Here is a 70,997-nt window from a genome sequence, read left to right as displayed (position 1 = left end):
ATACACTTATCAATTATTGATCTGTTGCTGTTTGTCAGATAGTTGCTTACATGTCACCAAATCACTTATTGTTAATGTTGAGGATGAATTGATTAACGATTCCCATACATAATTTCGAACCCATCTTTAATGCTATTTCTATCTTCTATTTTCAAGGAACTGTGATCAGGAGAAAGCCCTCCACAAGTGAACAACACTGACTATCTGATACCTGGTAATCAAATAAGGAGCCACAATGTGAGTTTTATTTAATTGTTTTCCTATAGAATTAGAAATATGATAAAATGTTGGTTGTCCTTACTTTTTTTCGATTAATTAAATGAATTAATAGGTTCATAGAAATTACAATACACTACAACAGTTACAGTTTACGACATCTCATTGACTACTCATCACTTATTCTGAAAAGACACTTTGGATTATATAATGACTCACTGACAGGGATGCACCTCTGTCTTTATCACAATATGTACATGTGTTTGACAAGATATACATGTTATGACATTTTTGCTCTGCAGGGCTCCTGTTGATGATGTTGTGGCATGGGGAGAGTCACTCGACCAACTCCTGGAGTGTAAAAGTAAGCTCACTTGTGAATTTATTGCTTTCATTCTTATGTCAAAATGTCGCTCTCAATTCTCCATCCTCTTTTCCCCACTCGCAAAACTCCGCTGCTCAACGCCGCGTATCATCTTCAATTGCCCTGGGGCTTCTTTCAGAGGATCAAGGATATATTCTGCCTTCAAGTTCATCAAATCCAATTGGAGATATATTTAAGGAGGATGACACTGGCAGAGATAAGAGACCTAATCTGAGCTGGCAGGGTAGATAGGGTGATTCCAGCCAGCTCTTATTCATTTATAAAGCTGGCACTCACTGATGGCTTTCACCTGTCCATATTCCCGGCCTCTATTTGAAAATCACTAAAGGGGCAGGTGGGTTATTTCTCTCTCTGCCGTCTCTCCTCTCTCATTACTTTCCTGAAATGAATTCAGCTGATCTGTAATATCTCAGCCTGTTGTCTCCTGCGTGAAGATTAACTGTCCTTCTGAAGATAAATGTTTCCTTCCATCGTAGTTGCTCCATTTCCCTTTAGAAGAAACGCAGCGACACATATGACAAATTAGTAAACAGTATAAAGAAATAAATAGCATGGCAGTTGCAAATTGATGGCATTCATATACCTTTACATCTCGAGTTATTGTAAAGAGTCGACTGTGTTATGATTGAAAGCTCAGATCTGGGCCAGGAGTGATTTATAGATGGAAACAAGCGGCCCCTGGACATATTTTGTTTCCTGTCAATTACTGTCAGAGCACCAGGAGGGATTTATGTAAAGCAGTTTTGTGTGTATAACACTGGTGATCCCAGTTAACTGTTTGTTTGTGCTCCCAGAAGACATGCTAAGTATTTTACACCTGCGTTAAAATCACATCTCAATGAAAACTCCCGTAAAAAATGACACAATTGATGATAAAAAGAAAAATATGTGTGCGCAATTATATGATGCAGAGGCAGTGCACTTAGGGATGCAGGGTTCGGTTTTGAAGTTAAAAGCGCCTCCAGACATCCATCACAATACCTGGCAGTTTGCTGCACCGTCTGTTTGTCTACCGACTTCATTGAGCTAACAAGGATAACGTTGTGATGAGACAATGGCTCAACCTTAAGCTAAGATTTTCTCCTCAAACATACATTTAGTTTAGTTTACATCTATTTTCACTTAATTTGACCTCCTCTATGCGCCCATGTGTGGTTGTATTTCTGCGGCGAGAAGAACATGAAAAAGACAGTTTTCAGTAATCAAGGTTTTCTTGAAACAAGAACAAAGCCAGGAATCTTACAGAGAGGAGGCAAAATGTAAAAAAACAAACATTATATATTAGTTGAATACAAGTGTTGAGCATGGATGTTCTTTAAGCTCTTGGATCAGTTTGTCTGATAACTCAACTTTTGTTCATCTTTCAGCTACATGTTATGGTCTTCATCATTGATGAATCATGATACAGGTGTTACATGATTACCTGACTCAGTTCCATTTGCTGATAGACTTTGAAATGTCATTGCATTTTATATGTGAGGTCAGACAAATCTATTAAGTAAGAGTTTTTTGCCACACAAAGTTTTGTTTTCAAGAATAATTGTAAATTCTACCCGGATATTATTAATGTGGTTCTACTTGAATGTTAAAACAAAACATGGTTTGTCCAAAGTAACATAATTCTTTATTTTCAACAAATGTGGAACTCACTTCTGACACCAAAATGAACTACAATAAAATATGCAACAAGCATACAATTGAAAGCAATATTCTGCTCACCAGGTCATCGTCCTCACGGTTTGCCAGACGTCTCGTAGATGTTATCATTTCTGCTGGCATATTTCAGCACAGCAACTTGTACAGTTCAGTAGATGTTAGACATTTCTCTGACAGCTGCCTCAGGCTCTCAATGTACCAGCGTCTGTTGCACTAGAACATTTTCTGATCTGATATGTGCATGACTGTCACGTCCTAACTTGAGCATGTTGCATTTTAATGAATTTAACTTCATGTCAAACAATTACCTCTTTATTTATTTGACTGTCAATGCTTTACATGTTCCTGGTCATCTCACACCAACGCACAGTTGTACTTTTCTGCTGATTTCAATGCAGTCCTCTTGCTCTTGGCGAAATTGTTGCAAATTAAACTTGCCCACCAATGGAGCAGGAAGCTTTATGTTAACAACAATTATGAAAATGAGGAAATCTCACAAACAAGTCTTCATGAACAGCTGCCGTTCATCTGACTTAAACAAGCAATAACAGAAAAGTTTACACAGTTACGAGAGTTTATTGAGCCTCACTTGGAACACTTGTATGAGAAACTAGCAGAAATAGATTTAGGAGAAGAGTACAAAAATGTTTTGGCATAAGGCCCAATGACAAGTTATCCATGTTTTTCTTTTTACAAAATGGAAATAATGACCACCGTTTAATACAATAGCTATGATGTGCAGAACTTGGGTAAAGATAGGGTATTATGCATTTTGGCATTTATGAATGAACATGAATGTTATCCCAAGCTTTAGGGAAAAACCTCATATGGTGCTATGGAAACCAGTTCCCCTTAGTATTTAATGGTTGTAATTACTGTATAGCTTATTTCCTGCTGGACCAGCTGTAATTAAAGAAAATAAAATAATGAATATGACTACCCAGGTTGTTCAAAACTTATTTTGTATTCATCTTCAGTTGAATGTTTAATAATGCAACTGTCCTGGTTTCATAGTGTTTGTGCTCTTCCTCTGCAGCAGGCCAGCTGGTGTTTGAGGACTTCTTGAGGACAGAATACAGCGAGGAGAACCTTTTATTTTGGCTGGCCTGTGAGGATTACAGGAAAACAACCAGTCAGACAGAAATTTCGACTGCTGCCAAAAGGATCTACACCGAGTTTGTCCAAGTTGATGCGCCTAGACAGGTACTGCTTTTCGTGAAAAGCGACATGAATCAAGTCAGACCTGTGTAACTCTAGATGAGCTTCCATGATGATGTCACTGCCATGCCTCCACATTTTCAGTCACATTTAATAATGCACTTTCTTTGTTTGTCAGTGCTACAACTTTTGTATTTGTTTATTTGAAGATGCAGTTAACTGTAACATTGTATTAAAAATAATCTCCAAACAGAAAGAAGTCATGAGTGAAATAAAAGTTGCTGTTTTCTGAACACAGATAAACATTGACTGTGTGACGAGAGAAAGCATCAGGGAAAATCTCTCCCAGCCGTGGCCAAATTGCTTCGACAGGGCGCAGAGACTGATATATGGTCTGATGGAAAACGACTGTTATCCTCGATTTCTAAAATCTGAAATGTACCAAGCTCTCCTGGAACAGGCTGAACAGCAATGAAAGGAACGTGAGGATAAAAGCTCGGCGGACGCCTCTCCGAATGATTGATTCTGCTCTCCAGGCGACGCATCTGTCAGAGGAAGCAGAAGTGAAAGCTGATGCAGAGCTGTGGCTCAGGGTTAAAATGTTTATAATTTGTGTGTATAAATAAGTCATTTGTACCATTACATTCATTTAAATCAAGAAATTATGAAAGAATAAACAATGTTTCCATGTCATGTAACCGAGTATCTATGAATGCATTAATGTATTAATACACTGGACAAGCACACATTACATTTCATTTAGCTGACGCTTTTATCCAAAGCGACTTACAATTACCAATTACAGGGACATTCTCCCTGGAGTAACTAAGGACTAAGTGCCTTACTCAAGGGCACACTAGTGGTGGTGTTCCTGGCGGGATTTGAACTCACAACCTTCCAATCTTCAGCCCACCTCACTATCCATTAGACCACCACTATCCCTGGACAATTTTTTTTAAATTGGATTTCAGTCCACTTCCTTTTCTATAAAAAATATTTGTATTAAGAAATCCTCAGATCTTTGATCAGAGACATTTTGAATTTTAATAGCTTCCATTTTTCCATCAATTAATAAATAAACAATTTTACACTGATTAAAATACTTAAACTACATTTATGCTGCATCAAAATCTGAACAGATATCATGATTGCAAGAGGAGTCTAACTCGTAAAATACATTTAAAAATATAGAAAAATTAATAACATATCTTGTTTCAAAAAATGTAATGGGAAATATAAGTATGAAGTATAAAACAAAACAGAAAGGTAAGTATTTATTGGTAATTACCCGCTCAATGATATCAGAGCCTGCCATTCCCTCCCTGTCCAGCAGTTGTCCCCAATGAGCTCTCTCCTCGTTGATTAGCCACACCTGCTCCACATTCCCTCGTTAGCTCTCCACAGTGCTGGCAGGCTGACCCAGGTGTTACTAATAACACTAACAATGGCTCCATTTGATTCAAGTGTCCCAGTAAACCATGACAGTGTGAAAGTGAGTCAGAATGCACAATCCCACGACCCTGAAACTGGAGCTGCAAAGTAAGCCACAGTATGTCTTCATTTTATCCTTTACAACTATAGGAAACACCTGTGTGTCTCCAACTGTGACATTTGTCAAACGTGTATTATGTGGATAAGGGCTTAATGTGTGTGTTTTTCCGGTCAACTTCTTCAGCTATTCTGAATGCCTTCTTTTAACAAAGCTTGCTGTTAACACATATTAAACTTTAATTTAACTCCTATAAAAACAGCTTTTAAGTGTGTAATAAAGTCAGTTATGTGCAAAATGAAGGGACTAAAGGGGTTTCAAGTTTTCGAGTTTTTAAGTGAATATGTTTAGTTCCATGGACAATATTCTTAAGTAGAGTGATAGTAAAAATGGCCTAAGGCTTTCTCAGATCAGCGTGATTTCTCATTTACAGTATATTGCAAAACCTATGGGGGTCAACAGTGATATTGTAGACGTCCCATAAGTGACTAAAAACATTAGAAAATGCATTTTGTTGGCTCACAAAGTGCAAACATCCGGTTACTGGGGTTATCAAGCAGCATATGATGCGATTAAGATCAATCAAAAATATTATCCCAACGTATTCTAACTTTACTTTTGCTACTTCCTGGTGTTCAGCATTGGACCACAACATTCTGTATGTATCTTGGAAATATTGGTTTTCTTAGATATATTTCCGTAAAATATAAAGCAACTTAGTTTAGCTTAGCGTAGTTTATAGTGTAAAGACTGGAAGATTGGTTATGCTACTTAGGTAAACATCTAATGGCTTAAACTCACATTGAATGGAAAGAAAGCGAGTAATATCATCTTTCTATTTAAATCTTGGCAAGAACTGAATAGGCAGTTTTCCCAAAATGTCAAACTAATCACTCTCACTATTTTAATAGGTGGAAGCATTCCAGTTCTACAGCATGTTGTTTTTATGAACGTATTGATCAGCATCCAGTCAGACATCTTAAACCAAACATCCAGGGTGACAGTATTCAAAATACTGTGAATTATGTTATTGTGACTGAGGCAAAGCCAAAATATGCGGTTTGATAAACAAAAAAAAAGGAAGCATGGTGTGTAATGTATTTATACATTCTCTCAATGGTTTGGGTAATATGGGAATTACTACTTGTATTTATGGTGTCCAAGTATTGTAAAGGCAAGAAAATCTTATCACAGACATGTAACGTTATTGCATTTATTTGGCACATTTTATTCTTGGACTATGCATGTCCTTGTATATGCTTTTGACCTTGTGTGTGCATGTTTCTTGCGTGTGCATGTTTCTTGCTAGCATATTGAAATCTCCCTATGTGCATCTGCTGACTCTAGCCCCTCATTGCCAGCGATTCTGCAGAGAACTAACCCCTGGCAGTCTGATTGGAGGTGTAGCATTATCTCATTCTATTTCTGCTCCTGCCGGACCCCAGAATGGGTTTAATACTGAGGATAGGATAGGAAATGTTCGCTGGGGACAAATAAAAGTGTCAAAGTATTTGAAGTACGGAGTTGGTAATGAGAAAAAGAAAGATTTGCAGAGAGGGGACAATGAGAAGAACAAAATGAACGAGGTGAGGGTGTTAGCAGAGGCAGGAAGGGAAGGAATAACTAAAGAAGGGAGTTAAGTCAGAGTGCAAACATTGCAGGAAAGGAGGAGGGGGATTAGAGGCAGGGAGTGATTGAAGCAGAAGGGGGAAGGATGGACGGACGGACGGACAGGGGGGAGTGACGGGGGGGAGTGATGGAGGGACTCAGCAGGTCAGCGTCATGTGAGCAGCAGAGGCTCAGATAATGCCCCAGGATTTCGGGCTCGGGGAGATGCAAGTGGCAGAGTTCACAGTGGGTGGGAGATAAAGCAGCGGAGTCTCTGCTGACGGCCACAAACTGTTATTTCTTCCCGACTGGGGAGGAGAATTTAACACCGCCTCAACACATTTCCTCCTCCTGTGGCAGACTTCAAGTGCTTTAATACTGGGCTTCAAAGGTATAGGAGTGATGAAACACCGTTTTTTCCACCCTACTAGTAGATCCACAGTGTTATTCTTCCAGTGTTTTAACACTATTGCTATGGATCTTTCGGTTTTTGTTAGGTTTGAGTCTAACATTTTCACAACCACCCAAATGTAGGCAATGTTTTACACATTGTTGCTGTTCGTCAGATCAACAGTTGCTAAGAAGCAAGGCCACAAGGCAAGGAAGAAGATTGCAAACTAGCAGACAAAGTATGTAAAGCGTGCAGCATTCATAATATTTGCATAAATAAATGGATATCTGAAAGTGTCATTGCAAATGTTTAATGAGGAGAAAAATAAGGCAGACTTAAAGGTTTCACAGAATTACTTCTGCTGAATTGTTTTGCTTACAAGAAAACTCTATAGGGCCCGATTGATAAGCCAACAGAAACATGTCTCTAAGTTAATTGTCATTTGTAAAGTTGGCAATTTTCTGGTTCCTGCCCTCAAATGTTATGATTTGCTTCTTTTATCTTTGTTGTACTGAATCAAATCTATTGTGGGTTCAGATCTTAAGGTTAAAAAAAAAACAGCAACTGACATGGGTTCTGGGTCATTTAATATATAACGAAGTTTTTACAACAATTTTGTTAAATGTTTTCAGTCGTTTATACAGTTTTAAATGACTAGTAGACTATGTAGCCTTAAGCCTTAACTGTGATTTTTAAAAGAGGTATAAGATATCTACAGTAACAAGGCCTTAAGAGTAGATCATATTTCAGGACCCTTATGGTATTCATACAATTAAATATATCACACACACCAGTGACACTGGTCTAATTTATTATTTTTTTACATTGTGCCTTACACTGACTCTGCAGTGCCCTCATTCACTCATTACATTGATTTAACTTTAAAAGTGTGAGTGTCTACATGACCCACTAGATGGAGACAAATGCCTGGTTTTAACAAATGTCCAGTAACGGCATCATTGGAAAAAGAAGCGACACAGGATGTTCAACTATAGCCATCAAACGGCTAAAAGATGTATTTGTTTTTTTTTTATATATATATATATATATAATATAATGTTCTCAATTAATATATATATATATATATATATATATATATATATATATATATATATATATATATATATATATATATATATATATATATATATATATATATATATATATATATATATATATATATATATATATATATATATATATATTAAACATGGTCTGTAATAGATATAATAATGGCATAGTAATTCAACTAATTATAAATATCATTTTTTATACATATTGGTCATTGTCATGATCTTAGTTTTCTGTGTCTGGTCTGTTTCCTTTTTAAGTGTGAAAAGTATTCTCATGTGTTATGTCTGTTTTTACTTATTTTCTTTGTGTGATTTCCCATATCCAGTCCACCTGCACTTTATCCCCTCATTAAGTCCTGGTTTTCTGTTTGTTTATTTGTAGATCTCTTTTGTCTTGGTTGGTTAACCCTGATAGTAACGTCTATCCTGAAAAAAAATGCTTGATGCCTGCAGTCTCCTGCTTTGGGTCTACCACAGCTTCACTGTGTGACAGTCAGTGCAGTGTGTTCAAGATTTCTGCTGACTGTGGCAGGCCAGTCAACCAGTCCACAGTTTGCAGTTTGACGCTTGAGCCAGGGACTTCTGTCTGAGTGAAGACCGAGGACGATATATTATAGGAACCTGTCAATCTGACTTCCCATGAATCTGCCCCGGCTTCACGTCCATCAGTTACTGAAAGCTGTTTCACTTCTACACAAAGTATTCTGCAGAAACACTTGTGACATTGATTCCTAACACTGCTAGGCTGTGGGTCAGCAGAGCAAAGTCAACCTGAGGGACAGCATGCCGAGAGAATCACTAAGGGAAAATAAATGAAAACCCATTTAAACCCACATTTTTCATCTTACAATCAGAAAAAAGAGAACAATTACAAAATGTTTTACAGAACTTCAAAGGGAAAATTCTGAAATGAACTGTAGTTATCACACAATAAATGTGGTGATAGTAGGTTTATACCAAGGTCCAGTGAACCACCTGATGTCAACAAAATACTTCAACAGCCATCCCCAGTCAGACCTGTTACCTGTAAGAAAAGAAAACCCTAAGGACTTCCTTTAGCATATGACTCATCTAAGGCTGTGATATTTTCTTACCAGAGACTTATTTCTGCACTACATTAGATTACTCAAAAAACAGCATTTAATTTATGCAAGAATGGTATTGTTAAATACAATTGTTTTGTTCAGTTAAAGGGGACCTATCATGCAAAATGCACCTTTATACATGAATATGTGTCCCCGGTGTTCCAGGGAACTCACCAAGTGTCAGAAAACACAACCCTCTCTATTTTCCTCCATACCCAAATCTCTAAAAAAGGGGCTGCAACGGATCTGATAATAACTGATCCAGATTTGAACACTGTCCTGACGTCAGGACGGTGGCGCTACGGCTATTGGGCCAACTCTCCACCTATCAGGGGAATGTGGGGTTGGGCCACGGCCGGCCATTGCCGCTCGAAAGCGCTGGAGACGCTGTAGTACATATGCCAGGCCTGTAAGTGGCGCTGTAGTCTGCCACAAAAGCAGCGAAGAAGACTTCCCGCCCATAGTTACCATGGTTACCCTTCTGTTTATTCTCCGCTGTTGCTTTTTTTCTCCCTCCCAGAGGCAAGCGTTTGCTCCCGCTGCAATGCAATCCCTCCCCGCCGAGGCAAGCACTATAATTCTCTTCGGTTAGTCCACCAGCAGATGACAAACACCCACCTCTCCGCCTCTTCCAAGGAACGAGGGGACCGTGCGGCAGAGTTTCAGTTTCTTTCGCCGGTCAAGATGTCCGTTAAAGTTTAAATCTTCCGGACAAAATTAGAAAAGTGCCGGTCAAAGGTCTTCTTTGTTATTTATTGAGCTTTAAAACAAATGAATAACGACTCTATATAATAAAACACGGAGGACGGAGATCTCTTTTTCTCCCCCTCTTCTGACAGCCCAGCAGCTGATCAGAGCACGTCTCCCCTCTCCTGCAGGGGGGCGTGGTCAGCAGAATCAGACCCGTAGACAGCAAACAGCACATAGAGCGAAATGAGGCATGGCTAAAATTCATGATCTGTTTGGTATTTTGAAAACAGAAACGTATAAATATACCTTATATAGGTATGGCCCTACAATATATCATTTAAATATAGCATGATAGGTCCACTTTAAGTAAAAATTTGATTCCTTGATTTAGACAAGAGTACTGTGAGTCCTTGTTTCCTCCCCTTCAGCTGGTCACTCACACGCACTTGTCACTCATAGATGAGATTTCCACCTATGCCCAGCGTGATGGTAAAGCTCAATTCAGGGATCATAGAGATTCAGGCATGACCACACAGGGTCAGACTGACACTGTAGCTAGTATTCGTCATGAAACCTCAACCAGATCAACAGAATCTGTGGGTTATGCCCTTCCTCCACCTTTCCTTGCTTGGGTAGCATGTTAATGCTTCACCCTGAGCATGATGGGATGTATAATTAACCCAGGAAACAAATTTGTTTTTTGATCATAAGCATTCATCTGGTTTACAGGAACCCTTTCCATAAGACAATCCCTCTCTTTAGAGAGAATACTACCTACAGTTTATCATGCTGCTTTTAAAAAAGCTTCCTGATGATACGATTGTGTTTGTGGGCTGACTAAGATAAGAAAAGTCTTGTCTCGTTTTGCCCGACTCACACACACAACCGTTGGTGCCAAATTTAGTTCAGTCTGCACTTGGTTTGATGAAAGATAAGTCTGTCACGTTAGACATTGAACTGCTCTGCCCAGACAAGCCAGTACAGACATAACAATTAAAATACAGTGTTCAGCACTCAGTTTGTGATCAGCCTGATGTTGTTATTTTATAACCATACTGTGTTTCAGTGGAGCTAAGATGTACACTACTGTGTTACCAATACAACAAAAGCACCTTAAGCCCCACGGACCCGCCGAAGGGGCCGAATCCAGAACATCTGCAAGCAACAGTGTCTGAGGGCTTCTTAAGATTTAATAAACTATGAATGTTTCATATCCATGTAACGGGAAGAAACTCAGCTAACCGATGATTTTTTTTTTTTTTTTTTTGCAAAAAAAAACACAAGGCTAACGCTGAGCCTCTGAATTAGCCCTGAGCGAAAAAATGCTAACGCCGTTAGCACAGAAAACACGGTATAACACCCTTATTACTTATCCAACATATTGATTAGCATCGTGAGAATACACAGAATCGATAGGTATCTATATCATCACTCCATGATCAGAACTCGCAACATTATAAACAAAAACAGACATCACAACACGTGGCATTAGGTAGCCTACACGGCAATATGTCTTACCTCTGTTGTTGTCTGATCAAAAGTTGTCTTCAATGGCATTAAAACGATAAAAACGCTGCTGAAGGTTAATCCATAGGTTAATCCAATGTGTCTGTGTCATTTTGAAATGATTTCTGATAATCCATCAGCAATAAACCTAGTTTTCAGATTTCAGAGCGTAAAATAGGTTTCGCTTTCGGCAAACTGTGTGCGCATAGCCCCCACTTCTCAATGGTAACGTTGGTGTGTATGTGGAAATTCCCCTTCGATTATATTGGCTCTAACGGTTTAAAAGAGATGTCAATCATCAAAATCGACCAATGGGTTCCAGAGAAACGGCAAAAACGCCCATTTCCACCCAAATGACCCCAGAGGTGGAGTTTTTTAAAAGCTTTTAGTCTACTAACCCATCATCCAAGGGTAGTTTTCACTATAAGTAAAAAAAGATTTTTGGACGGACACTATAATTTACAGTTTTTTACTATGTTCAATCTGAATTTTCTTTAAAATAAAAAACATCTATATTGATTCTGACTTTTCTACATCCAACTCACAGGTTTATCATTACTTTGAGAAAAAAGATTATTAATTTTCCCCTTTTAGAAGTGTAGTTATGGTAATTTCTTCTTTTCGAGCCTGAGACCTGAAAAACAGGCTTGGGGCTTAATCCTTTATAGTCTTCATCTGTCTTTCAGTATGTCTATGCTGCAGTAAGCATTTATATCCCACAAAGCACACTTCCTGTCAAGCAGCCAGGCCTCTAATGATGAAATAGTTCATGATATTCCATCATTTTGAAACACTAATGACACAACAGATTATCTGAAAGCAGCTCGAAGTTAGAGTTTGGTTGTAGCCTGATTAAAGGGAGTATTGCATACCCAACGAGAGACGATGGCTGGAAGGACAGGTCAGTGACAGGTTTATCTCAATGTTAGATAAAGTAGTTGACCAAGTAAGCTCCTCTTTCCCGATTGTTCTGGAGCTTTCGACCATATCACAAAGACTTGATCAGAAGATGAAGCCAACATGGACAAGGTGTCGTAAAAAATGTTCAGAATAACAACATGATCAACAGTTCTAAGAACACTGACGGTGAAATGGCTTAAATGTTGGCAACAAGCAAGTAAGTTCTAAAATAGAGTTCAAATTAAACATAAAAAAAGTCATATAAATGTTTGAAAATGTAAGGGTGCTAAATCCAATTAACCCTGAAGAAGTGTTCGGTACCGGCCCGACCGGCCCACTTCGGTATCTGCCCATCCGGATTCGTCCCGAACGTCCCGATGGCCAGTCTGCCACTGGCTCTGTGTGTGTGTGTTCTGAGTGTTTGTTTCCCTTTAAAACAGCTGCGGGCAGCAGGTAGCCTACTCTGATGCCCCTTTCACACCAACGCAGTTCCAGGGCCGGTTCGGAGCTAGAGCCTGAAAAGCACAGTTTTTTTTTCCTGTTCACTCCGCAGCGGAGCCGCCTCGAAGCTCCGAAAACCAGTGCTTTTCAAGCACCAAAACATTTTCGGCCTAGAAGCAAGAACCGCATACGTCACGCTTACGTCGGAGACGGGGGCAGGGGCGGGATCAACCTGAGCAATAACAGTTTATGGCGAGTACGGCAAATGAAAGTTGTAACAGGCAGTAGCGCTGAGCAAAGTGACTAGAACGCAACCACACACTTATTAAAAAAAACACACTTTTATAAAGTCAGACAACACTAACCAGGCTTAGTTTGATTCTGTTTATTTGTACCTTACTTTGACCATCTGTTCGCTGTTATTGATCATTGCGGAGAGCAGGCAGACGTTTTGTTTTATATTATAGCCGCTATCGGATGGAATCAATACATGGGCTGCACAGGTTGTCATGACTCATGTCCGACTATCACAAGTAGAAACATAATGAAAAATCTGATTATCTTCTTCTTTTTTTTAACCAAAGTGTGTCAGCGGAATATTTAATCTGATTTGTTACCACTCAGATGACTCATTTAGTTTGTCTTCCGCATGTCAGAACTACATTTTTGAAAAACCTTCTGATGGAACAAAGCTATTAACTACAGTCAGTGCACTTCTGCCGTATCAATTGGAATGACCTGGAAATTGGATGGAAAATTGAACTTTTGAATGCAAAGACTAGTTCACTGTTCTTTTGGAGTTTATCTCTAATGTATATTATATAGAGGCCAAAGTACAGGTTGTCTAAACATTGGCGATTAAAGGTAGGGTAGGTAAGAATGGAGAAACCAGCTCGAGTGCGCTAGAATTTGAAAGGACGCAGCCGAAAAATATCTGCCCCTTCCTTCAGACTTCCTTACAGAGCCCCTCCTCCAACACACACGATTGCGCACATGACCAATGAGGGCACAAGATAAGTTTGTACACGAGATGGAAGGCTGACAGGCAGGTAGGCCATCCAGTTATTTTAGCCGGGCCGGCTAAAATAATTGGTCGTGCTTTTTACAGCGCCAAGGCTTCCACAGATGAAATGTTATGTATTTATTGTCAAGGCATTTAATGTATTAATTGCTATCGGGATGTTAAGAGCATTCCATGGAATATAACAAAAAGTGTATCTGAAGTGAATTACCTACCCTACCTTTTAAAGAAGGAATTATCAATTTAAAAGTATTTGTATATAATTTTAAACCAAGTCATATATAGAAAAAATTGGAATGAGAAATGGAAATGTTAAAATAAATGTCTGAAACAATTCTAACAATGTCACTGTGACCTGTTTATAGTATGTAGGCCCGTTTTCCATTTGAACAGTGACCATTTAAATAGTCTCATTCACAATGTTTCCGTGTCACATAGTAAAATATAGAGGTAGTATTGATAGAAGCACACTGAACTGTTTAGTGATACTTGTGCCCTCAGTGATCCGATATCAGTGGTAGTCCCACTTCTGTGTAAACCACCGTTACCCCTAGATTCCACCGGGTCCGTCTGCGGCGCGTTACGGCCGCATTACGGCCGAGTTGCGGCTGCGCTGCGGCGCTCACGGCGATCGCGGCCACTCTAGTCAATGGGTGCTATTCCACCACACGTGGCGTGTTACGGCTCAGAAGCGTCCCAGAAGCGTCTCGGCGCAGGGCTCCTCTAAAATTAGGATGAATCCTATTTTTGACGCGACGCAGCCGTAACGTCGGGCAGGCAGGAAGTGGAACGTTCAGAGCATATATATATATATATATATATATATATACACACACACTAATTTTGCAGACCCTATCCCTCCGGTACTGTGTCAATTATATATATATATATATATATATATATATATATATATATATATATAATTATAATATAATATAATAATAATATATATAATATATATAATATAATATAATATAATATAATATATAATATAATATATAATATAATATAATATAATTATTCTTTATATATATATATATATATATATATATATATATATATATATATATATATATATATATATATATATATATAAAGAATAATTATGATGATGAATGCATTTTTTTACCACTAAAATACAGCAACACATCTTTGATTCATGTCGTTTATAACTGGGATATTACAATTATTATTAACTTTGTCTGTACAAAGTAGCCTTTGCAGGAAATATGCCCAAATCAACAAAAACTGCGAGCCGGCAGGCAAGACGCTCCGCTTCTGAAATGCTTCTGAAACGCGCCCGGTAGGGTATGACGCCGGAGGAGGCCGGACCAAAACCGTGGCGCAGCCGTAACGCGACGCAGGCGGACCCGGTGGAATCTAGGGGTTAGAAGAGGAAATCAACCCACGGAGTGATGAGAGATGATGACTCAGCAATACATCTTTGATTCAACTTTTGTTTGGTTGTGTTTCAACTATATGCGCAGCTATGCCCAACTCTTTAGAAGATCAGTTTAAATTCCTTCTGTACTGTGTGGGGGGATGCTGGATAACTTCTTCTCTTATACATTGTTTTAGCACAAGGTCAGGTTTTACTGTCATCTGCATATAATAGAAAATTATTGTTTACTGTTTGGTTGAACTTCTCACAACAAAAATACATACTGAACCTGTTCCAAAGGGTGAAGATGTGGCATGGTTTTGGAAAAAAAAATGTCATATCATTTTTACAGTCTTAAATTGGAATAAACATATTATGAACCAGTTATCGCAGTGATCCACATCCATTGAGTCAAACTGTGTTGTGTGTAAAGTGAACACAGGATGTTGCATTTTGCTTCCTCCCGCTCTCATGTCATTTTCATTGAGAAACCAAGTAATCAACCGACAGTGACTAACAGACTGCATTGTGGGAACATGAGTAAAGTATGTCATAAGGCAGGTGTCAGGCCAATTGCATGTCAGGAATAATGGCACTATTTAACAAAACACAAAATGTACCTTAGTGAAGTGAAACATGAGTTTGAACACAAGAACATGAAAAACTCAACGCAAACTTGTCTTGTTTGAGCTTTCAGAGCAGTTCTTAACATTTCTTGCAAAGGCAAAGCTTAAAAATATGCTAGTCCTAAATAAAGCCAAAGGGAAAACAAATCTATACAAACTGAGATACATTGTACCAAAGTTTGTCAGAAGCCAACACAGACTTTTACTTGGTAATTGACTGCTCGGAAAGTACCGTCACTTAGTGTTGTTACAACTGTCAAGCTTTTCATTATGGGATGGCACAAATGCAATTTACAATGATAACGGTTAAAAGATAAATATGTAGACTGTGAAATGGCAACTGTAGCTAGCAGCATTTATTAGTTGTAGCTAGCTAAGCTAACGCTAGTTCCATGAGTTGGTTTGAATGGCAGTCTTCCACCATTGCTTTTGCTGTTTTTTTTAATTACCCAAAGTAGTTTTGCGTTTTCTGAACTTTCTCACATCCCTGATGAAAGTAATGTTCAGCAAAGCATACAATAACAAGGGCGTCACTCGCCGAACATCCCCTGAGGTCGCGTGTGAATCCACTGCAGCTACAAGTTCTTGTATGGAAAGTTTGAAATTAACTCACTTCAGCTTTCTCTTAACCACAAACGTACCACTATACACAACGGTGAGAGCCCTGAGGGAATCCGGAAAAGCACCACACACACACACCCTCATTGACATCCCCCACCCAAACCTAACACACAAGTACTGGCCTTGTATGTTGTACATTTCCCATTATTATTTCCCATTGTTTGTGTCATAGAGGGCCTCGGACACAGGAATCATGTCACGCTAATTTACTAAATGTAATTAAGGTATAGAGAAAGTGTATGCACAAAGTAGACAAACCTGATCATCAGTGTCTGAAAATTAAGTTTTTCGAGGAATTGTTTTTTATTTATTTTTTATTGTACAGGCTACAGACACAAAACATGGACATTACAATAACAAAATAGGAGACATTCCTATCTCAGACAAAAAAACAAACGGAACAAATTAAATACAGTCAGTAGGTCACTTCAACATTTCATAAACAAAACGAAATAGGTTGACAGTCCAATATCATCAAAAGCACATACCATAAAATGGCAAGCATATTTATATTTATTGTTCCTTTTTATCCCACTCTTCGCTAGAGCTGATTATTTCCCATTTCATGGTGTGTTGAGCCACCCTTTGATTCTTTGTGGCAATCATCCTTTCCAAAATAAATTGTGTTTTTAATCAACTTTTCACACACCTTAAATTCTGATTTTTCCTTGATTGAGTTTTAAAAATAAGTATTTTAACCAGAAGAATAATTGTATTCATCAACTGTGTACTCTCCTCATCCAAAAGCCCAAACAAAACACCAAAGGGAGTAAATGCAAAATCAATATAAAGTGTCTTAAGCCAATTTTGAATCTCAGTCTTGCAATGTATGGACAAAAAAAAGAAAATGCATCTGGTCTTCCTCTTCCTCCTCACAGAATCTTAAAAATGGTGACAGTTCAATATTAAAAGTGTTGAGTTGGTTTTTTGTAGCGGTAATCTTGTAAAAAATCTTCAGTTGGAAGATTCTTGAATAGGAATCAATTGTTTTGTATATGGTTCTAAAAAATGGTTTCATGGCTTTTCAAAAGAAAGTTGCATCATCTGCATATAATGTTACTTTTGTTTCAATACCATTTGATCTTAAGCCTGTTTTAAATGGCAGTCTTCCACCATTGCTTTTGCTGTTTTTTATAATTACCCAAAGTAGTTTTGCATTTTCTGAACTTTCTCACGTTGTGAATTGTTGACGTCCCTTGTCTGGTTTTGGTCAAAAACTTTCCAACTAACTTCCTGTGCTATGAAACAAACTGTCTTTGTCTAAGTCAGAGTAGTTTGAATTTCTTCTGGCCAACCCTTTAACAGCCAGCGCCACCATTTGGTAGAGCACATTTTGTGTCTTGATATCTTGTTGAAAAAAAATCTGATTCAGCCAGCTCTACCATTTGGTTGACATGTTATGCACAAAACAACCTTTAGATGTCACTGTGGTTCGAACAGAAGGCCCTTCAGCTAGCTTCCACTGAGAAAGTTGGCATGCTAAAAATCACTGCTGACAAAATCACTCTTTTTGGTCAACTTTTGTAAGGTAACCATATCATTTTTGACATATTTTAGTGTCAGAGCACTGACTGAACATAATTAGATAACTTGATGCACAAAAAAAGTTTTAACAAGGGTGTAATTATAATTTGGAAAATATGCTCAACCAATCGGTCGATTTGGCCTTTTATGGTAAACTAGCAATATGACTTCTTCAGAGTTTCATACATGTTTTACAATACAATATGGTAAATAAATAGCTAGATTCATGGTAATATTACTAAATCTAGTACTGCCTTATGAGTCTCGGAGTGAAAGAGTGATACTAATGTATATAGCACCTTTCATGCATGGCATTCAGCCCAAAGTTGCACACAGATGAGCAAGTTAGGCCAACACAGGATATAGACATTTGCTGTTAGGCCAGTGGTTTCTTGTTAGGCCAATTCAGCATATACAGTAAGATGAGCAAGTCTTTTTTTTATTATGAAAAACACTTAACATAACTTTTTTCCATTTTTATTTTTTTTACAAATATAATTTATTATCTTTTATGAATATATCTGGTTGTATATATTGCTCATTTTCCATAAAAGAAATTTTTTTATTTCAGTTTGTGTTTTATTTGAGTTTGATGCATACAAATACTGTACTGTATAGATGATTTTACTATTATTAGATACACTTTTACCATAAAAGGCCAGCTCGACCATTTGGTAGAGGCTCATAAAAACAAAACTGTGTGGTCAGTCAAAAAAAATTGAATTGTTTGTGGTTATTTGTGGCCCATTTGATAAAAAAATGCAAACAAATCATTTTTCCATAGCTTTTTTCTTGGTCGGCAGTTAAAGGGTTAAAGATTTTAAGATTGATGTGGTTTTTCTTTAAACCCATACTGTAGTTTGACAAGCAAGTGTCAAGTGTCATACAATCATGCTTCTATCAATTTGGGAAACTTTAGTCCAATTTACCTTGACCAAGTGATCTGTATTTCCTTTCTCTCAGAATACTGTAATTGTCTTTACTCAGGTATAGATCATGAATTTGTTGTTGTTCTTAATCTCAAGATGGCATCACTCCCATTCTTGCTGTATCTTTTACATCCTTTAAAAGATAAGACTGGCACAAAAAAAGAAAAACCCCAATGTGTAAGTCAGTCTTTCAGTCGTTTGTCAACTTCCCTATCAGATAATACTGTATATATTTTAACTTTAGAACAAAGGAGAAAGGGAACAAAGGATTCAGATCAGCTATTCTCAACTACTGTGCCTAATGTCTCATCTATTAAAAGGGAGAGACGGGAGCTGTAGCTGCAGCAAGTTAGCTCAACACAGTCCAACGGTACTTTTAATGTCCCTCGATGGCAGTCCTCTCTGAGCCTTCTTCCTGAACGTGACTGACGACACACCTTAGGCGCCTGGAACCAATCCTGCATACAGAGAACTACAGAAGACTGAATGCTAGCATTGTCTCAAATGGGAAATGAGTGTCACGTATTATGAAGGCGATAATACACGTCTACACATGTTACAAGACACATTTATTTTATTAAGAATTCTGTGGAAGGAATACCTGAAAAGATGGAGCTCTTCTATTTGATGCTAAACGTATATTGTTACAACTGTTACCTCAGTAGAAATGGTATAGCAAAAAGGTTAACACATATATTTTAGTAATTCCCCTCCCTTTCCTGTATCTTCCCAAATCCTATTCCACTGGAATTTTTCGGCAGTGAGTCAGTAACAACAATAAGTGAGTCTGAGCAGCAGTCGGTTATCTATACCTGTATCAGCAGGCCCTCCGCGTCATTGGTATAACACCTTGCCTGTGAAGCTAGGTGCTAGAGGGAAAAGTACAGTTTACAGGCACCACAAGGGATTATTGTAACTCCGTCCAGACATATACCAGGGATGTTAGAATGCCGAAACTTTTGTTTTCAAAGATGCGGTTCTATACAATTAAAGATCTGATGCAAAACGTGAAGCGACCCAGAAGGTAAGCCAAAGAGTCTAATGATCAAAGTGATTTGATTAATGTGAATAGGCTTACTTTCTAACACTGTTCAAATGTGAAACTTTACAACACTAAGTTCAACTTCATTTGTTTTGCAGGTCTGATGTTATTCTTAATCGAAATAGGCGTAAAATGGACATCCAGTGCCACATGGTTCAAAAGACAAATGATGAGACATATCCTTCAAACCTGAGGTAGACTACGTGGCACTTTCATTTATATCTCAATGTTCTGATTGTTCATAACATTTTAAAAATGGAATTCTCAAATCCCTCTTTATTACAGTTGTCAGACTGATCATAAACTCTATCCGACTCTTGAAGAGTTGCTACGCGATAAAAGTAAGACATGTTACTTACTTTCTTTTTTTTTTAATATGGGTGGTTTATTTTCATATAATAAAAATAACACAAAAATAATTTGTATTATTGTTGTTATTATTATTATTATTATTTGTATTATTGTTATTGTTGTTGTTGTTGTAGTCTTTTGATCCTTCTATTGACATTATACAAATGTTTCCCAGAGTATTTAGCAGCGTTCCGCAGCTTCCTGCAGTCGGAGTTCAGTGAAGAAAACGTTGACTTCTGGCTCTCATGTGAAGACTTTAAGTCGACCGCCTCGATGGACGACCTGGGCTGGAAAGCAGAGGGAATCTACCAGAAGTTCATCCAGCCCACAGCCTGCAGGGAGGTTAGTGATAACAGAGTTCATGATGAAAAAGCAGGGATGCATAATCAGCATTTTATTTGACTTGAGAAAAAAAATATGTAAGGGATTTAAAAAAAAACTTATTTTTTTTTTGTAACTAAGCATCCAACCAAATGACCCCTCTTGAATCATCATACAGCTAGTGGAGGTGATACATTGACAAAGCAATTATAAGATAAGACTTGCATGGATATCTGAATAATTTGTACATTATTCTATGCTATGCTAAATAACTTACGGAGCATACAACCCAATACACAGTGTCAGTGTTTTGAACTGGCTGCAAACGGCACATTGACTGTTCATGGCTAAAACCCATGGATTCAAACACAATAATCAAGTCCCCATGTATAATATTTATAATGTATTTCCCTGTGGTCAATATCAATTATAAAGGAAATACTAATATATCATGTGTTTCATACTGTTTGAGTATGATAATCCTCTGACCCCAAAATATATGCGCATATCATACAAAACCTTCCTTACTGCAATTATACCTTTAGGTTATTTTGTTTGGTGTTGATGAGGATGGATACAAATCTATTCTGTCCAGTCCAAATGTCTCCGCCCATGTTTAGATGGTCTGTTTTTATAGTTATCACAATCTTGAACCACAGCACTGTGAATGGCCCTGTATTCAACACAATTTACAGTTTTTTTTCTTTGTGTCTCTTCCTCAGATCAACGTTGACCACCACATTAGAGAGAAGATCAAGAAGACTTTGGAGCAGCCGAGCCTCTCATGCTTTGATGAGGCCCAGAAACATGTTTACCTGCTGATGGAAAGAGACTCTTACCCCAGATTCCTGCACTCCGATGCCTACCTGAGTGTAAAGAACAAATCCAGGACTCTCTGGTACATTTAGCTCAGAAGGTTGTATCAAAACAGCTTTTCTAATCCTTGTTTTTTTTCCCATTTGGCTGAATTTAAAAGTGATTTCACATTGTACGAGATGTGAAGCTTTCATCAAAACTGAGATGGTGTATTGACGAAATGTTGTGGAGGATGTTGAAGCAGGAGCAGAGAAAAGTGATGTGAGTGGGAAAAGAAGTAAATGCAAGTGGGGTAGAAAGAATGCTGTTTGTATGCATCAGTATAGTTTGGATTGGTTGGAAATATTGTAAGTGTCTACGAAAAGTTTTAGTAAGTTATAGAGCAAAATACAAATGACAAGGAATGACATAAACATGGTGTCTGATATGAAACAACCTAGTTTTCATTAAACGCTGTACAAAACTTTACCATCTTTAGCTACAATTCAAGAGATAAGTCGTTATCTCTCATCGTCCATAACTGTTAATTAATGTGTTGTGTTGTTAATGTACTGACTTGTTTCCATATAGTCAGATTTTGAGACAATGATTTAAATCCATCTAGTTGGACATGTGCGGATGGGCATTAGTAAAAAAACAGTTTCCACCCAGCGAGGAGATTCTGTTTTTGGTCACATGTCTGATATATCCTTTAATGAGGTGCAGGGATGACTCTATACACCAGCAATAGGGTTTACCAAACTGGAAAAAAGTAACCCCGCGGTAACCCTTGATCTCACTCAGTTCTGTAAATGGCCTTATTCCTCAGAATTGTGCCTTAAAAAGGAGTACTGAGGCAGCTAATAATAACTCCAGAGGCTTAAACGACAACACTGGAGTCATCAGACAACCTGATGCGTAACAGATCAGGCTGAATGTGCTGCCTTGTTAGGGGAATAATCTCATCGCCCGCAGACAATGATAGCAAAGATACACAGATGCTTTACGTGGAGAAATACCATGAAACAAGTATACTTTGGAAAAAGACCTGACTGTTTAAATAAAAGTATTAAAGTGGAAAATAAGCTTTTACATTTTACTGAAATAAATGTGTTTTTTATGATTCAAACTTTGGAAGCTTGATTTTTTTGTTATCGTCCAAGAAGTGTATCGAGGAGTAATAGTTGTCATTTTCATTGTTTATCCATATGTTGTATTATTTCAGAATTTGGGGAAATTAACTATAACCTGCGCTTTAAGATATATTCGTGTTCTAAACCTTTACCATCTCCCCTCCCTGTTAACTTTGAACTAGAGCGCAAATTACACGTGCTGTACCTTTTAAGAAATGTACAAGCTATATTCAAAAGACAAAATAATACAATTTCCATCCAATGTATCCATTCCTTCAGCAGTTCCGAGGAATGAACAACATATTTTGTGTATCTTAAAACCAAGGACCACTTAGCCTCACTGTTTTCAACCCATTGGTCAGTAAATTGAGTTTGTGTATATAAATTATGAGGCCGATGTTTCATGATTGTATATGGGGGGGAGGTGATTGTAAGCCCTGTCTCGCCCCAATGGTCATTTTTCCTTTCCATGACTTAAATAAATAAATAGCCCTAACCTCTAACCCTAAATAAATAAAAACTATAGCCACTCACTAAACAACTTTATCTACTACTAAGTTGTGTTTCTACTATAGGTTTTGAGAGGAAAAGTAAGGGGTTGTGGTTTGATTTGAAGTCACTGTTGGCTTCTATAATCAATTTAACCAAGACCAACACCACCACTTTCTTAACCTTAGGCAAGTTCATTTAGTTAATAAGCATAACCATGAAAGATTTTAATGACGCTAAAGTTGTTCCCTGCGGCTATTGTATTGCAACAGGTTTTTTTGTGATAAACAAAAAACTAATGTATTGATAATTTTGTGACATGGCAGATTAGTTTTTTCCTACAGAATGTATCTATTTCTTTATGGAAAAAAACTATTTGCAGGTATGAAAATAAACAGCTTTATCAGCTATTTTCAGACGTCAGTAACTCTTAGTACATTGGGATGTCAAGGGGTTGTTCCTGATAAAGGTCTCACATTTCCTTCATCACATGGCGCACTATTCTTCACACACAATCTGTCAGTGTTTTTTCATAACCCAGAACTGTTACCATGGTAGCGAAAAAGGAAGTGAGTACTGTCGATGGCACAGTGTTAGTCAAGTCAGTCACACTTTGGGAACTTCACTAACAGTTCTGCCTTGATACATTAAATGCTGCATGCTGTATTCCTAATTTAGTAAGTGTTGAGACAAATTAAAATATAAAAAGGACAGCTTTGCGTTCACAGTGTTTGGTGATTCTTCGTAACGCCTCAGTACTTAGAACCGTGTTTGGGCAAAAGAGGGAGAGCAGCATCAGTGAAGCCAAGCCAAAAGCAGAGTAGCCTGAGGCAGAAGAGACTGGTAAAAAAAAATACAATCAGTGAGGTTTGAAGTATTTATAATTATCTTCTGAGCACTCTTATTTTCCTTTCAGAATCTTCTCTAGGCCTATTATAACTATTGGCAGGCGAACTAAACATAACAGCATTAAAGCTAGTAGCACTGGATTACATTAACACCTTTTGGTTTGTCATTGACAATTTAAACGAGCAGTTTAGTTTCACCTTTACTTAATTATATCCTGAACAAAATTACTTAATCTGATCATTTGAAATCATATCTACTGAAAAGCAGATCCTCGTAGTCTCCTGTGAGCGTCAACCTATAAAACTGTCTGAGTGAACTAAATGAACAGTAATCCCGGCTGCCTTTACTCACTAAAATTAAGTTGGGGAACAGAACGATAATTGCAGTGTTACGTGGGCAAGAAGGAGCGGAATAACATTGCAAAATTAAATGTGTAGAAAAACCCATCTGACTAATGTGAAGTCAGAGGCAGATAGTGTGACTCTGCTCTGTCACACTTCTAGCCAAAGCTTAGCAGGGAGGGAGGAGACGTGTCTACATTTGCAAGTCTTTCCCTCTAAACTTATCATAGCAGCTTTAAGCATGATTTTTACGCCAAGTGACCGTACATCTGTTAGAGGAGTATGTTATGATGCTTCTGAGTAGAAGGAAACAAACAGCTAGCATCACAGTTTTGGATTATCAGGCCTATAGTCAATCAGATCAAGTTGTTTTGCTAACGTTTAAAACCAGGCTACCATGTTAACATAATTGCTATTGGACTTAAATGACACATTTTGTTGTCATTTTGTTTTGTTGGTTCAGTAGTCGGCCCTAGTTGTAATACTATTGTAAGAAACTGTACTCTTCTCACCTAAGCCCCAGCTTTGACTTTAATCCTGCATGATCTCATGTCGTTTTTGCAAAATTGCAGTTTCTCCAGCTAAAGCTTCAATCAAAGTCAGAATTGGTGATACTTCTTTGGACAATTTTGATTTTATCCTTCTAAAAACGGACAATTTGACATTCATAAATTGGCTATACAAAGGTTTCAGACTTCATTGGGATTAAACTCTTCAAGCTTTATTTTTTGGTCCCTCACGTATCTACTTCCTGACTGACTTGAAGGAAACAGAAAATGTCAAGGGTCAGTGCTACTAATGCTTATTTCAGCTGCTAGTCACTTGTCAGGAAACCGTCCAATTCACAACAAATTCTCACACCACAACTGAATTTCACGCCAAGGCGGGTTATTTCTCTTGACCCATGTCTGTTCCCAGTCCCTTGAACAACTCACAGGCTCAGATGTAAAAAGCTGCTGTCCGTCAGTGTTGACATTGGCATTGGGATCCAGGTTCATAAGAACACCTTGTTGGCCATACTGCCCTTATGTCACAATTTCCCATAATGTCTTCAAATCAAGGTGAATTAGCCTTTCAGAAATTAAAACCTATTGTGAATGTGTTAAAACAGATATTTAAAAGGTCTAACATGTTAAATCCATAGATCGGTCAATCTGAAAACCTTACTCTTAGAGGATGTGATTGTTGGCAACATGTCCTCCATTTGAGGGTTTTCAGAGCCTTCCTTTACTTTGAAGATGTGTTATACTTTGTATTATAAAAATACATCTCACAGACTGGTTTATTCTGATCTCCATATAAGGATTTCATCCTACTTTTTGAGCCAATAAGAAGGGTTTGGCAGGTAAGTATTACATTTTCCGTACTGTGGTTATGTGACATACAGACTTCCTATCTGTGTTGCAATACATTTGTCATTTCCTCTTCTCGCCTATGTTGCATGAATTTAAGCCACATTTTTGCAATTCTTATTGTGGGATCACTAAACTTAAAAAAATGTTATCACAAAGGCAACATTTCAAAGAGAAAGTAAAGCAATCCTTCAATTTGTATTAATATGCTTGTAATTTCATTTGGCTACCAAAATACATAATGTGCAAAGGTCACAATTTGCCTATCACAGGAAAATGTGCATCATTTGCATCTGTGCTGCGAGTCAAACAATAATGTGAACACAGCATCAGCCTGTTTGGCTCGTCCAGTCAGGAAGAGAGGGAAGGATCTGCAGAAGGAAAAGGAAGCAGAGAGACATAATAGGGAGTGTAAGGCATCAAGAGGGGGGAGGTGTACATGCAGTGCAGTGTGAGTATGTGTTGTTTTTAACAGGGAGGTAGGAGGAGAGGAGAAGGAGGAGGATGGGGTGCTTCCTCTTCAGTCTGGGCTAAGCTGCTGATGTATCCCAGCAGCCCCTGTACATAGCAACAGGAAACCTTGGTATAAAAAGCCGCGTCGCAGGGGGAACCCTCCTAAGTGTCTCTCAGCCGCAGCATGACCAGGACCCAGAGCCTGAGAGTGTGGACTTAACAACACAATGCCCAGCCTAATCGACGAACCACAACACTTCATCATGGACCAAGATGACAGGAAGACAAACAAGAACATGTGAGTTAAACTTTTGCTGAGCCGGTGGTTTCCAATAAATACGCTGACTTGGGTCTTGATGAAAAACAATGAATATGTTTTTAATAATTGATGGTTTGCTTTTTCGGTTCTCTCGTCAGAACCCTTTTATAGCAGGAATTGTATAGATCCCTAATGGTATCTCCTGAAAATAGCATAAGTTAATAATGTTATCTAACATTACTGTACCACATGCTCTCCTTTAATTACTAACATGCCCAACATGCTTTACTGGAGACTAATTTAACAGCAAATCCAATAGGGATGTATTCATGTCTTTCTTATCTCTACACAGCGGAAAGAACTTTATGTGCCGACTGCAGTGCATGTTCTCACACTCATCAAGCTCCGAGAGGTAAGGAGACTTATGGAGTGTTTTGCATACATTTCGGTTTTAAAATAGCCAGCCTGCTCTTATCATTTCCATCTATGGCATCATGAAAGGATTCAAATGAACTAGAGACACCATGTTTGCTTTGGCAAAGGATGCATGCACACAACTGTATCCCATGGTTGGACATTTTTCATGAATTTGATAAGCACATCTGCTATGATGTCCTTTATTAGACTGCTTCTGCGTCCTTGCAGCCCTCAACAGTTCACCCCAAGTTTTATTTCACCCAAATTTGATTCTGGTTGAGTAATCTAACTTGCATTCTCTCCCAGCAGGCTAAGTTTAGAAGATACCCAACAATGGTCACAGTCACTGGAAAGGCTTCTCGATTCTAAATGTAGGTTGCTTTTCCCTCCATGATGAGAATACTGTTACAACTGAATATTACATTTGGGTGAATAAGAGTTTAAGGAGAATACTTGTGTGTTTTTTTTACAGATGGATTGGCCACTTTTCGCAACTTTCTCAAATCTGAGTACAGCGATGAGAATATTGAGTTCTGGCTCACCTGTGAGGACTACACGAAAATCAAGTCTTCATTCAGAATGTCCTCAAGAGCCAAGAAGATTTATGAGCAGTTCATCAAAGCAGAATCTCCTAAAGAGGTACAACCAATCTTCATACATTCATACACAAACACTATAACATATATTTAACTTAGATGCTGCTATATCAGATAAATGAGCACTGAAAGTATTAAAAGGAAAAAGTGCCGGCTCACATGATAAGCCTGAAATCTCTCGCTCTTGGCTCAAATCCCCTCATTCCTATCTCTCTGCCTCATTCCAGATCAACATTGACTATCACACCCGAGAGCAGATCAAGAGGAACGTCAAGACTCCCACCATGCACTGCTTTGACGATGCTCAGAAGATAGTTTACGGGCTGATGGAAAGAGACTCGTACCCGCGGTTCCTCCGCTCGGACATTTATAGAACTCTGCTGGAAAACCTCTCCGCCGACGCCACAAAGGGATGAATACTCGGTCAAGGGGAGAGAAAGAGAACGGACTTTAAAAACCCATAACTGGAAATGTTTGAGCTCCTTCAGGAGGAAGGGCCAACAACAAAGAAGGAAGGAGAGTTGAACCCCGCGTGCCACACGAACACATGCAGAGGCTTTGGCGTTGCCACAGAAGTAAATGGCTCCTTAGTCCCATCACGGGAGGAACACTGAGCATCTGAGGACTGTGTTACAAAAAGAAGAATAACCACAAGCAGCCTTAACGATTATGACCCTGAAGTGTGTGTTTGCACTGGATGATAAGTCTGTGTACGCAGAGGAATTGAACTCTTTTGACGATGAATGAATCAGTGAGGCCATGACGCCCGCTCTGACTGTGGAGCTGCGTCAGCAAACTGTGTGGAGCTGCGTCAGCAAACTGTGTGCAGCGGACCTCCTTTGGCCTTCTTTGCAGAGGTGTTTCCTGTGCAGATTAAGATAGAGGATGTGAGATGCAACGGTCACACTCCATTAGTTGAGTGTTTGTATCTGAGGGAGTGGAAGTGAGTATTTAGCTGAGTGTTTAACTGCCACTGACACAGGATGAGCTGTCCCCAAAAAAAATTAGACCGATTATCTCATGACAGCACTAAGGGAGACAACAAATCCAAAGCGGACAGTCAGTGGTGATCTGTCATCCTTTAGTAAAGGGTTGCAGAAGGCCACTTAGTTCTGCAAGAGGCATTCTGGGATACTTTAAAAGGAAGGCTTTGTTTTTTAGATTGGACAGATATGGGGTTTAAAATTGATACAGACTTTATTTTCTTTATATTTAAGCTGTCTATCATTTATTAATATAATAGAAAAAATAGAAATCCAAAACAAATATATATTTTGTATGCTAACAAACGTAATCATGCACATTATTTGTGTGGAATCTAAACAAAATTCTGCACTACAGAAACTAAGAAGTTCCCTTTTACAGCCAGTGGTTTCTAATTTACTTCCTCAGCACACGACTACTGGTCGTTATCTTAGTCTAAACCAAATTCTTACAGCACTGACGTGTCAAGAGTTGTGATTTAATGTAATAAACTACTTGAGTGGAATTATTATAGAGATTGGATGTTTCACCTTGCATGATGGGATGTTAAAACCTCTTGTATAGCCTGTGAATATGCTTATTGTTGCCTTTCAAAGCACGTTGTTTGAATGTATTCTTAGGAGATACTAGTTAATTTAACTTAAAAGTCAAGCAATGGTTTATTTATTGTTAAATGTCACTATTTGAGTACAATGTTTGTTGCCGTGTTGAAGTGCTTGTTAAAATGTTAGTGATTTGAACGACATTAAATTATTTAGGTTTCTTTCTTGGAACTGTGACAGCGAAAATGTTTTGTAACACACACTCAAACCCTCTCACACACACACACACACCTGTTCCTGGTCCCTCGTTTTTCCCATTACAGCATTTCGTGCTTTGTGAAATGTGGTCATGCTGTTTATACAAAAAAGACAGCAACACACTTGAAATAGAAATAGATCCTAAAACATAGCATTAGAAAAATTAATGGGATGTTTTCATAATGATTGTCTGTTGTATGTTTGAAGCAATACCCCATCGCATAAGCATGGAAACAGAAAGGCTTTGCCAAGTTCTGCTTGGCCAAAGACTTATGTTCACTGTTGTGAAGAAGCAACTGCAGTGCCGGTTTGGCAAGACTCAACACTACATCCTACAAAGTGACTAAATACATATACAGTATGGTTATTTATAAGTAGTGCTCCTGGTCTCTTATATTCAATCATGTTCAGCATTTAAGATAAGAAAGGGCAGGGTATTCAACATGAGAAAGTGAGTACATATAAACAGTTAAAAGTCACTATATATTAAAAGCATTAGAGGTTTTCAACTTTCTTTGTCCCAACTTTATGGGAAATTACATCAAAGTAAAAATGCTCCTTGTGATGTCCAACAAAGGATTTTCAGTGCTTACAGTTTCCTGTTGTAGTTTTTTATTATTACTTAAGGGCTGTGGAAATAAAGTGCTTTGTGCTGCTTCAGGAACAGGAAGGCCTGGACTTCCAGTTTCTTATGAAATTAGTCATTGTGAGAAATTAGATTCTTCCTTGAAATGTAGTAACACAGCAGAATGAAACATTGTACTTTTTAACAGAAGTAGACTTGGTGGTTTTCTTGACATTTAAAGGTCAAGAAAAAAAAAGTAATCGAAAACTTGAAGAAATTGACATGTGTCAACTTTAATGGGCTCAATAAGGCAAGTGAGTCAAATGTGTTCTGCAACCTCCAATATAATATCTAAAGGAATAAGCTGTGAGGGTTTTCTTACACATTTTGAGCTTAAGTCCTTGTTACTAACGGAATAATTATATATTTTTTTAATCACCAATTAAAATTGCCTCAGGTAATGAGGATACATCAACAATCGAACAGAAGAAGGAGTCAGAATCACTTTTGTGACAAACTGGCTCAGGGAATGGGACCATTAGGGAGTCAATGTATTTTTATTCTAAAAACAATGCTATAAAGCTGCATGGCTTAATCAGCTAATGACCCTCCCATGTTAGCTGATTACTGACGAGCTACATTTACATCACATTACGTTCAAACTACAAAAGTTTTGGTTGCAAAAATAAGTCACACAAGTCTATGAAAAGATTATCCTACATCCCAGTTGATTTATAACCTAGCAGTGGCGGCCGGCCCATAGGGGCCGCCCCCCCTCTTCCCACATTAAAAATAAAAAATATATATATATATATATTTAAAAAATATTTTTTTTATTTTTATTTTTATTTTTAATAAACAAGGTAAATATTATATAATTGGTATCAGTAAAATGTATAATCTACAATAAAATCTCGTTTAAAATTGTGTTACGATGTCTAAAGTTACTGATAAGTCACATGTTTCCTGCCTGGCCTTGCCCGTGTATCATTACTCCCTCTCGTCTGGGCGCTATGCACAGCGCCCAGACGAGAGTGCAGCAAGTGCAGCAGAAGCCAACTGTTGCTATCTTTAAACTATGCCGCCGAAACATAATTTCAGCCAATCAGCGTCATCAAATCTGATGGTCACAGGGCGCTACGTCAGCGCCCGGTGCAGTCTGTGAGTTGTTTGGACTTGTATCCAAGGAGACAAAACAGGAAGCTGTCATTAGCAGCTAATGAAAACTCGGTTTTTGACATAAAAATGGAATTATGGATAATCAATAATTTTTTCAAAGTGACAGACACATTGGATTAACCTATGAATTAACCTTCAGCCGTGTTTTTCTAATTTTTGATCATTATAACAGCAAAAGGTGAGCATATCTCCGTGTTTTGAGTAATTTTGAGTGTTCCCAAAGCCCCGGTGTTCTGCAGTTTGTGTGGGCCTACTGTACTGTTGCACAGTTTATGCTGTAGAAACTATGTCCAGGACAAGGTGTTTGGAAGTTTTGGAAGATTCATAGCTAACCACACTGAAGATTATGGAGGTATTGATCAGTCTTCTCATATTTTTAAGCCTCAATTTTAAGCCCCCCCCCCCCTCTAACATCACCAGAAGTCATAATTTAAGGGGTCTTTTCTAGCATCCCCCCGGACCCCCCTAGTATTGTTTGGTCAGCATTTCCACAGCCCCACCTAAAATATTTTCCACCAGCCGCCACTGTAACCTAGTGTAATTAAACATTTTCCTAATGAGTTTATGGTCTCAATCCCTATTCATTTTGTGAATTACAAACCCATCTAAAGTAATATACAGATGATAAACAGTGTATGATTTAGGGCTATACCTTATGATTGACAGATCTCTACCCTGTGGTGTCCGGTTTGCATGGACTTTGTGTTTTCATCTTACAACTTTACTAACTCATTAAAGCTTCTAAATGTGTGAATCTGTTCATTATATATATTAAACAAGCCAATAAAAAAATGTGATAGGTAATGTTTTAGTTGGCACGTTGTCTGTTTCCGTATCGGGTTTCGGGATTTCCTGGAAAGCACTACATCTTGGCTGGCATATGCACATTTTGGCCAATTTGTCGGCCATTTGAGAGAGGAAAGGGAAATTAAATCAATCAATCTTATTTCCTCAACCCTCAAGTGGAAAAGAACAGACAAAGTATGACTAATGAAGACTGTTTTCAAATGTCCACTATGGTGATTCCACTGGCTCTAGCCTCCATGATGGAAGCCAACAGAAAAGCCACAACATAACTCTGATAGTGTTTTCAGCTGCTGTCAGGACATGGTGTAACGATCAACTATCAAAAATAGCTGTGTTAAATAAACGCACAAGGGGTTCTTGATATGAAATAATATATTAAAGGTAAACAGAACTGATAAACGGACAATCTGCTCTTTCCACAAAATAGTCCCCACGGAAGTGTATTTACTACAGTCTATATGCACACATTCACAAAATAAACAAAGACAGGTTTTATACGTTATTCAAGTGTATTCACAGTTTTCGAGCCAAACAAAACAAACAAAACCCAACAAAAAGTCAGCTCGGTGATAAACCGAAATTGTCTTTACTGCCTAATCCAGGACATAGTTCATTGACAAAAAAAGGCTGTTGCTCCTGCGCCCGTCGGCAGCAAAAAACTGGAAATGTTGTAGGCCTATTTAGGCTATAATCCACAGAAAGAAAAATAGGATGATCGGCGTGGCACAAAGGAGCGATCTCACCCTGTGTTGGAGAGAATCTCTCTCTCTATCTGTGCGCGTCCTCTCCACGGAGACGTGCTTCCAGGTCGGTCGATGCAATATCCACAATCAGTTACTTCCCCGTTGCATTTTAACATATGTATACATGCTGAGGAAACTTAAATATCTCGCTGAATACCCGCATTCGCCACACACACGCTTCCTCCTCCCGTGAGAACCAACCCCTGACATCCCGGTGACGCACCCACTATAAAGGCCCCGTGCGCGCTGCGACAGGTGAATAGGTAGGCTTGTAGAACCACACCCCCAAACCATACATAAAAGTGGACATTTAACAACTGTAGTTGCGAGGATAATACACATGTATCATAGTTTTCATTTCATTTCAATATAAACCACATGCCTTAACCTTTTCCCCTGCCACTACAGTTTATAAGAAACACTTAGATCAATCTGCGACCGTCACAGATCCCCCCCCCCCCCCCCCCCCACCGGAGGTATGAGGGGCTGCATCCCGAAGTAGGGCTTTAGGTTGACCACATTGATAGTGTCCATTTTTTTGTTTTGGCTGTACCACTTTATCTGGTAATTCATAGGGCCTAATTTTCTCACCACTGTAGCTGGACCCGACCATTTAGGCGCAAGCTTTGATGAGAAGCTCTCTGATGCTTTAGAGAGTGGGTGAGTGCGGACCCAGACCAGGTCTCCCAGCAGGAGTTGTGCACCTCTCCTGTGGGTATTATAATACTTGGCTTGTCTGGCCTGGCATACCCCGACTCTCTTTTTTACTTGTTCCACCATTTTTTGCTGTCTTTCCAGTAGTGTATATGGAGGTTGATGAGGTGGGGGTGGAGTACTGATCAACCTCTCCAGTGGGCCTTTCAGGGATCTTCCGAGTGCCAAGACTGCAGGTGTTTGCCCCGTTGTTTCATGATAGGCAGCATTTACAGCAAAGCGAAATTCCCTGATCCACTGATCCCAGTTCTTATGTTGTGTCCCCACATAAGAAGCAATCATCGTCTTGATGGTCCGGTTGGACCGTTCTGTGAGATTGGCTTGAGGATGATAGCTGGTGGTGAACTTTTGTGTTACTCCCCAGGATTTACATAGGTTGGCCATTTCATGGCCAGTGAACTGCGCTCCCCGATCAGAAACCAACTCACATGGGACACCGAAACGGGTGAAGATCTCATCTTTCAAGATGGCGACAATCTTGTGAGACTTGCTGTCTTTTAGGGGAAACATCTCAACCCACTTTGTGAAATAATCCACAACCACAAGGAGATAGCAATTGCCTTTTTTACTGCGGGGAAAAGGTCCCATGAGATCAATCCCCAGCTTTTCCCAGGGCTCCTCCACAGGGGTAGGCTGCATGAACCCCGCTGGTTTTTGATTATCCGCTTTGCAGGCCTGGCAGATGTTGCAACACTTTACATGGGCCCACACATCCTTCCTAACATACTGCCACCAGGCCACCACAAGGATCTTAAGGAGAGTCTTAAGCCTGCCCAGATGTCCACTCAGGGGATGGTTGTGGAAGTATTCCAGAAAAGACATGACTAGACTCTTGGGAACCACTAGCTGATATTTGTCTCCCCCTAGTCTCACCGGTGACCGCCGATACAGAATACCCTGTAACAGAGTGTACCCTATCCTATCTGGCTTACAGGTGGCAGCAGACTGTTTTGCCATGTCACTAATTTCAGAGTCCCTTTCCTGGGCCTCTCGTATGTCTGATAGGGTGGTTGGCAAGTCAGAAGTACAGTGAGAGGTGTTTGAAGCAACATACGCAGTTGCGGACGGAGGTGCAACCGCTCTGGACAGGGCCTCAGGCACTATGTTGTGCAGGCCTTTTCTGTATTGGACCCTAAATTGAAATTGCTGGAGTCGTAAGATCCACCTAGTCAGCCGGGAAGAGGTCTTTGGACAGTTGAAAGCCCAAGTCAAAGCAGCGTGGTCGGTGTATACAGTGAATTCTTTTCCCTCAAGAAAATGTCGCCACTTTTCAACAGGCCATACAACAGCTAGACATTCTTTTTCTGATGTGGAGTAGTTACACTCGGGCCCTCTCAATCCCCGTGAAGCATAAGCTATCACCTGTTCCCCTTCATCGGTAGCTTGGACTAAGACTGCACCCAAACCGGCGTGTGCACCTCAAAAGGAATTGAGTGGTCAGGTTGTGTTAGGATGGGAGCACTGACCATAGCCTGTTTCAAGTGTTCAAAGCTTTGCTGGCATTCTTCGCTCCATATCCACTCCACCGCTTTCCTTGTCAGGCGATGCAAGGGGGCTGCCATATCTGCAAAGTGGGAAATGAATTTGTGGTACCATCCCATGAGTCCCAGAAATTGTTGCAGTGACTTGACATTGGTAGGAGTAGGATATTCTTTTACTGCCAGTGTTTTCTCTGGATCCACCTGGACCCCTTTCTCAGACACTATATGGCCAACTCTTGCTGGAAGAAATGGCATTTCTTCAGATTGAGTGTTAAATTGGCCTCATGAAGTCTCTTCATCACAGCATTTAAATCGTTGAGGTGCTGTTCTTGTGAGGGTGAAAAGATGATTACATCATCGATATACACAAAGCAGATTTTTCCCCTCAGCTCCCCCAGGACCTTCTGGTAGAGGCCTATCGGTGTGATTACTGCTGTCTTGGCTTTGCTCTCCTCTGACATTGCCACTTGCCAGTAGCCTGATTTTCGGTCAAGGGTACTGAAGAATGAGGCTCCATGCAATGACTCCAACAACTCATGAATAAGTGGCATAGGATAGGCATCTTGCAGAGTCTTAGCATTTAGAGGTCGAAAGTCCACACAAAATCTTGGGGACATGTCAGGTTTTGGAACCAAGACCACTGGGGACGCCCAGGCTGACTGTGACGGTTCAATAATGCCATCCCTAAGCATCTGCTCTACCTGGTCTATTATGATCTGACGCTTGTGGGGTGATACCCTGTATGCTTTGCAGCGCACTGGAACCTCGTTTGTAGTAAATATCTTGTGCTCTTTTACCTTAGTTTTTCCTAAACTGCCTGAACACACCTTTGGCCAAGCCTTCAATATTTCTCTAACCTCTGGTGGATGAGCTGAAAAATCTGGGGCAGTCTCTTCTTGAATAGGAAATGACTTGGATAGCGGAAGTGCCATTATGAGACTAACACTGGGGTGAGCGCCAGGGATCTCAGCAGGTTGAGAAAGGAATGAATAGAACGTGTAATCCCTTGGCCCCTTTACTCCATATGTTCGGTCTCCCAGGTTGATAATGGTTGAGGTCTTGGTAAGGAAATCCAAGCCTAGAATGATGGGGAATGCCAGGTTGTTATCATCGATGATGTATGTTTCTAGCGACCACATCATGTCATGCCAGCCGTAGAGTAGCTGGGAGGCGTGTGGCGCAGTGGTTAGAGCCTTGGTGTTGGGATCAGGGGGTCACAGGTTCAAACCCCACTGCAGTCAGCATGTCGTTGTGTCCCTGGGCAAGACACTTCACCCCAAATTGCTCCTGTGGGGATTGTCCACAGTATTGAGTATGTAAGTCGCTTTGGATAAAAGTGTCTAACAAGTAACATGTAATGTAATATATCTTTCCTAAGGCTCCATGGCATGTCTTCCCGTCAGCCAGAGCAAAGCTTTGGTTCTCACTGGGCTTCAGTTGCTCTCCTTTCCGGACTACATCCAGCCATTGGCTGTGCCGCATGAGGGAATATGTACATGCAGTGTCAAAAACAGCTTTACACTGCATTCCTCTCACCTCTACGGGGTGCCGGGCGGATGGTGCGTAACAGGTTAACATAAATAGTTGGTTGAAAAAAAAAGTTGTAATGCTCAATTTGTATTTGTACACATCACATGAACCTCAGTATGGAATATGAAGTCATGAATCAGTCTTGATGTAACTTTTCTGTGGTGAAAGTAGAGTGATAGAACTATTTTACTTACTCCAAATTCTAATTTACACATTTTCATTTTAGACATGAATAACACATTTATATAGGCCTATAGTGTAATTCATATATTTCACTACTTTTGTGAACCAAATCTGAAACACCAAAAAAAAAGGATGACATGAGTCATTGTTTCACAACAGTTTTGAAGTTTTCCAAAAATCGGATTTCTAAGCTTAGTATCTCATAAGACAGTGCTCTAAGGTGAGTGACTTTGCATTTCTAGCAAGACCAGAGACTGTACTGAACATTTTGACAAGGTGATATGTGACAAGGTGTAAGGTGATATATTTATTATATTCAAAGGCAAATTAATACTTAGTCCCCTGAATCTGGAATAATGTACAATTTACAGCACAACCTCACAATGTCAGGAACTTTTCATCTACAGATTGCTTTGGTCTGACTTTACCCCTCACTGATTGGTTGAAGACACTTTGAACTCATTGGCTAAGGAAATCAGAAGGAGGGGCTCATTATCATATTAAAAAGTTTGCGCGTAGTTTCGCGCAAATATACGGGGAGGTCCGTATGTTCGCGCGTAGTTTCGCGCGAATATACGGACCTCCCCGCATATTCGCGCAAAACTATGTATGCGTATTATGGCACATTTGGCTTTCCATAGACCCAGAGCGCTCCGTTCCCAGATCTATCCACCAAAAAGGGCTATACGCAAGAGAAATATGCGGATACAACCCGTTTTTGTTCCCGTGGGGCCTGGGCCTTAGATCAATCTGCGACCGTCACAATGGTATAAGCCTCGTTGCAAGACAATACTGCCACTTCATGACCTTACTTAAATCAGATCATCCAGACAGCCTGCCGCATCAATTATTCCTAATATTGACAATTAGAAAACCAGATTTCCCAAAATGCCAAGTTATCTCTTAAATCACATACAAATTAATGATAAAAATAGGTTAATCTAAACAGTTAAAAATGCTGCACATAACAGTCTTGTGCTGGGCTCAGCTGAGTTCATATTTTTTTTAAGCCTTGTGTTGTATTGACTAAAGGAATATTTCTGGGTTTATTGGTAGGCTTTTGCATTTTATTGGTGTCACACAGTGGATTTTTACCAGCTTTGGCTGACCCCTGAGAAATATCAAATCCTTGTATTTCCTTCTCTGTGTGTTTTTATTGCTGTGATTTGTCCTTTATGTGTTGTTGATCGACTGCATTTCTCCCTGTGGACCAGATAGTTAGTTTTAACACTGACAGCTACTGTATATTATATGTTTAGCTTTGTGGTGGTGATGTGAGTTAGGCAACTGAAGTGGAGTTTGTTTTTAGCTCAACTTTTGGTTTTTACTTCTGGTGAATACCTGTAATCGAAGATCATAAAAGAGGTGTTCATTTGTGAGGATTATTTTTTACATAAAGCAATTGTTACATTTCCTTTGCCACAAAGCTTTTTTTCTGCTTAAGTGCACAATCCAATGGAAAAAATCCCATTTGACCCAGAGGGGGCCCAGAAAAACAAATGTATAGTAGTAGCCTAGCCCAGAGATTGTGAAGAACAAGGAATAAGGAAGAATATTTTGTTAATTAAACTGTTCAAAAACAGAAAGGCAACAAGGAATGGATTAAAAAAGCAGTAAGTAAAAACAGAGAATATCATATTACACAAACATGTTCTCACCCTATGTCATGTCTGTTTTTACTTCATGTCTTTGTGTTTCCCCGCCTGTTTTGGTTGTCTGTCCTGGCCTTATCAGTTACACTTGTTCCATTAGCCCTGCACCTTATCCCCTCATTCCTTTAGATGGTGCTGGTTTTCTGTTTAGTCATGGTTTGATCCACGTCTGCATGTAACTTAAGGGTCTGTTCTATGCCTTGCCGTACATGCCCTCTTTATTATTCCTTGATTTAAAGTGTTTTCTGTCAAAGGTTCCTGTTGCATGCAGTCTGCCTTGCAGACATGTCTTCTTTTCCACCCTTGATGTTTTGCATATCTTTCTTTTAGCACTTGAAGCTTGATACTAGCTTTAGGCACTTGCTTTTGGCACTAGAAGTAGCAAAGCAAAAAAATAAAAATAATGCCACAATTCCCAAACACAAAAGAGGACAAAATCTGCAAGCCAGTGCTGGGAATCTCCTTCTGCGTAAGGCACTCTGAATAGACCTCGTGCCTTGGTGGAAACTTGGCTCTGCTTTTCCTCCACTTCTAAACAGACGTCTGCCTACACACAGTCTGCACATCATAATAAACACATGGGGTGAACACCGTGTTTTCACCCAGCAGAGAGAGCAGAAAGAGGCCAATGATGATCACAACACAGCAGGTGACGCAGATACATTATTGCACAGATAATCTAGAACAAATTGTTATTTTGCTGTACATATACGTGTCGTGTTCCGCAATAGAAATACAATTTAAATGTTTCTGGGATATGATGGCGATGCCCAGCAACACTGTTACTGGAATAAGGAGTTTGCACGTCTTAAATGGTAAGTATTCTCAAGCTAAAACTGATAGGAAATGTTTTAATTACTGTTTTTAATGTTTACAATTATTGACTATCTGTTAAACTAACAAGAGCATGCATTCATCATGTGGTGCAAATTCATATTTATTTTGGAATAGTTTTAGATTTCAGTTTACTTCTCATGTCATGCAGACAAATTGTACCTGTAATAGAATGAACAACATGTTCATGGACGCATCTTTGTGTGCAAACAGCGTCTGAATGGAAACATGGGGATAGTACAAAGTGAGGATGATGCGGTTAGATGTCTTCTTGGCACAAAAACTGGTTTTGCAGACATTATTTTAAGATTACGCACTGGATTAATATGCAGCCTGATACCCATACAAAATGGAAAGAAACAGAGTGCTTCCGTTTTGTGCATAAAAGGATGTGCAGGACTGTACGTAAATTCTGGCATGTTTATGTAATTCAACTCATCACATGAGCTTTTATCATTGTCATTGATCGTTCAGGGAATATTTATTACACTTCTGGTAGTTTTGATTTGATTTGCTCCTAGCCAAAGATTAGTTTTAGTTTTGTCGTCCAATTGTGTCAGCAACAGTGGGCATCTATGAGCAACAACATCAAAATAGAGAAACTCAGAAACAAAAAGTTACATTATTGCTGTATTATTATTATTATTATAGCCGTGAAGTGCTCAAGTCTACCTGTTTCAAGTTGTTCACAGCAAACAATCAATAACTATCCTGTCAACCAAGGTAAAGTACAATCCACAACTTTTGCTAAAGGAAAACAAAAAATGGTGAATCGAGTATAGCTATGTCATATTATGCAGAGGAAATGAGGCAAAACGTGGTGACTAGCTGGTGAAGAAAGTCCAACATGTAGAAGCTTAAGACCCAAACAACTCAAGACAAGAGTGAATAATGTGTCACTCTGACTCAAAAACTGGAATCTTCTTTATCCTAAACAGCTCTAACTTATAACGTTGTTATGAAACGTATTCAGCCCACTCAAGGCCAAAAACATGCTGCTTAAATCAGACCTCTACTTTTCAAGGTTGAACTGAGTTACAAGTGGTTGACAGTTACATGTTTTAGATGTCCAGGTTAAATGTTTCCTCTCAACAGCCTGTCAGCAATTGGAAGATTTCTGATGGAGCAGTGAACTTTAGTCAGCTGATGAGTATCAGCTGTTTCATTCACGCTTCACAATCTCAGTCATATTGGTACAGACGCACCTTGATTAGCTGACATTTCTCGCAACTGACACCCTCGTGCCAGTGCTGCTCCCTCTAACCTCCTCCTATGGTGCTGAGAGTTTGGGGTATTGTTGATTTTAATAAGATCTCATGTTCATGCATGTGTTTGTTGATGGGGGATCAGTTCTCCTAGCAGCAACGGATTCCTCAAGCTCCTTCAAACAGCAAAGCTTTTTCCACCCAATATAACTGTACACATTTTAGCTATAAATGGTTAGATCCTTGACTGGTGTGTTGCTGACTGACGTTTCAAGGTTTCAGGTTGTAGCTGTTGTTGATAGGATAACCTAGACGTCTAAAAAAAACCTCTACATTTCAACAGATTTAACCGATCAAATATTTAACCTTAAAAGTCCCCAGTTGATCTAAGAGCTAATGTTTTCTATTAACGTGTTTAATGAACTGGGGTGGATATGAGAGGAATGTGTTCAACAGAGCTTGCATTTCTTTTTTTAAACATTCATAGAAGTATGAGGATATTGCATCATCATCTTTGTACCAACTTGTCATATTTGGACATGCCATCATCAACAGAAGAAACGCTTCATTGATACACACCCTGTGTGACTAATTCATTCAATGTGAACACTACAGGTAGTGTTGCAAAGTCACAATGAATCAGTTGAGATCAGAGATAGTGATAAGTGACAGCTACTGGCAAACTGAAAAGGCACTTTCTATAGTATATATAGTAGTACTTTGTTGTGTGGTTCTTTCACAAGTAAAGTAAAATAGGTGATAAATAAATGCTTTGAAAGATTTGTAAATGTACATAAATACAGAAGAGAGCTGTTGATTTTTCCACAATGCTCTTAAAATGGAAAACAAGCAAGAAAAACACAAGAAAAGATGAGCGTAAAGTTCCATTACCCCCTGACTGACTTTATTTCAGTAAATAAGGGTCTTGAGTCTCCTATAGGCGTCACATCTTGACCTTACTCTTAAGTAATGGAAGCCCCGAGGCTCCTGGGGGAGGGAATACTTTTGCCTCAGGCTGAGAGTCACACTGGGCCAAGTTGCTGTTTACGCAACCACAGCCAATCACGTTAAAGACCATGCCAGGCCCGCCTCCTGCCTGCCACACTCCTGATGGTGGCTGCAGAGAGAAACTATAAAGTTGCCTGTCAAGTGGAGGAGGAGTAGAAGAGATTGAACCATGAGAGAGAACCTTGCCTGTGTGTTATCCCAAAACATGGCCTTTACTGACTGTATGAAACCCACTGACTTTGCTGCAGAAAAGAAGGGGATAAAGTAAGTTAATGTCTTGCTGAAGAATGATTCAGGGTTATGGATGTTTTGTAAAAGATATAACTCAGAATTATGCTGCTATAAAAATCTAATGAGTGATTTCATTTTCTTTCCAGGAGGAAAAACTGGAGGAACAGAATACGATTTCTCTTGAAAACAAACTCTTCCAAGTCAATTGTACATCTGATGACAACCAGACCTCACAGGTGAGACCCTTTCTATTGTGATCATTGTTGTAAGAATGTTTTTTATTTAGTTTGTGCTTCATGGTAGTTATAGTTTATTTAGTTTGAAATAAACAGGTTTTATTGTTTTTTAATTAAATTGGAATTGAACTATATTTGAATATAGTGAGTTATATTTAACTTCTGTTTTAGTTTTTACATGCACTTCTTTTGACTTATGACATATACTGTTTGAATATTGGCACACATGTTATGAATGTATTGATTTAATAATAAACAAACTAAGCCAGATAACAATGACTATGTCTGATATCAATTGTTTAAATTAAATGATATCCCCATGGCAGCATGGACACACTGTATAAGTAAAAGTAACAAAATATTCGACAACCAATCATTTCTATTTGTCACATTTTCAGTTTCACTTTTACCTTTTGTATAAGCAGTAAAATGCAATTCCACCAGTTCCTTAAATGTGTATATTCCAAAAATAACCTATAGAATATTTAACTTAAAAATCATGCAATAAGCCAATGATTTATTAGCTATTATATGAACAATTGTTTTTATTCAATTCAAGGATTTTGCAGTGTGAATTCAAAGTTACATTAAAACGTGGTTGTCTGCTCTTCTATGATGATCTAAAACAATCCATGTCTTCTTCCCTCAGGCCGACAGCTGATGACGTGCAGCAGTGGGCGCAGTCACTTGACAAACTACTCAGTCATAAATGTAAGAGTCATTCAACGCACTATTGGTACACGATTACATTAAAGAGTCTCAAAGGTCAATTGTGTGCTGAATTTAGGCCCTTTATTGGCCCCAATCAAACAAAGCTGCTATAATGGCTTTTCACTTCCTTTACCTTACACTAATGGGCAAACAGTGAGTGGATGATTCCCTCAGCTCATGGTGCTTGCCTTGTCTTTAACACTTCTTCTTCTTCTTCTTCTTCTCTTTCTCCCGCCCACAGATGGAAAAGCTGTATTTTATATCTTCCTGAAGTCTGAGTACTGCGAGGAGAACATTGAGTTTTGGACGGCGTGTGAGGAGTTCAGGATCCTCACGTCAAAGAAAGAGATGGCGTCCAAGGCCAACAGTATTTACGAGGATTTCATTAAAAATGAAGCTCCCAAAGAGGTAGCCATTATAGCATTCAGTATTCATCTAAATTCATGTGTTTTTCTGTATTTATTTAATCAAACGTATTTTAAACAGAATGATTGGGCCAAGTTCTTATTAAAAATGGATTTCAAAGGCTAATAATGACTGTTTCTTTGGTCACAGATAAACGTGGATTTCCACACCAAGAATGACATCGCAGAGAGCCTCCATGAGCCAAATACCGCCTGCTTCCTGTCAGCTCAGAGGAAGGTCTACAGCCTGATGGAGAACAACTCCTACCCCAGATTTATCTACTCCGACCTTTACAAAGAACTGAGTGCAGCTGCCAGGGGAGAGGGCAAGCACATTAAGTCCTAGTCAAACTAGACTCCGGCTCCTGAAGTCATTTGTTTACCACTGTGACTGTGTGAAGAGCTGAGGATGTTCATTCCATGCACTGACACGGGATAATATACTTCAATGCAAATCCTGAGAATAAACAATAACGGCGAGTAAGGGCAAATGCAAAAAGGAAGCAATTTTTAGACCGTCCTGCTGGGAGCTCACCACCAATGAAGTTAGGATGATAAGGCTGGATGCTGTATGCTGCTGAAGGCGGTGCACAGATCATTTCCACCAGATTGGATTACAGTTGCATTTTCTTGACTGGGCCGTTACCTGCACTATTCAAATGAAGTATTTTTGGAAATGATGCGCTTTAAAAGAATGGTGTTAAAGATTAACTGCATTCCCGGCTGAGATGAATGTCAAAACATTGAATGTATCTCTTAGGGACGATGCTGTCAGAATGTATTTGTGTGCTGATTTCCACTTGAAGACTTTGCACTGCAGCTTTCATACACACAGGACTTGTGTGTAAATGAAAATTACACTGTTTTGCTGTATTTGCATCAGTTTACACATAAAGTGTGATTTTAACTTATATTCACAACTTACACTGTAGAATGTATGTGACGTGAAATTACTGTGATAATGTTATGTTTTATAAATATCGCATCTGTTGTTTGTGAATTTAAGTTTGCAGGCAGCTGGACTGCTTCAGAAATAAAATGTATTCTTCATGAAATTTCTATGATGCATTTATTTACTTGTTCAACCAAAAATGTTGCACTTTTTCAATAATGATAATATAATATAAAGCATTTTTCTTACATACAATATAGCTCAAAGTGCTTTGCAGTATGGCAAAGTATTTTCTTCTTTATGATAGATCTTTAGTATTTATTCAAGCTGGTCAGGGTGCTAAGTTTTCCTATTAATAACTTATTTGGTATGCCACAGAAGAGGGCATTACAATAGTACGGCAACTTAAAGGTAGGGGAGGTAAGAATGGAGAAACCAGCTCGAGTAAACTAGAATTTGAAAGTACACAACTGAAAAAAATCTGCCCCTTCCTTCAGACTTCCTTACAGAGCCCCTCCTCCAACACACACGAACGCGCACATGACCAATGAGGGCACGAGATAAGTTTGTGCACGAGATGGAAGGCTGACAGGCAGGTAGGCCATCCAATTATCTGCCGCGAGCCGAGGCAGATAATTGGACTTGCTTTTTACAGTGCCACGGCTTCCACAGATGAAGTATTTGTATATTTATTGTCAAAGCATTTAATTTATTCATTGCTATCGGGATGTTAAGAGCATTCCATGGAATATAACAAAAAGTGTTTCTGAAGTGAATTACCTACCCTACCTTTAATGCAAGCATTTAAGGAAATAAGCAGGGAACCAATACAGTTTCCTTTCAGTTTCCTTTCCTTTCCTTTCCTTTCCAACTCATGGTTCACAGTTTATTCTTGAGAAATATAAAATTGGAGAATGGAAACACTTTCGAAACATAAACCACATCGGCTGATATGTACATTTCATATTTTACCAAGCCATAACAAAGTTAAGCTGAATAGGTTAATGTTATACTCATTCTAATGATAATCATAAATGGTGTTCTTAGTCCTTAATACTTGTAAACACCAAATAATACAGTCAGGGTGAGAACCTGTACATTTATTAATGTTTCTCCTTGTTGCATTTAGTATAGATTGAAATAGGATCAATGCATTTTGGCTGTAGCTGAACTTATACCTTACACCCAATTCTCTACACATCTGTGAAAGCACTTTCCATGGCTATTTGCATGAGTAGGTAACATACCCAGCAAGAAAAAACATGTTTAAAAATAATGATCCAATCAAAAACCCAACCCTTTATTCCAGGCTCTTTTCCAATAAGATTAGCTATTGCAGCATTAGCTCCAAAAGTTGCTAAATTCGGTAGCATGACGGTAACACTGACAGCCCGTCTCTTCAGTCCACCCTACAACTCCCCTAAAATTATTATTATGAACATAAATATACGGTGGCCCTGAAGTGCAAGTCAAAACAACATTTCAGAAAACGCCACAGCGTTTCAGAAAACACCACAGCATTTCACAAAACACTTCAACATTTCAACTTTTACGGAAAGGGTATTCCTTTAGGGAGAACACTTCTTGTTTGTGATTTGACAGAGCCAGCCAGAGAAGCACTGCTGTGATTGGTTGTTTTTGCTGCCAATCAACAAATGACGCTTCGTGATTGGTCAGCACCCGACAGCGCAACATGTCCCAAAACATCAGCCGTTAGCTGTGCTAGCACACAGAGCTCACAGCTCCTCATATCTGTTCAGAAGCTGGACAGAAGTTAAACAAGTACAAACCACAGACTGTCTATGTCATGGTGAATACAGTCGCTGCTTTATTTATGTCTGTATGCCGTTGTTGTGAGTTTGGACGAAGCAGCTACAGGTTAGTTTAGCCTGATCGATCCGATCTCCATTCAGAAAACATGCATTTTAAAAGGTTTTTCGCCTGCCGTCTTGTCTGCACACTTGTCAAAGCATTAATTCATGGTTTTTACTAACCGGTATCAGTATGTTGTTACTTCGGCATCATTTTGAAACCTGTATTACAATTAAATCACGGTAAAATATGTTCATTTTGTTGTAGTGGGTTTCTACCACAGTGTTTACATGGATATAAGCCCCGCCCCCTCTCCAGCGCGTCTTGTTTGAGTAAACACAGCTGACAGCCGCGGTGAAACTCGAGCGATTTGAGCGATGCGAATATTCGGGGCTTATCTCCATGTAAATACTATGGTAGATACCAACTACAACAAAATGAACATATTTTACCGTGATTTAATTATAATACACGTTTCAAAATGATGCCGAAGTAACTACATACTGATACCGGTTAGTAAAAACCATGAATTAATGCTTTGACAAGTGTGCACTGCAGACAAGACGGAAGGCGAAAAACCTTTTAAAATGCGCGTTTTCTGAATGGAGATCGGATCGATCAGGCTAAACTAACCTGTATGCTCCGTCCACACTCACAACAACGTCATACAGACAAAAATAAAGCAGCGACTGTATTCTCCATGACTCAGACAGTCTGTGTTTTGTTCATGTTTAACTTTTGTCCAGTTTCTGAACAGATATGAGGAGCTGTGAGCTCTGTGTGCTAACAGCTAACGGCTGATGTGTTGGGACATGTTGCTCTGTCGGGTGCTGACCAATCACGAAGCGTCATTTCTTGACTGGCAGCAAAAACAACGAATCACAGCAGTGCTTCTCTGGTGGGCTCTGTCCAATCACAAACAAGAAGTGTTCTCCCTAAAGGAATACCCTTTCCGTAAAAGTTGAAATGTTGAAGTGTTCTGTGAAATGCTGTGGTGTTTTCTGAAATGCTGTGGCGTTTTGTGAAATGCTGTAGCGTTTTGTGAAATGCTGTAGTGTTTTGTGAAATACTGTAGTGTTTTTTGAAATGTCGTTGTGTTTTATGAAATGTTGAAGTGTTTTGTGAAATGCTGTAGTGTTTTTTGAAATGTCGTTGTGTTTTAAGAAATACTGTAGTGTTTTGTGAAATGTTGTTTTGACTTGCATTTCAGGGCCACCGTATAAACATATCATTATGACAAAATTCAAAACAACACTATTGTAACTACTCACAGCTGTCAAGCGAGCAGCTTGTGGAAGAATCCAGTGACGTGCAATGAGTGCATGGGCCAATTTTTAAGTGTCATCATTTGAATTATTAATGTTGGGATGTAAAGAATAAAAATGTTTTAATATTAAATTCCCAACCGTAGCTTTAATATGAAAAAAACAAGCTTTAAATAGATACCTAAAATGGCTAATCTGTGGCCCAGACAGTCCTAAAATATCTTGTACAAACTTCCTGTTAATTACTGTTTTTCTTAAATTTGAAAAGATTGCAAGGATTAATGTGCTTGTCACTTTGGTGTTTGGTTTGACAAAGGTCAGACACATCTGCATACCGTACATACAATGACCTATTTTTAGAGACAATGAGCTTGATTCTAAGCTGCACAATGAAAACAACATTCTTCATTTTTATGGAACATTTCATTCCTCTTCGTGCAGCTGATGGCCCACGTCATAGCAGCTGAGATCCTGTACTGTAACAATGTGTTACATTGACTGACAGCAGAGAGTCCTACCCCGCCTGCTGTGTGCCTGCTCTCTGAAACAGAGGCTGTGCAGCCGTGAACTCGTAGTAGAGGCTGACAGTGGTCAGACACCCGGACGTTGATCCTGACAGGCTGACAGCTCCTGCGACCTGCTGTCCTGATTTAATGAGGTCATTTTTTACACCGGCAGCTCTCGAGAAACGTATGTTGTGTTGGCCTTCCGGCAAGAGAAGTCGAAATGTGATCTTAATGTCAGACTGGCTGGGAAAGTACGTGTGCTCAACTGTACTAATAAACCAATTTAAAAGGTTTATTTTCTCCAGCATAGAAACCATAATAATACTGCTTTAAGAACTACCAGCATGCTCAGTCCAGACTGATATTATTAAATGGACTGTGATGTAAATCTGTAGACACGATGAGTCATGATCCCAAAATGATTAGGGCTACTGACCTTTGTGCTCCCCACTTTTCTTCCAGCACCAGCATGAATTTGACATTTGCGTTTAAAGTCAAATGTCTAGACAACCATTGGATGGATTGTCAGAAAATGTAGTACAGACATCCTCGCTCTGCTCAGGATGACCTTTAGTTACTTTGGTGACCCCCTTAACATTTCATATAGGGTCATTATTACATCAAAATCTCTGTCCGATACTTTGTATGTTCCCGTAAAACTAATGACTGAATCAGCTGTTATTTTAGTTTAGAGGCAATTAGCAAATGTTAGCATGCTAACATGATAACGTTTGATAGTGACCATGGTAATCTGTATACCTGCTGAACATCATGTTAGCATTGTCAGCATGAGCATGTTGACCTTAGCATTTAGCTAAAAAAAGCTGCTCTGGCAAAACACAGAGCTGCTAAAATTGTTGCAGACCTTGCTTGTATCATGAGCTGTAGGTTACATATAATAACTGTTCTCTTTCTTTTATTCTCATTTATTTTGCCTGCATTGACCTTTTTGCATGTCTGGCAAGGAGCAGGGATATACATTTCAATTGCCTTTCAATTGCCTCAATTGCTAAATGCTAATTACAAATACCTCCATCAACAACAAAAAAAGCCTAACATTTTCTTGCTGCTTTTAGTTATCATTTATTGTAAAATATAATATGTTGGGATATGGACTGTTGGTCGAACAAAGAACAAGCAACTCCATCAAAGGTTATTTGTCTGATATTTTAAGGCAACATATCAACCATATTGATACTTTCAAGGCCTTTTTCCTGGTCGGTGTATGCCACTGCTTTTTATGGGCCTCAAAAACCCTTAAAGCCACTGCATGTGATAATGAGCTGCACAAATAAACATGCCCTGACCTCCAAAGTAGGCCTACACAGCACACATTCCGTAACGCAGCATGCTATTTATAACACTTTTTGAAGTATTTGCATCATTGTCAGCATGCCACAATATACATTCCATGTTGTGTTAGTGATACAAAGATAATTGCTATGTTTGAAAGCATGTCTAGTGAGGTTGTGATGGTATTCACAAACACCCTGTAGAACTGGGACACTGTGACCATGAATCCTATTACCATGTGGCCTGACCTAACAAAGGAAAATAAAACTGACACATTTGTTCTTTCTCCTTCTGAGCTGGTAGTAAAACCTGTGTGTTAGCATTTGTTGATGTGAAGCTTCTTGGCAACAGACTACTGGGCTTGGATCCAAGGAGTACTTAAGGTGTGTATGTAAACAAAGGTGCCAGAAATAGAAAAGCACCACGTTCTGCTTTGGTCGTCACACACGTCAAACTCACGCAGGCCTTTAGACGTCTGCTATGTTCAAGAACAACACTTAAGTCAGCTGACCGTGGTTATTTTGTGTAGTAGAGAACAGATGTTAGCTTATGGGACAAATCACAGAGGCCACTACGGACTCCCACGTTAAAAAAAATCAACATGGTGCTACGGGAAGCTTTCCAAAAAACACACATCTTAATGATGCACTTATAAGGACTTGGCAGCTTGTCAGTGTTCTCTATATGGGTCAAATAGCTTTGACTGCAAGATTGTTTTTAAAAGGTTTGATATTTTTTGGAGCAAAAACATACTTATTAGTTTACAGTGGACAAAAAAAGGTTTATCAGATGGCTTTTTTTCTTTTTTTTTAAACGACAATCCTTGTTGTTGCTCTGCTGTAACAGTAGGTGGTGGCAAAGATCTACCATGAAGTCTTTACCACCATGATAACATTTTTTGGAGATCTGTCCATAAACAACACAAATTCACAAACATCTAGACATTTTATTATGAAAATAAGACACAACATCATTTGAGCACATTTTTTTTCTTTCTATCATGCATTAGAGCTGATGGACACACATGGAAAGAGCTTCTTTTTTGTTGTTGTTGCCGGACAGTCTCTCTGCTACACCTGCAGTGCAGTTCTTAACGTTGATGTTTCACAGGAGGCCACAGAGCGGAAGTGCTGCAGACCATCCCTGGTCATGAATGCGAATAAGACTGATTATGAACAGTATCTGTATGTGACTGTAGGGTTCTGGATGCATTTGTGTGGAAGTCCTTTTTGTTGATCACTTGGCCTCTTGGGCTTTTTTGGCGCTCTGTTTCTCCTTTGCCTGGTGAGAAAAAACGTGTTTATTATTGTATAAAACCTACAAATAAAAATTCAAAATATCCTTTTATGGTACTTCAATGTGGTAAACATTGTAGAAACAAATTAACTTCAAAAGTTGTATTCATGACCATTTCCCCTTTACTGGGCAGAATTAATACTGAAGCTGAAATGGTCTTTCATTACGTTTGTTGATTAATTTTCAACAAACGTAATGAAAATTAAGTATTTCATTATTTATACATGAGAGTCCCTGAAAACTACAAGATATCCCATTAAAAATAATGAGGAGTAAACCCGACGATTTTTCAAAATGTCAAGGTGATTACGTTTTTCCAGACGCGCATGCACAGAACGCGAGTGGCGTTGAAGAAAGCCAATAAAATTAAAATAAAATACCTTCTCCACCAAAGGTATTAACTGTTGGTACTCTGCCAGTGTCTTCAGCAGCTCCATGATAAAGGGAAGGTAGTTGTGCTTTCTCCGAATGTTTTCAATCTGTAAGAAAAACACATCAATTTAACAAAGAAAGTGAGAGAAAACCTGGGCATGACAGATGTGAACGAAGGAACTTTCAGTCTTACACGTTAAGGTAAACACAGCCTGTACATATATTATCTCCTTATTCAAAGGTTGTTTTCAACAGACACAAATACACTGTAGCCTTAAGGGGCAATTTCCCTGCATTTTTATTACAGTGAAAGTCACATGAAATGCAGAATGCAATAGCAGGAAATGCAGTATTGAGGAGAAACCCACCTTATATCTTTTAAGTTTCTGATTTTCCTCTTCAATAAGGAGCTGGTACTTGGCAATCTCCGACTGGATGGAGCTGAGAAACGTGGAGCTCTGGTCCGTGTCCATTGGTTCATCCTGGGAAACAGAAGGGGGGGGGGGGGGGGGGGGGGGGGAAGGTTGTCATTTGGAGAAAATTAGCAATACTACACAGTAGAATTGCTCTGTTACAAGTACAATTCCTGCATTCAAAATTGTACAAAGGTATCAGCATCAAAAAGTATTTATTGTGCCATATTGCCTACTTCAAAATAATTGTATAAGTGGGGTTTAGTTGTATTAATTCAAACACTGCTTGGTAGCATAAGCTGGAATAATGCATTATGATTTTTATATTTGTAATAGCAATCTAAATCTTCCAGGTAACAAAAGCTGTACAATTAATGTACTAGAGAAAACAGTACAATATTGGCACACAAAATGTAGTGGAGTGAAGTACAAAAAACCACAATGTGAAAACACTCATGTAAAGTACCTTGAAATAGTACCTAAGTATAGTACTTGAGTTACTTTACCAGGTAACTTTGCACCACTGGCAGATCTATCCTACTCCTTTAAATATGTTTGCAGTAGGGCTTTTAGTAATGAAGTAAAATCTTGTGTTTGCTGACCTCCAGTGGTTGAATGCTTCACCATTCTGTAGTCATGGAGATGGGTAATAATCAGGGTGTGATCAGTAAGCCTTGACATCACTGTGGTTAGGTGTGGTTTGTTACAGTTGGAACAAACTTCATTTTCAACACCCAATAATGACACTGAGTGTAACCGACAGGTAATACAGACTACACCTTTTAATTAAAAAACGAAAAACAGGTCAGCTATGGTCAGGTAGTAAAAATAGATGAGATCTATTTTCCTATCTACTTTTGCCTGACCTTGATGGATGGGAAATGTTATGGAGTCAAGGAGTGCTTTGGAGGAGAATTCATGAGGACTAAGAAAAAGAAAATGGCAGTTTTTGGGGAACCCTGCACCTACATTAGGGCACGTTATAATGTGATAGCAAGTGTTATTCACAAGGGTCTGGTTTCGCTTTAAATGTTTCTGCCTTAATACATTGTGAGATGGCACATCCCCTTTCCTTTCAAAATGACATTTGAGTGTACTCTATGCCAAAGGAGACAGAGAATGAAGCATTAGAACACCTTTCCTTAGCATTTAGAGAATATTACCAGCTCTTTTGGGTCATTTCAATAAGTTAATTGGTAATTAATCCTCTGCCAAGGACTTTGAGCTTGGGGTAAATGTATTCCTTGACCCCTCTCTAAAGAGATCAAATGAAAATATTTTATATTTAAATCTTATTGCTGGACTGTTATTAGACATCCGCCTTATTCTCAAGATTCCTTTTATCGAATAAATGTCACTACCTTTTTATAATGTAAAAGACATCTGTGATCAATAGTAGTGTTATCTCGTATTCTCCTTAAACGACTCTCATTCAGAACAATCAGTGTCATTTTCTTAATGTTGAAAAAAACGTGGCAATTTAAATTACTACACAATCATTTATTTAAACCCAAAGCAGTCGTATCCTACACTGCATGTGTTGTGGACGAATATGACGGCAAGAAAATGTTTTGTTCGTTTGTTTGATTATAATCCCTAACTTTTTGATCTGATGCATTTCACATTTAGCCTCACAGGGAGAAAGTAAACTACTCTATGCCATCAATTATTCTCTTTTTTTGCTACCACTCACCTCAGTAAGCTGGGTCTGGAGCTCTGCGATCTTTCTCTCGTATATCATCTTCCTGTCTGACACGATGGCCATTAGGTTGAACCGGATCTCTCCTTCACTGTACCTGAACAGGGAAACAATAAAGCATTTTGAGCATTTGGCAGAACATGCTGTATTTACCGAGAAAAAACTATCTGCTTTGTACAATCAAAAACTGTTAAAAATGACAATAAATCATATGAACTCATTTCTACACCACTGCTTTACATTAATTCCCTTTTCACTTCTCAGTACCTATTGTATTGAAATAAAGAGATTCTTTAATAGCAATACAATTCAACATTAACTGAGGATTTCATTAATTTAGGATTGATCCAACATAAATGAAAAAAATATATTCACTTCTGTATTCTTTTCTCGATCACTGGGCGAACGGCGCTGATCCAATCATCCTGGTTGCACGCACCTGATGAAAACACAGACCACAGCTGATAATACTGCAGGTGTCTGTACATACAGTCGCTGCACTGTACATCATCATAAAACAGACGGTTTTAGAGGAAATGGGCCATGGCCAACAAGATGAAATTGTATAAAGCAATAAAAAGGAAAAAATAGCAAATTGCTTTTTTTTCTGCTTACCCAGGTCAATTGGTCCCTCTCGGAGTCCATCCAGCTCATATAGCCGTCCGTTTACAGGAACATAGCTCACAAAGTGAAAGGCGTCCTCGTCCTTCGCTGTGGACTTGGCATCAAATTCAAACATTTGCTGTCTGCAAACACAAAAAAGGCACAGTTTTAAAGAAAATGATCCTGCATCACATGTAGATGCCGTGAAACAGGTTGGAATTTAGGAATGCTCGAAAAACAAACATAACTCCAATCTAAGTCAATATATCGTACGTAGAAAATGTTAAACATGTCACCCATTAAGAGGCCTTTATATGCTTTTTGGGGGTTCCCTTTCGTGTAATGTGTTATATAGGATATTATGCATAAAAATGGTCTGCAAAGGCTAAAATCCCTGCAGAGGGAGTTTCTCTCCCACACACACACTTCCCTGCCTGTCAATTGGACTGATTTGTTTTTTTCTGTAACATGCAGTGACATCACTATGTTACACTTTCGCTTATATTGGCTAATGCTCCAACACGTTGTACTTGATAGGTTAAGGGCGGACATCTCTAAGCTGTTGACCAATCACAACAGAGTCGGCCAGGTAACCAATCAGAGCAGACTGGGCTCTGGTTTCAGACCGAGGGTGAAAAGAGGTGCTGCAGCACAGGTAGTATGAGAAAAATAAAGACCTTGTTGTACATTAAATCATGTAAACATGTCCCAGTAGAGGAACAAAATACAAATACAAATATGAACCTGAAAATGAGCATAATATGTACCCTTTAAAAAAAGATGTTATATATTACTAAGTAGGTTGTGAAAGGGCTTCACATGGTGACCAAGAAATGACCGAATCTCACATTTGCAAGTTGCATAAAATCAGACAGGTGCATTAGCAGCAATCACTTTCCACAAAGTAAGAATAAAGAGCTAGAAATATCAAGAAGTCATTCAAACAGAGTTGATGGAGCGAGAGCTTACCTGGCAAAGCTGTTGTGAACTTGTCGGATCACTTCGGAGTTGCTAAGAGCCAGACCTTTCATCTGAGGAGGGGGGTACAGGATTATAATGCTGACTGTATAACATTTGCCTAAAGATGTGCTATTAAAGGCTGAATGGGACCCTTATAAATTCCTTTTTTCAAGAAAGAAGTTATACTTACAATAAGTGTTGATATGTAAGTAGTGTCAAAAAGGTACTAACTATATCAAACGACTCACAGGTTGCTTCTATACGATACCCTGATTTATTCCCATTATTTGCCCTTTACAACTGGTTTAGATATTTGTTTTAAAAAGGACAGCTTTGAGTCATTTAAGATCAAAAGAGAAGTTGAGCAGTTTCACTTGGTTCTTTTGAACATGTGTGGGACAGACAACCGAGTCATCAAGGTTTTGGAGGTAAGAGGATGAAACTGTCAAGTGTTAGAGATGAAAGTGGTGAAATAAGTATATCAAGTTGTGTAATAAAGAGAGAAAAAGCTGTTTTTTTATTTTTGGGTCACTTGGTACTTGAGTTAGAAGGTAAATGCTGGTGTCACTTTAATTAAAGGTTTATAGTTTATTGTGAATGGGTAAACAATACATTCCTGTACTAATGCATGCAATTGCCAAACAATTTTTTGGGATTCAAGGGAAAAATACCGTGAACGTACCGCAGGGTCGAAACTCTGTGAAAACTCTCTGAACTCTGTCAGTGTGTCCCCAACCAACATGTCAGAATGGAAGCAGTTGAGCAGAACGCTGACTATCGCCTGGGTGGCACAGGCGTTGTTAATGACCTGAAAACATACAGAGAGAACACATTAATTATTACACAGATCCATAACCCCAACCCATTGTGTATTCATTAACAAACTTAATCAAATCAAAAATCATCTTCTAACCAGATCTTCCTATGTTATGTACACTTACTAATTGGGTTTCTATATTTTGTAGTCAGTGTGTTCATGATATGATGCATTTGATGATTATATCATATACTTCCAATCCATCTGTAGGGATATGTGTGTATACTAGGGCTGTGCGATTATGGCAAAAATCATAATCACGATTATTTTGGTCAATAATTGATATCACGATTATTAAATACGATTATTCATTGACTTTAAAAAAAACATCCATTTATTGAACTTGAAAACAAATACAAATAATAATTTGAACATTATTTTTTTAACTGTTGATTACCCTGAACGTATAATTCAACTGAAAAACCAATACAAAAATAAATGATACATTTATATAAATAATAAATACCAATAAACAAGATCAACAAATATTTTGGAGCGCACTTCCACAAGCTACTAAACATATATAAATATGATAAATAAAAATAAATTAGACTAAAATAAATTAGATCAAATATGTTGCACTGTCCCAACCTAGCAAAGCAAAATAATCGTTTTTTTCGATTATGTTGTTTTCATAATTGTGGCAGGCCAAAATCGTAATTGCGATTAAAATACGATTAATTGCACAGCCCTAGTGTATACACTTGTAAAAACCAAGCAGAGGTTGCCATTTTGTTTGCTAAGGACTAACTATGACTCGAATATTAAAACACCACAACATTGTGTAACAAAAAAAAGGTTTATATAACATAAAATAAATACCTGTTTGGCAAAGAAGATTTGATCAAGCCTTGAATCCTGAACGATAGACCCTGCTGGCTCCTCACCTGGCTGCCACTTGAAGAGGAAAATCAACCCATGAACTGGTCTGAAACAGAACCGAAATATTAAAAAAATAATGCCTTGAGAGGGATTATGAAATATATAGAAGCTGCAGGTATGAACGTACTTCAAGTTGTCAAAATTCTCTGGCTCCATACTCCATATCTCTTCAACCTGGGCGCCTTTGCAACCTGGCAAGAACAAATACAGCATCACATAATTACTCATAATTATAGAACGGTGTGTCTGGCTTTTTAAAAACGTTAACATATGGGACCAAATATATATATCATATTATAATATGTCCCCAGTGACGGGTTGACAGCAGAGCAAAGCACAAAGATGTCATTAATAAGTGAGGATTTGTTTTCACGCGCCGTTGTTTTGAACGCTGAGTAATGCTAGCCAGTTAGCTTGCCTCATTAAGTTAGCTTTGTCGAATACTGCATGCAACTTTTTAGAGAATGCAGCGTTTTGGTGGTTGCTGAGAATACAAAGCCTCTAACATATTTTGTATTTGACATCTATTGCTTGTTTTTATTATTGCATAGAAAACCAATAGAAGCTGATTGCAAATTACCATTAGCTTTAAAGGAGCTAGCTAGCTAGCTAGCGCTGTCGCATAGCCACCATGCACTGAATGAGCAGCTAGTCACTCACCAAAACCCTTTATCAGTTCTGTGAACACGCCGGGGTCACTCTCCATCAGACACCACTCTCCTGCGCTTCCAGCCATTCTTTACAATGTTGTTTATTCAACCTACTTACACATATACGAGATGCTAATATCCTAGCTTAGCAGTACTACCGCTAGTCAAGCTAATTTCACTGAAACACTAGTGACCTCACGGATGCGGTGCAATGTGGGGACTATGGGTGCGCTCGTTTTATTTGACAGCGTATACTATCCAAAAACCACACTAATTTGAGAAAATATATTGCCAAAATGTTTTCGACAAAGACAAGTTTCAAGGTTACATACGTATCAACTATACGTATATAAATAGAAAAATAAGAACCCATGATCAATATCTGAAAGTATTGTGCCCACTCGTTGAGTTTAATCAATTTCCGCCCGCCTAAGCGAACGAGGGGGCCAAATGAAGCACACTTCGAGAAAAAGGCAAGCCAGACATTGGAGGCAGATGGTGGTTTCATTCATATTTTTTAATATTCATAAATACACATTTCAGGCATTTAGAAAATATTTCAGAGTTGTTGTTATAAATACAACCATAAATATTTGTATTCATAACACGGACCAGCATCATGATTCAATCGGCTTTTCATTCATCTGATATTACATTACATTACATGTTACTTATTAGACGCTTTTATCCAAAGCGTCTTACATACTCAATACTGTGGACAATACCCACAGGAGCAATTTGGGGTGAAGTGTCTTGCCCAGGGACACAACGACATGCTGACTGCAGTGGGGTTTGAACCTGTGCTCCCCTGATTCAAAGTTCAGCACACTAAATTCAGTGCATTATCCCACTGAGCCACAGCCTGATATAAGTTAAATGGATGGTTTAACAAAGAAATTCAGAATATAACATAGCTTCTGCTAACATTTCAGGTAGACTTTTAAAATGCTTCGACGGCTAGGTAAAAAATGTTTTACAAAATCATAATGTTTTTCACATTGGATGTTTAAATACATTTACAAGTTGATGTGCTAATCATAACAAAATGACAAGCTACATTAATCGTACAACATATGAAGAATGACCTCAATTGAATCAAACTGTCAATACCTCACATACCAATGATGTTCACAGTGTGTTGATGATGCTGAGAGAGATCTTGTTTTTATAACTGTGATATTGTTCTTTAAATGAGAGAAATCGTCTCGACTGTTCAGTTTTTGTTTTAAATATGGCAGCTTTAATAATAACACTAATACTGTACATCCCTGTATGAAAAGGTATGTAACCTAACATTCAATGCACTTTGATAAATATATAACATAGTCATGCTCAAGCAATGTTGAACTTGCAACACGAGATCAAGTAGATGTTTCATAAACACCGTATTGAAAAAAACTACAAGAACGGTTAGTCATTTGGCTGACTCAAACTGTCCGCTACCCGAGCCGTCGGAGCTGGAAGCGCAACAGGGAGCACACTGCTCGATCAGGGGCCATAACTTCCCCTGCTGATGGAGTTGTTTGGTATCAGAGCCACCCCCGATGCAGTTTCCGTTAATGAAGACTCTCGGCACCTTAACACATAGATCATGTTGTACCATTAGGTTTTGAAACAAAGCGTTATAAAGGCACCTGACATCCTGAACAGTAGCCCTCTAGATTCATTTACTGCTAGTCTGATGAGTTTGGCAAGACTATTGGAAAATTACTATTGTCGATACGTAGACAATACGATTGTCTATGCAGCTGTGTATTGGAATTGCTACAACTAATGTTGTCATGTGGCTCTGTCTGTAAGGATAAGTGTGCTGGGAGAGTTTGAGCATATTTTTATGGATCAGTATAAGCTAAATTAAATCCGATAAAATTCTGATCCTTTCAGTGAAAATATAGTAGTGCAAGTGTAAATACAGTTGTGTGAATGAAAACCTTTGTTGGTAAACACCAACTCTAATCTCTCTTTCTTATTAAAAAACTAAAGCACTGTACAAAACCTTCAGCTACCTTCACATTTGTATGAAGGTTGGTCATATCAGATGTCACTAATTAATGTTTATGTGTAGATAAATTGATGGCAGGCCAAAATGAAAAAATGTCTAATGTGTAATTGAATGTCTATATTTTGATACCATTAAAGACTATAGTATGACAAAGATGCAGCTTATTTTGGTCTCTATGTTGAAGATTTGAGTCAAGATAAAGACATGAAACCTTGGATGCAGCCCAAACAAAACAAGTCAAAAATAAAAGGCTGTGAAATTGAAATTGCGAACCCAAAACACAACTTGAGGCTCTTACCGTTCTGGCACCGGTCATCTGAGCTAAGGCCTCTTGCATTCTCCTCCCATCATTGTGCTCATCCAGTTCAATCACTTTGTAGGTCGCACCAATTTCATTGAACACATTCTTGGCCATTTTGCAATAAGGACAGGTGGACTTGGAAAATATCACAACACAGTTCTGTGACACCATCTCCTGAAAGGTCGGGGGGAAAAAATATGTAATTTAATATCAGTGGAACACAGAAATAGTCTACAAATACCAGAGCCCTATGTAAATTGCTGGGCAAAGGTGAAAGAAACCTTATCTCTGCAGATTTTCCATGGTTAATGTTTAGTTACAGTGAACTGTGGGTACACTTTAATATGAGTTTTTTACTGAAACATGTGGAGAAACAGGAGATGTTATAATGGTTTTAACTGAAAGAAGGAGTCACTAAACAATTTAATGTGTAGCTAAACTGGTTACTTCTATTGAAAAAAAAAAAGGTATCAAACACATAGTTGTTAGGATATGTAACAACTATGTAAAAACTGTTCTAACAGTTTTTACATTTCCTTCAGGTAACATATCTGCAAGCAATAACTTACCTGAACATACTGTACACATGATGAACCGGCCACAGATGTCGAGGATGTAAAATTTCCCATTCTGAAAAAGACAAATCAGAATATTGAATCAAACAGTATTCCAAGGCATTTAGTCCAGTATTACACACACTACAAGTAGTGACACAGCTTAGTAGGTTCGTGCAAACACCTAAAAAACCTGAAGAAGTCACTGGAAGAAACGAGCTGAAGCCTAAAAATTAGCAGCAACATAATATACAACTGGAGCATCACTGCTGGTCTGAAAATGCCCATATACATTGTAATATGTGTAGGGGCTAGGCTACGTCTTAAATTACACTGTGCCTGGTCTACTACTGAAGTAAGGTTCATGTGCTAGGTAATCCAGGATTAGCAGTACAAATGCTCTTCACTGTCACTAGTAATTGGCTAAAATGTTATGTTGGCATGCGATTTGCCGATCTCCATTCAAAATGTGGCAAAATCAAGACTGCACGCTGCAGTGAAAACCAACAACACTTCTTAAAGCGTGGCTGTAAGTGTTTTATAAAACGTGAGTAACTCATTTTAAATTCGGTACACATTTAATTCGCTTCCCACTAAACCTCTAAGTTAAAACGAAATGTGTGTTATTGCTTCTATATGTTAGGTGGGAGATAATAGTTGTAGCATAACGCTAGCTACACGTTGACAACAGTCATGCAAATGATAAAGGTCGTCTTAGTTTTACGAAATTATGCATTTTTTAAGTTTGACATGCAAGCCGAATTGGCCATATGAATCCATGGATTCGTAAAAATGACACAAATGTGTGTTTGGCATTTTGAAACACACTAAACTTTGAATTATGTGAAGCAGTTGTGAATAGTTACTTTTCAGCAAGGTAAAGCTGCGTTACGGTAATGTTGCGAGAGGCGAAGTTAACAACAGAGAACGATTACTAACGGTACGTATAATTGGGTGAAAGGTTTATTATATAATAGTTTGTTGATGTTTTATTAATCGTATTCAACGAGCAAGGTAATGTATCAGTCAAGCTGGCGAAAATGACCTTCGGCAGCCGGTCCATGCCACCCTGGATAGAGATCCTGCTCGAGCAAACATGGATAAAAAAGAAAATACGGCCAAAATGTAATCGATGTGTTGGCCTGGATGAAACATGCGGTTAGTGTACAAACTGTTCTTAAACACACAGCACCCCTGGCGCTTACTGTACGTTTGCTATCCCCCTTTATTTACACTGTTTATGGCTGAAGCCTACCTTACGTGACCACCGGAAGCAGTTCCTGACGCAACCCGTAGTTTGAAAGCCACGCCCACAACGTCAGCATCACTTAAAAAAACAACTCATAAATATAAACGTCAACACCACAAAGTTGGAGGAGTTTCAAATGTGTTAACACTATAAATTAAATATGATGAAGGTATACTATTTGAAAGACGTCTAAAATAATTTAACCTGTATTTTCTTTACTTGGCATATTCTAAAATAATGTCTTAACATTGGACTTTGATTATATAAGTAAACAGAGCTTTTATGGCAATGAGACTGACTCATGGACACTACAATTCATGGTCCATGAATGTAGCTTTGTTGAACTGCCAAGAAGCCTCCATACTAACGTAACATTTTCTAAAAGGCCCTTTTCAATGTATTCAGTCAAGAGTAGTATGCCTATCTGTTCCTCGCAAGAATATAAGTAACAATAATAGATGATGTCTATGCAGAGACCAACTCAAGTAAAACATCACCCGAGTAGACTGGAGATAACTTTTTTCTGTCATCGCACAGTCATCAAAGTTTGTACAAATGCAGATTATTCATTTCATTCATTCAGGAATTTCAGAATGAACTGTTTCACATTTTCTGTGTGTGTGTGTGTGTGTGTGTGTGTGTGTGTGTGTGTGTGTGTGTGTGTGTGTGTGTGTGTGTGTGTGTGTGTGTGTGTGTGTGTGTGTGTGTGTGTGTGTGTGTGTGTGTGTGTGTGTGTGTGTGTGTGTGTGTGTGTGTGTGTGTGTTAAAGAGAGATTGTGTGACTACAATACCTATATATCACACATATCACAATGATCCCTGCCAAGTAGATGGAATCTACTAGTGGGCCATCATTGGGGAAAGGGAAAACTTAATCTCATTGGCTGGCCAAATGGTTGCTATGGCAATAGCTCTTACTGCCAAGCTGTCAAAGTAGTCCTGTCATCATTAAAGTAAGTGTTCCCATATAGAAATAAAGACAAATCATCCATTACTGGTCATTGTGAAAGCACTTTTAGCTCTTTATAGTTCATTCATAACTGCTATGTCATATTGTTATCTTATAGCAGTAGAAACACAAAAATGAGGCACAAATACTAAATAGTCTTGACTGACCAGATAATATGACAAGGGGCTAACACTCTGAAAAGTGACAACAATTTCAAAGAAAGCACATTTAATGTACCATTTCAGTCACAGTCAGGGAAATGTGTGTGCCCTCCCTCGTGTAAAGCAGGTTGGTAATGAGGCATGGAAAAACATTTCAAGCTGCAATGAAATTCTGACATGTGGAACTGATATTGGTTGAAAAACTGTTGGTGGATGTATTTGCACCACTGGTTGTATCTAATTTATGTTTCCTTATAACACCTATATAGCCTCCTAATATAGATGTATGCATCCATGTATGCAGATTGACCTAAACACATTTGATATGCCTACCTAAATGCAAGATGTTATATAATAAAGTTACATTAACAATAGATCAAGGGATCAGATTAGGACAAAATCAAGAGCGGTAACTGTTAAATTGTGTCGTTAGCTGTGGATAATTTGTTTTTGGAAAACACTGAGCAGCCATTAGTGTGATCTATGTCACACATCTCTTTGGCATCAAGCCTCTGACGCTTCACTTTGACAAATTAGAGACAGCATGTGTGGTTGCGTTGTTGACATTGTTTCTTGTGGTTTAACATTTGTTTCTGATGCAAATCACTAAGTGTTTGTGAACTTCATTTATTTATGTCATTTTCTTCCTCGTTCACGGCCTGGATACCTGTCCCAGTGATAGTATGAATAGACTGTTGCATTAATACTCATCAGCAGTTCACGCCTGAAATCCTCCTGACAGATTGGTGGAGGAATTGCTCACAAACATATGTTATCCACAGGGAGGACATGTAAACGCCACGCAAAGAGTTGATCTGGCAACTCCTTCCCCACGAGTATGCTTTTATGTTTCTGTTGTTTGTGAAGTTAGTGAAGATGTTAGGGTTGCTTATATTTTTCACCTTGCCTATCACTGCCAATAAACACCTGGGACTTCAGCAGAGTCATTGCCACCTTTCCCCCTTGAGAAAAATCCAGATGATCATGGGTGTTTGAATGTTTTTTTGCAACAGGGAAATATAGTGTTGCCCTGGGTTTATCACATGAAAAGTGACAGAAATAGGTGTAAAAAAATGAATAATTAGAAAAAGAAAGATCCTGGCTCTTTTCTCACCTCTTCCCAGCTGGTTAATCACGACATGAAGTGAGTGTGAGTGAGGGATGGTCAATTTTGGGAAGTAACAGACATGATTGGATACAGCTTCCCCTAACCCGACGTCAGAAACACTTCTGAAGAATCATACTGGCAGTTCTAAGGAATACACCTTTTTTTGTGTGAAAAGTGACACTGATAAAGTCAGATTTCCCCCCACTGTCTGACAAAGACTCTATTTCTAAAAAGGCTCAACAATGATTAATCACAAAGACGATTTTTTTTGACACATGTTTTTTTCTGGTTAGTTCTACACCCTCAAGCCTCTTTTAAGTATTCACAGATTAGCCTCTTTGAATGACTGAATTACACAATTTATGAGTACTTTGATGTCAGTGTGTAATATAATATAATAAAGTAGGCCTTTTCTAAAAAAAAAATGATGTAAGATGTTAGGAATTGGTTTGATAATTGAAGTGGTAATCATGAAAGAAAGGTATGTTTTGATTAATTACGGCACACTTTGAAAATGTAGTGGAATAAATATTCTTGGGCAGTTAGATTTTTAACACAAGAATTGTTTTATTTCTGTCATGTCAACTTTTGAGGACAGAAAGTGTTGAGTCTTAAGTTGTTTGCTCAGTCTCTCGCACAATTTAATTTTCTCTGCAGTTAGCAGTTTTTTTCCGCCACGCATCCAGTTACTAAAGAGAAATCTGAATTGTAGTGTCCATTGATCAACACATTGCTCTTGGCCATGGCTTGATTGAGTGCTGTGGGGTTTCTGCTTAACAGGCATTTGGTAAAGTGCATAATAACTCATTTTTTGTCAGTTAATCAATAAGCTAACACTAAAATCTATAGCACTTATCATGCGGAAAAGTAAAGTGTGTGTCACTGTGATTTTTCACTCCATGTCAGTTTCGGTCAGGAAGGGCTGGTTCGATTCCAAGTCTGCTTAAGACCAGTTCCCAAGGGGGTTAAGACTGAGCCAATAACATGACCAGAATAAATCAGGACCTTTTCAAGTCCAACATCTGCAATTACACTGTCATCTAGTCAATGTTTTTAATCTTCTTATGTACATTTTTGATAGAAACATTCAATTGAATAACTCTGCGTAACATTTGGAAGTTAATAGAGACTAAAACAGAATTAACCAGCTGGTAATTGCTCAATTAAAATGTGTCATGTGACCAGAAAGCCATCTCCCATTGCTACTTGTGTTAGGAACCAATCAGCTTAATCAATAACAACGTAATAAGCCATTGCATACTATTATGGCTGTGCGTCAGTTGTATGTTTTACTGCCCAAATAGTGGTCAAAAAATGAATTCACAGCTTTCAGTTAAGTTGAGATGTTTCTCCAGACAGTTGAAGACCTTTCAATCTATTTGGTTTATAGTCCGAATAAAGAAAGCCTTAAAATTACTACTCTATAATCTTCACCTTAGAACATGCCACAGGTACATTACGGTGCATTTCCAAGATCCTGTAATTTATCTGTTAATTAAAAAAAGCCCCAAACTAACAGATTAAGTGAAATGGGATAACCTGAAAGAAAGATTGACTGTGACAAGATCTGGTCAAATAAAACACAAGTGTATGACAAGTGAAAGACATCAGAAAGGGGCCTAAGGACCAGACTTGAGTACAAGTATAGCCCAACAGTCATCTAAAAATAAAGACTTTTTTGTTGAGATGACAGCAAGCATACAGGGTTCAGACGGATGGAATGAGATAAATCTGCCAGACTTCTTTCTGATTCGTTTGGTGTCTGGATGCTTAATTCCACACCAAAAGGGCCTTGAAAAAAATGTCTGTGCATGGCAAGTGACACTCACATCTAAACGTGTAATAACTACGTTGGTCCACAACTTGGGACGTAGTATTTCTACAAAAACGCCTCTGAAATTGTAGGATCCCTACGTTTTTTTTCACCATTCATTTCCAATGGCTGGCGTCTATGTCACGTGATCTTCAACTTTCTCTCCGCAGAAATAAAAAAACATGGCCGACCTTCGTTTTATTCTCGGTAGAAAATGCCTATTTTAAGGTTAGTTTGGCCATTAAAATGCGTTTTGATGTCATTTGATGCGAGAAATATGAGTTGTTATTTCAGATTATGTGTGCAGTGGATGTACATGATCTTTAGTTTGCTAGTTATTACGAAGAATACTTCAGGAAATTGTGTAAATACAACGTTTTCATTTTTACCAAGGTGGTTGCTAGGGACGCTGCTATCGATATTGTTAGAAATTAAAATCAATATTAAACAGCATAATTCAGTCTAAAACATATCGTCAGTTTAAAGCTGTTTTATTGTGGAAAAACCTGGAAGTTCTCAGGAAATCAATGCCAAGCTTTTATTCTGAAAATCCTTCATAGCCGGTTAGCAGTTAGCATGTGGCTAATATTACGTTTTCTGAATGTAAAGTGAAAATGACATGGAGTGTTATACACCAAAACGTACGGACTTTAACACTACATCGATAGACGTTGAGATATTATTACTGCTGAATATTAAATGAAGGTACAGTTGATCATAGACAGTGGCGTTTTTATATGTACAAAAGTGGTGGGGCACAAAAAACTTAGATGTCTATAGCTTCTGCAGTGACGTGCAGTGAGGTTCATGGCTGGTGAGGCACTGGCACTGACTCTTCAGGTTTACAAATATTATATTTTGACCTAAACCAAAATATAATATTATTTTCAAAAGCTTTTTTTTGTCTGATGCTTCGATTAATTTTAAACAGACAGTTCAACAAAAGGATACCCAAAAAATGTAATTTTATCATTTAAATATTGAATTGTTCTCTCTTAGTAAGATCCCATTTTCAATAAAATGGCGGTCTTACCTTGACTTGAAGATGAAGTCCATTTGCCTATCCTTCTGGACAAACATTTCTATTACTTTTTTGTAAAAGTCCTCCTTGTAGTTTCAAAAGTCTATCATAAATCTAATCGATAGATTTATGATAAAAAAATTATAAAAGTAGGGTAGATATGTGGATGTTATCCGGCTGAACAAAACGTGCATTTATCTAACAGGTACGTTTCCCACAGATCTTATTTCGAGCTATTTTCTAAAATCCTCTGGAGAAACCTCATTGCTTTTTTGTGCTTACTTCCTGGTTTTAGGACGCGTCACTGCAGCTCTCTCGTCTCCTCTTCACACACACCACACTTTTCGCGGCACACGTACTTACAGCCAATCAGCTCTGAATGATGTGAGATGACGTATGGTGGGGATGGCAGCTCCGTGCCCCTCTGGTCATTATTTTTTTGCCACACACATTAACGGGGGAAATACTCTGAGCATGCGCAGTGTAGTTTTTACAGTCATCGTTCACTTCACAGCGAGAGGAAGGGGCATGATCAGGTTTTGTCCCACATGGCTCTAAACAGCTCAATAGGCACACACTGTGACTGTAGACACACTAATTAGAAGAACACAGACTAAAACAGCAATGTACAGACGAATCAGATGATTAAACATGATCTTAAAATATATTTTATATTTTTTTTTTTTTTTTTTTTGCATTTTTTGTAATCATTATTTGTAATACTTTCTGCTGACACTAGGTGGGGCTGTGCCCCACCTGCCCCTAATGACCAGTCGCCACTGATCATAGAGTGTTTACACATTACGTGAGTAGCTATGACGTCAGAGGGAGTTACCATAAATGAGAACTGTGCCGTAGAGGTGTTTTCTAGGACTTCTAAACTAAGTATTACAGCTGTTTATAAGGTATTAAATAGAAAGTCATCACAGAGATAAGGAGGAGAAAAGGCTTAAGGAAGTAGGCAGGGAATACAAAATGTCGAAATCATCTGCTCTCTCGCGATATCGAACCAGCAGATGAGAAGGGAGGTCCCACTATCTGCACAGCGGGGGAGAACGAGGAGAGGATAAAAAGGGATGACAGAGGACAATTCGCTCTCTTTTCTACGCTGCAACCCACCTGGAGACATCACCGGCTTTGTCTCTTCCTTACCTATGCTTCTTCTTTAACCACGTTACTTAATTAAACTACCCATTTGAACCTTTTCAGAGACTCTATTAGTCTCATTATTTTAAGTTTCTTTCCTGGGAGCGAGAAGATCACGATTTATCAACAATATTATGTCTGTTATGTTGTGTAACTGTTTAATGGTGTTATCTTTATTGCTACCCGGCATCTAAAATTGTGGCATAGATACGTTATTTTCCATTATGCTCTCTATATATTGTCTTTATTATGCTTTAAACAGTGTCTCGGGCTTTGGCTATAGGGCGGCTCAAAGTATTTTGTCCGGCCGTTGTGAAGACTGCTTTGTTTATTGTACTTGTTTTTGTTTTAAATAAAGCATATTCAATCGAGACATGCCAAACATGTGACGTCATATGACGCGTCGCATCTGCGCACAGGGAGCAGGGAGACCCCGAGATCCGTATTCCCCGTATTTTTTAAATAAAGAGATTTTCAATCACGGGCGCGCATCAAACATGTGACGTAATGTGGTATTAAAAGTATTAAAGGGCCCATGTCATGGCCATTTCCACTGATCATAATTACATTGTTGAGGTATACTAAAATAGATTTATACTGTGCAATTTTCCAAACTCACATTGGTTTCGCATACAGCATCTCTGTCAAGCATGTGTATTCAGCAGTATTCACTCTCTCCACTAAACGACTCGTTGGAGCTCTTGCCCCCCCCTCCCTGTGAGCCTAGTGTGCTCCGATTGGTCAGCTCGGCCACTCTGTTCTGATTAGTCAACCACCAGAGAGGCTGCGCCCATGTCTAACAGTGCTTTTCCCGGCTGCTCTCAGCGGAACATCAGTCTTATCATGGCGTCGGTACAGCCGTATATTTTATATACATATATATTTTTAACTGTTGTTATAGAAGAGTGTGACGGCCCCAGGGCCTTTGTCTTAGGATGGGGTGGAGCTGAAGAGGCTAATCAGCGCGATCACGGACACCTCCGGAGCCGAGGTGCTATTAAGCCCAGCTGCCCGGAGTCACACGGCGGCCCCTGTCTCTCTCCAAAGCGGCTGCAGGAAGACTAACTCTGCGATCCTCTCAACCACCTATCTCTGCATTTACCACAATAAATGTGCCGTGGTTTTGTAAACTCGTGTATGTCTCCTTGTCTTTCCGTTGTGGCCTACGAGCCGGTCATAACAAAGAGTAAGTTATTTTTACCCGTTATAAACTACTACTGTTTGATGAGAAATCAAATCATGGTTTGCTATATATGAATGATATGTTATAGGTGCAAATAATTCAGGGAAGAAAGGATAGGCCTACTAAGTATTTCCATTAAACTTTATTTTTAGAAATGTACAAAATGAACGTAAATATACATATATACGGTATATCGTCAATTACTCCCCGTTGTCGGCATCTTGCCTATAGCAGCCGGGGCTTTTTGAAACGATGCCTCAGTGTGGTCGTCCAGTCATGTATTGTCCGGCAGGATCTGTCTGGACGAAATAAAATGCAAATCACAAAATATTAGAGAAACTTAGTTGTTTTAGATTCGTTAGTAGTAGTTGTGGTAGGAGTGTGGATATATCTAATGAACAGCTTGCCTGCTAATATGCTAACCTAGCTTTGTTTACCTTGGTAGCTAACACGATATGAACGTTAGCTTGGAGGAACGGAGTGTAATAAAACTACTATGAACAAAAGTTAGTGGTTCATATTAGGCTAGCAATAACGTGTTTATAATTGCATTATTCTACGGGTAGTCTGCTACGTTCGGTCATACAATGTTTCCCGCTAGCATGTATAGCTAGCCTAGTTAGCTATACATGCATAGCTAGCCTCGTTAGCTCTACATGTACTGTCACAATGTACGGTAAATCACCCGGAGTATACTGTATGAGTATTCCGTGTGTGTGACTGCAGACATTCTCCTGCCATGACAAAAATGTAAGGCCATCTGCTGACATTGTAGTTGATATATTTAAACTCTAGCAACTTAGTTGGCACAGTTAGCACTGGCTTAGCAGTCCGAAACATGTTTACACATTTAAACAGTCGTGGTAGCTACCTTGTTTGATAAATACACAAATAACAATACAAATTCACAGGTTGTGTACCCGAATCTTCCCCTGCTCCAAACGGTCCAAACAAGCTGTGCATATCCGGCCTCAAACTGGGCAATGTTTTGGAAGCTTTCGTCTGTGAAATGCCGGTTCTTCGAACCTCTGGAGGAACACGCCGCTGCTGGTGTGGCCATAGCTCTTCGGGATTGGTCCATTTCGTTCCGGGTACCGCATGACATCAGGCGGTACCCGGAAGAATCAAATGGGCAGTGACGTATCTCCAACGAGGCGTTTTGGGGAGGTATTTTCTGTGTTAGAGTTTTACTCGCTACAGGGTGTACTTTGAGGGTTTTGACTCTGCACACCGTTTACATGCATAAAAACCTTCATAACACACAAGGGGACGGGTAATAACCGGAAAAGCATGACATGGGAGCTTTAAAAGAGGTGAAAATCACTACAAGTCTGGGCATGTTGAGAGCTGTACATACACACACATTTCATAGTTTTATATTTCAACAGTTTTACGACAAACTGACTTTTTTGACATGGAAATTATTATTTAAGATTGACAAACATCATATGTGTAATTCGTGGCACAATTCAAACGGGATCGAAAGATAATCGTTCTCTCTCCATTGACTTCAATGCATACTTTTTCCGAAATAAGGTCCCATGGAGGAACCCGGAAGTTTGACGGACATTACCCACAATCCTCTGTAGCAACCATAGACTGTAGAAAAAAAATTAAATAATACATTATTCCGAGTGTGCTTGCTTTTCTCTTTGAAAGTCATCACATAACGGCATTGTAATACACGTTTCGGCTGCATTAAATATAACATATCTGCCGTAGTTAACTCTATGTATAGAGCCCTGATGACAAGACTTCTAGACAAACAGGAACTGCCGACAAAACTGAAAACTTGACGTGGATCTTAAATATATAAGCAATTAAACAACATCTTACATTTATTTTCACACAATACGTCTCCTTGCAGTATCAACACTAATTCGGCTGACTTTTATATTTGATCCAATTGGTAGATAGGCTGTATTTACGCCATAACGGTGCACAGCTGATAGAAAGGGACACCTACTGGTTAAAGCACGTTATTGCATTTTATAATTTTATTATTAGATATTAATAGGATCCCTATAAAGTATATTCTTTACTCGTCGTTATTCTCTACTAATAGTTAATTAAAGACTGTATATAATGACTATTTTGCACATCCCATTCAAGATTTCAAGATTTTCTAAGGTTTATTGACATTAAAGACTGTATATAATGACTATTTTGCACATCCCTTTCAAGATTTCAAGATTTTCTAAGGTTTATTGACATATCATATTATACACAACTACGGTGTAGTTATGCAATGAATGAAAAACTTGGGTCGCAGGTTCCTCAACAGTGCATTACAAGACATCTATCAATATGTGTTTATACCTCCAGCAATGTTAACTATGTTGAAGCACTTATTTTAACTGATATTATACATATGTATTACTCTTATAAGATGCATGTAGATAGTATAAGAAATGTGCAGAATATGACAGTTTAATGGTGGAGGTATACATTAAACTGTCATATTCTGCACATTTCTTATACTATCTACATGCATCTTATAAGAGTAATACATATGTATAATATCAGTTAAAATAAGTGCTTCAACATAGTTAACATTGCTGGAGGTATAAACACATATTGATAGATGTCTTGTAATGCACTGTTGAGGAACCTGCGACCCAAGTTTTTCATTCATTGCATAACTACACCGTAGTTGTGTATAATATGATTGATATGTCAATAAACCTTAGAAAATCTTGAATCTTGAAAGGGATGTGCAAAATAGTCATTATATACAGTATTTAATTAACTATTAGTAGAGAATAACGAGTAATTAATATACTTTATAGGGATCCTATTAATATCTAATAATACAAATAATAAAATTCAATAACGTGCTTTAACCAGTAGGTGTCCCTTTCTATGAGCTGTGCACCGTTATGGTGTAAATACATCCTATCTACCAATTGGATCAAATATAAAAGTCAGCCGAATTAGTGTTGATACTGCAAGGAGACGTATTGTGTGAAAATAAATCTAAGATGTTGTTTAACTGCTGATATATTTATGATCGGGGAGGCGTGTGGCGCAGTGGAATAGTGCGTTGGTGTTCGGATCAGGGGAGCACAGGTTCAAACCCCACTGCAGTCAGCATGTCGTTGTGTCCCTGGGCAAGACACTTCACCCCAAATTGCTCCTGTGGGGATTGCCCACAGTATTGAGATGTAAGTCGCTTTGGATAAAAGCGTCTAACAAGTGACATGTAATGTAATGATCCACGTCACGTTTTCAGTTTTGGCGGCAGTTCTTCCTGTTTTCAGATAATAAACACCATTTCCCAACGTGCATTGCGGCTAAACCGTCCAATCACCGAGCTGAGGATCTTGCATACGTCTGTTTCCGGTGTTTATGACGATGTGATGTGAGATGTGAGATGTGAGACTGGGGGTGTTTCTCAATCGCGAGTAAAGCTGCTTCAGAGCCACTATTTCAAGCATACTACGTCATCGAGTGCCTACGAAGTACTGTTCCAATCTCCAGCATACTTGGAAATCTACCGAGCCCGGCGTACTCCGTTTGGAGAAATATCGAGGCTGCACATGAGTAGACTCCGCGGTCTTAAAATCCCCACAATGCTTTGCGCACGGACCAATTTCCCCAAATCTGTGGCGGAAGATGTAAGGCGGGGCCTCTCATATGACGCACACCTGCACACTTGCTAGCCTGTTCCACTCTTTGTTTTCCG

General features: G+C 38.7%; 6 protein-coding genes across 10 annotated transcripts in view; 4 read left to right on the top strand and 2 right to left on the bottom strand.

The window, feature by feature from the left end:
- LOC117495105 (regulator of G-protein signaling 8-like) overlaps nt 1-4,113 on the top strand; it is a 9,662-nt gene extending 5,549 nt beyond the window's left edge. For both annotated transcript variants that reach the window (XM_034146177.1, XM_034146176.1), the window contains exons 2-5: nt 157-237; nt 519-580; nt 3,294-3,460; nt 3,714-4,113. In XM_034146177.1, the coding sequence (XP_034002068.1) occupies nt 236-237; nt 519-580; nt 3,294-3,460; nt 3,714-3,890 (408 nt within the window). In that variant the 5' untranslated portion in view covers nt 157-235 and the 3' untranslated portion in view covers nt 3,891-4,113. The remainder of the gene's footprint in view (nt 1-156; nt 238-518; nt 581-3,293; nt 3,461-3,713) is intronic.
- Nucleotides 4,114-19,468: 15,355 nt separating this feature from the next.
- Nucleotides 19,469-22,342, top strand: si:ch211-117l17.6 (regulator of G-protein signaling 21). Its single transcript, XM_034147908.1, has 5 exons — nt 19,469-19,724; nt 19,841-19,936; nt 20,028-20,083; nt 20,269-20,435; nt 21,137-22,342. The coding sequence occupies exons 1-5, from the start codon at nt 19,648-19,650 to the stop codon at nt 21,320-21,322; spliced, it is 582 nt and encodes a 193-aa protein (XP_034003799.1). The 5' UTR covers nt 19,469-19,647; the 3' UTR covers nt 21,323-22,342.
- Nucleotides 22,343-25,781: 3,439 nt separating this feature from the next.
- On the top strand, nt 25,782-28,855 carry LOC117496053 (regulator of G-protein signaling 21-like). Of its 2 annotated transcripts, none has more exons than XM_034147732.1 (5): nt 25,782-26,124; nt 26,438-26,497; nt 26,812-26,873; nt 26,975-27,141; nt 27,326-28,855. In XM_034147732.1, the coding sequence occupies exons 1-5, from the start codon at nt 26,054-26,056 to the stop codon at nt 27,512-27,514; spliced, it is 549 nt and encodes a 182-aa protein (XP_034003623.1). In that variant the 5' UTR covers nt 25,782-26,053; the 3' UTR covers nt 27,515-28,855. The 2 variants fall into 2 exon arrangements, with proteins under 2 accessions (XP_034003623.1, XP_034003622.1); XM_034147731.1 differs by having other exon boundaries at nt 25,785-26,124; nt 26,809-26,873.
- Nucleotides 28,856-40,937: 12,082 nt separating this feature from the next.
- Nucleotides 40,938-43,424, top strand: rgs2 (regulator of G protein signaling 2). The gene is made up of 5 exons (XM_034146245.1): nt 40,938-41,047; nt 41,161-41,250; nt 41,900-41,961; nt 42,203-42,369; nt 42,517-43,424. Exons 1-5 carry the CDS (start codon nt 40,953-40,955, stop codon nt 42,709-42,711), a joined length of 609 nt encoding a protein of 202 aa, XP_034002136.1. The 5' UTR covers nt 40,938-40,952; the 3' UTR covers nt 42,712-43,424.
- A 5,635-nt stretch (nt 43,425-49,059) lies between these two features.
- On the bottom strand, nt 49,060-56,031 carry uchl5 (ubiquitin carboxyl-terminal hydrolase L5). Its single transcript, XM_034147488.1, has 11 exons — nt 55,836-56,031; nt 55,303-55,366; nt 55,116-55,221; nt 54,159-54,284; nt 53,486-53,547; nt 52,529-52,659; nt 52,289-52,352; nt 51,908-52,010; nt 50,170-50,283; nt 49,810-49,908; nt 49,060-49,414 (listed from the first exon to the last, which is right to left on the bottom strand). Exons 1-11 carry the CDS (start codon nt 55,909-55,911, stop codon nt 49,370-49,372), a joined length of 990 nt encoding a protein of 329 aa, XP_034003379.1. The 5' UTR covers nt 55,912-56,031; the 3' UTR covers nt 49,060-49,369.
- A 293-nt stretch (nt 56,032-56,324) lies between these two features.
- glrx2 (glutaredoxin 2) lies at nt 56,325-59,972 on the bottom strand. Of its 3 annotated transcripts, none has more exons than XM_034147485.1 (4): nt 59,938-59,972; nt 58,698-58,758; nt 58,126-58,302; nt 56,325-57,401 (listed from the first exon to the last, which is right to left on the bottom strand). In XM_034147485.1, the coding sequence occupies exons 2-4, from the start codon at nt 58,755-58,757 to the stop codon at nt 57,240-57,242; spliced, it is 399 nt and encodes a 132-aa protein (XP_034003376.1). In that variant the 5' UTR covers nt 58,758; nt 59,938-59,972; the 3' UTR covers nt 56,325-57,239. The 3 variants fall into 3 exon arrangements, with proteins under 3 accessions (XP_034003376.1, XP_034003375.1, XP_034003378.1); XM_034147484.1 differs by lacking the exon at nt 59,938-59,972 and adding an exon at nt 59,728-59,925; XM_034147487.1 differs by lacking the exon at nt 59,938-59,972 and adding an exon at nt 59,549-59,859.
- Between the last annotated feature and the right edge of the window lie 11,025 nt (nt 59,973-70,997).

This window comes from Trematomus bernacchii, unplaced genomic scaffold (assembly GCF_902827165.1).
Source record: "Trematomus bernacchii unplaced genomic scaffold, fTreBer1.1, whole genome shotgun sequence".
Taxonomy (NCBI): domain Eukaryota; kingdom Metazoa; phylum Chordata; class Actinopteri; order Perciformes; family Nototheniidae; genus Trematomus; species Trematomus bernacchii.
This window is presented reverse-complemented; position numbering and strand designations above follow the sequence as displayed.

What these genes read in the sequence shown, in the direction of transcription:
- glrx2 (XM_034147484.1), bottom strand. Translation starts at nt 59,837, where the DNA reads ATGTTTCATCCAGGCCAACACATCGATTACATTTTGGCCGTATTTTCT. An exon ending in GCATGGACCGGCTGCCGAAG is followed by an intron (nt 58,759 to 59,727) that starts GTCATTTTCGCC and finishes TGTCTTTTTCAG; the next exon opens with AATGGGAAATTTTACATCCT. An exon ending in AGATGACCGGTGCCAGAACG is followed by an intron (nt 57,402 to 58,125) that starts GTAAGAGCCTCA and finishes CTATGTGTTAAG; the next exon opens with GTGCCGAGAGTCTTCATTAA.
- rgs2 (XM_034146245.1), top strand. Translation starts at nt 40,953, where the DNA reads ATGAGAGAGAACCTTGCCTGTGTGTTATCCCAAAACATGGCCTTTACT. An exon ending in ATGACAACCAGACCTCACAG is followed by an intron (nt 41,251 to 41,899) that starts GTGAGACCCTTT and finishes TTCTTCCCTCAG; the next exon opens with GCCGACAGCTGATGACGTGC. An exon ending in CAAACTACTCAGTCATAAAT is followed by an intron (nt 41,962 to 42,202) that starts GTAAGAGTCATT and finishes TCCCGCCCACAG; the next exon opens with ATGGAAAAGCTGTATTTTAT.
- si:ch211-117l17.6 (XM_034147908.1), top strand. Translation starts at nt 19,648, where the DNA reads ATGCCGAAACTTTTGTTTTCAAAGATGCGGTTCTATACAATTAAAGAT. An exon ending in AACGTGAAGCGACCCAGAAG is followed by an intron (nt 19,725 to 19,840) that starts GTAAGCCAAAGA and finishes TTTGTTTTGCAG; the next exon opens with GTCTGATGTTATTCTTAATC. An exon ending in ACATATCCTTCAAACCTGAG is followed by an intron (nt 19,937 to 20,027) that starts GTAGACTACGTG and finishes TCTTTATTACAG; the next exon opens with TTGTCAGACTGATCATAAAC.
- uchl5 (XM_034147488.1), bottom strand. Translation starts at nt 55,911, where the DNA reads ATGGCTGGAAGCGCAGGAGAGTGGTGTCTGATGGAGAGTGACCCCGGC. An exon ending in ATCGAGAAAAGAATACAGAA is followed by an intron (nt 52,011 to 52,288) that starts GTGAATATATTT and finishes TTCCCTGTTCAG; the next exon opens with GTACAGTGAAGGAGAGATCC. An exon ending in TAATACCTTTGGTGGAGAAG is followed by an intron (nt 49,415 to 49,809) that starts GTATTTTATTTT and finishes TTTTCTCACCAG; the next exon opens with GCAAAGGAGAAACAGAGCGC.
- LOC117496053 (XM_034147731.1), top strand. Translation starts at nt 26,054, where the DNA reads ATGCCCAGCCTAATCGACGAACCACAACACTTCATCATGGACCAAGAT. An exon ending in AAGGCTTCTCGATTCTAAAT is followed by an intron (nt 26,874 to 26,974) that starts GTAGGTTGCTTT and finishes TTTTTTTTACAG; the next exon opens with ATGGATTGGCCACTTTTCGC. An exon ending in AAGCAGAATCTCCTAAAGAG is followed by an intron (nt 27,142 to 27,325) that starts GTACAACCAATC and finishes GCCTCATTCCAG; the next exon opens with ATCAACATTGACTATCACAC.